The sequence below is a fragment of the Microtus oregoni genome, unplaced genomic scaffold (genome assembly GCF_018167655.1).
Source record: "Microtus oregoni isolate MIOR12 unplaced genomic scaffold, Mior012 000047F_ref0000412, whole genome shotgun sequence".
Classification (NCBI taxonomy): Eukaryota; Metazoa; Chordata; class Mammalia; order Rodentia; family Cricetidae; genus Microtus; species Microtus oregoni.
In genome coordinates this window covers 14,881,180-14,951,582 of record NW_024543221.1, presented here as the reverse complement: position 1 = coordinate 14,951,582, position 70,403 = coordinate 14,881,180, and the positions used below count along the sequence as shown (strand labels likewise).

Here is a 70,403-nt window from a genome sequence, read left to right as displayed (position 1 = left end):
ACACCCTGCCTGAAAGCCACTGTCCCGGAGACACCAGTGACTAAACACCAGTTCTAAGAACGTCAACATGAGTCACAGGAAAAGAAACCATGAAATGTCCTGAAAATTACAACTTAGATATTTCAAAAAAAAAAATGAACATGGACTTTTCCAAATCTGCCAACTCTTACAAATTACACGATGTTTCCTCCACACGCACATGACATTACTCTACACACACACACACACACACACACAGAGAGAGAGTCTTAGGGAGTATAAAAATTAGATAGTTATTAAATTATCATGCAATTACATGGGCTGAATTATCTTTTTAGTTTCTGTGGAATGTATCTGTTGTACATAGAAACAAAGCAACTAGTTAGAAATGGATAAGAAGCCACCGCAGAAATACCATGAAGTTATTAAATACACAGGGTTTTCTTGATTTTTATGGATTTGTCATCTCTTTAAATTTATGATGAGCTGTGCCTTTATTTTTATCCTCTATTAAAATTTCTAGACTTATTTCGCTTGCACGTGTGTATGTGCACCAGGTGCACACCTGGTGGTTAGAAGAGGCATCAGATCCCGGGAGCTGGAGTTACAGATGGTTGTGAGCCCCCGCACCGCCCCCGCCGTGTGGGTGCTGGGAACTGAACCCAGGTTCTCCAGAAGAGCAGCCAGTGCTCCTAGCCTCTGAGCCAGCTCCCCAGCAATCCCGCCAGCTGGGTTCCACATCCTTGCTGATTTTGCTGTCCTGTCCTGTTAATCCTGTTTATTTTTCTGGTTTGGCAAACTCACGTTTCATTTCCCTGTCATCTTAAATTGCTTTTCCATGCATTTTTAACAAAACTGATCATGGAATTTAACATTCTCTTCCTTCTTGATTTTACCTCTCCAAACATGCAGCTGAAGGTTTTCCCAGTATCCAAGGCTATGTGAACATGTCCATATGTTCATGTTCTGTGTTCACATGTGTGCACTTGCATGTGGAAGCCAGAGAGGTAAACCTCAGATGTCATTTCTCAGGTACCTTCGACTTTTTTTTTTTTTTTAAAGACAGAATTCTCAGTTTCCTGGAATTCACCAAGTAGGCCAGACCGTCTTGCCATTGAGCCCCAGGTATCAATGGTAACCTCCTTAGTGATGGGATTACAGATTTAAGTCATCCTGGCTCTTTAAGGTAGGTGTTGGGGATCAGACTCTTTCTTGCAAGGTGAGCACTTATTCACTGAAGGAGCCTCTCCAGCCATTGTTAGTCAGGCTTAATCCTTTAAGTGAACTCTGCTCCAGCTTCACCTTGGGGCTTGTTTCCGCAGCCCAGCTTAGAGGACCAGACCGTGTCTCACCCTGGCATAGTGCAGTGACACACGGGTAAAAAGTCCTCATTTCCTGATCTGCAGATTTGTAACCGTCTAAGGCCTCTCTCTGCGGTGTGCTTTGGGTCTATGTAATTCATATGTGCCTATGCCCCACCACGCTGCAGTCCACAAGTGCTGGTGCTGCAGGTTTTCACGATTATTTTTGGTCCCACATGCTCTTCAAATGTGTTTCCTCTTACTCTCCCTTCAGTGGAGGCGGCAAGGTACCGGCCCCTCTATCTGCCAAGAACCGTCAGAGAACTGCCCGGTCTTAGACGCTCCACCAAGCTCTCGGTATTTGAGCCCGATTTTCCAGGTTGGCTGTTTCTGTCACTCAGACGTTGCATCCGTGGCCTGTTTTTCCTAATAATCACTTTCCTGGGCTATTAGAAACTGGCCTCCTTTAATCCCAGCACTCGGGAGGCAGAGGTAGGCGGATCTCTGTGAGTTCGAGACCAGCCTGGTCTACAAGAGCTAGTTCCAGGACAGGCTCCAAAACCACAGAGAAACCCTGTCTCGAAAAACCAAAAAAAAAAAAAAAAAAAAAAAAAAAAAAGAAACTGGCCTCTCTGAAAGCCAGGCACTCACCCTCTCTGACCTGGTTTAGGATCATCCTGTGGCCAGTTCTTGCTAAGCCTTACAGCCTGTGACTGAAGCGTGGACTTCCTATAAGAGCCGCAGAGAACCACACAGGCAGTTCCCAGAACTGACCAGTTTCTCAGTGAATGGGGGATCAAGAAGGAAAAGCAGTATAGATTTCCTGTTTCCAGCCAGGGCTCCTCCTAGCCGTCCTGGAAAGCCTGGTTACAAAGGACAGGCCAGGGCCCACGGGCTCCTAGGATGGGTACCTAACAAGGGACATGTCTGGGACCATGTTCTTAGGGAGCTCTGGCCACCAGCTGGGGTCATAGCTCAGTTGGGAAAAGGCTTGTCTAGTGTCCTAATTTCCTTCCTGTTGCTCTGATAAACACTGACCAAAAATAACTTGGGGAGGAGAGGCTTTAGTTCATCTTATTCAGTTCATCACTGAGGGAAGCCAAGGCAGGAACCTGGGGGTAGGAACTGAAGCAGAGGCCATGAGGAACACAGCTTACCACTTACCGGCCTGCTCAGCCTGCTTTCATACAGCACCCAGGGCCTCCTGCCCCGGGCGGCACTACCCACAGGGAGCTGGTCCTGCCCACATCAATCATTAATTGAGAAAATGCCCTGTAGGTTTGCCCACCGGTCAATCTGATGGGGGTGATTCCTCAACTGAGGGGCTCCCCTTCTCACGTGACCCTAGTTTGTCTCAGACTGACAAGGATCACGCAGCCCAGCTGACATGCTCTCATCCCTGGGTTCCATCCCCAGCACAGCATAAGCCAATTGCAGCGCGTCCCTGCCTGCTGAGGACAGTCATGACAAGGGCTTCAGGGTCATTCTCAGCTACGCCACCCGTACTCCCCTCCCCCAAAAGAAGCTCTGGTTTCTTAGGGGCAGCTTGGAAGCTCCAGGAAGCTGAAGTTCATCTGCTCCCTCCTGCTTCCTCATTTCTTTGCGAGCCACTTCTAAATGTAGTGCCACTGGGTACCAGAGAACTAAGGGATACAGCCGTGGCTACTGGGGCCTCAAACTGAATCCTGCCGGAGTAGCTGGGAGGCTGTGCACAGAGCCCCAGCAGTGCTGACAGTGTGATGGGAGGCTGTGCACAGAGCCCAGCAGTGCTGCCAGAGTAGCTGGGAGGCTGTGCACAGAGCCCAGCAGTGCTGCCGGAGTAGCTGGGAGGCTGTGCACAGAGCCCCAGCAGTGCTGACAGTGTGATGGGAGGCTGTGCACAGAGCCCCAGCAGTGCTGACGGAGTAGCTGGGAGGCTGTGCACAGAGCCCCAGCAGTGCTGACAGTGTGATGGGAGGCTGTGCACAGAGCCCCAGCAGTGCTGCTGGAGTAGCTGGGAGGCTGTGCACAGAGCCCAGCAGTGCTGACAGTGTGATGGGAGGCTGTGCACAGAGCCCCAGCAGTGCTGACAGTGTGATGGGAAGCTGTGCACAGAGCCCAGCAGTGCTGACAGTGTGATGGGAGGCTGTGCACAGAGCCCAGCAGTGCTGACAGTGTGATGGGAGGCTGTGCACAGAGCCCCAGCAGTGCTGACAGTGTGATGGGAAGCTGTGCACAGAGCCCAGCAGTGCTGACAGTGATGAGAGGCTGTGCACAGAGCCCAGCAGTGCTGACAGTGTGATGGGAGGCTGTGCACAGAGCCCCAGCAGTGCTGCTGGAGTAGCTGGGAGGCTGTGCACAGAGCCCCAGCAGTGCTGACAGTGTGATGGGAGGCTGTGCACAGAGCCCCTGCTGACAGTGTGGATGAGACACCTGTTGGGAGCCCAGCCTTTGCTGAGGCACCTGATTGTCCCAAGTGGCCTTCCAGATTTTGTGGAAGGGGATTCATTCTTCTCTATTATTGTCTGGCTCTTGGGTCTCTGGATTTTATTTTACTTCCTTATTTTACTCTACCTAGCTCACATCTCCTTCCCAAAACCCACAGTGAGCTTTTTGTGTTCTCCCACTATTCAAGAGGATCTTGAAATCACCTCCTCTAGGAGGTCCTCCTTGACCAGCCTGAATAGGAGACCCTCTAGGCATCGTATGCATGACCAAGGCCTCCTAGAACGTCCTGTTTCCACAGAATGTACATCCTGCAATTTCCCTATTAGCTCATTGTGTGTCTCAAATGGATTACAAAAAGGCCCTGATCATAGAGACAGCCTTCTGAGAGGCATGATGGTGCCTGACTGGGTATGGGATGACCCCAGCATATCAGACCGGCAAGGCTGCTACTACAGACGTGACTGCACAGATATCTGCGGACATTTCAAGTGTACTTACTTCGTGTTCGTTCAACGGGGGTCTGCGTAGGGCTCAATGGCAGTCGGGCATTAAGTGCAGGGGATGGAGTCTCAGTGAAACCTGGGGGGCTTTATTTGTTGTTTGTTATTTTGAGACAGTCTGGCTTCAAACTTCTGACCTCTCTGCCTTAGTCTCCTGCGTGCTTGGAGTCATGCAACTGTGGCTTTTTCAAATTTTATTTTAGGGCTGGAAAGATGGCTCAGTGGTTAAGAGTATTGCCTGCTCTTCCAAAGGTCCTGAGTTCAATTCCCAGCAACCACATGGTGGCTCAAAACCATCTGTAAGGAGGTCTGGCGCCCTCTTCTGGCCTTCAGGCATACAGACAGAATATTGTATACATAATAAATAAATAAATAAATAAATTTTATTTTACACACATATGTGTTTTGCCTGCATGTTTGTGTGTGTATGACATGCATGTCTGGTGCCTGCAGAGGCCAGAAGAGGGTACTGGATCCTGTGGCATTTCAGACAGTTGTGAACCACCATACAGATGCTGGGAATTGAACCCAGGTCCTCTGAAAGAGCAGCCAATGCTTTAACCACTGGTACTAACCTCTCTCTGGTACCACTCTCCAGGTGTAGTCTTTGAGGCTGTGGCAGAGAACCGTGAATCTGCTGGCCACAGTAAGTCACTCTTCAGTATCCATGCCTTTGTGGATTTCCCTGAGTGTCGTGGAATATTAGCTTCAGATGTGCTGCCTTTGTTTATGCTGTTGGATATTTGTTTAATGATGTAAAGATGTGTTGCATTCTTTTATGTTGCATTTGTTTAATTCCATAAAGCTGTGTTATTTTGCCTGCCTAAAACACCTGACTGGTCTAATAAAGAGCTGAACGGCTACTAGCTAGGCAGGAGAAAGGAGAGCTGGGCTGACAGGCAGAGAGAATAAAAAGGAGGAAAACACTAGGGAAGAAGAGCGAGGAGCCAGAAAAGGAGAAGGAGAGAGAAGAGGACACTAGGGGCTAGCCACCCAGCCAGTTGTGGAGTAAGAAGGAAAGAAAGACACATAGAATAAAGAAAGGTAAAAAGCCCAGAGGCAAAATGTAGTTAAAGAGAAACGGGATAATTTAAGTCAGAAAAGCTGGATAGAAGCAAGCTAAGCTTGGCATTCATAAGTAAGAATAAGTCTCTGTGTAATTTTGGGGGAGAGCTTGTGGGGCCCCCAAAGAGTTAAAAAAAAAAAAACCACAAAACTACACCTGCCTGGCCCAATTTTGAGTCTGGGTGGGCCTGTGATCTAACAGAACGGAGTGGGGCTGGAGAAACGGCTCAGAGGTAAGCTGCTACTGCATAGGACCTGCATTCCGTTCCCAGCCCCATATGGAAGCTCATAAGCACCTGTAACTCCTGCTCCAGGGGCTGTGACCCACTCTTCTGGCTCTGTGGACACTGCACACACATGCTGCGCACACATGCATGTGAGCAAGACACGTAAAAATAAAACTTTACAAATAGTCTTGAAGTGAGGAGTCGTGAGAAGGCCACCAGGCCTGGGTCTTCGGTGTCAGACCGGGCGAGAGGCGGGATGCGGGGCTCGTACTGCATCTGACAGGGCCCGTGCCAGCCAGCCTTCACAGTTCCCAAGACTGCCCCGGCAAGCTTAACCCAGGAAGTGGACAAAAGTCGGCATGATGTTCTCAAGGCAATGTACTTGGAAGACTGGTAACGATGGTCAGCAGTCCGCTAAAATGATGGCTAGAAATTTAGTTTCTCTGAAGAGAAAGGATAATTGCTGTGAGCCACAAGCATTGTACAGTAAAGAACAGCTGCCAGCTCATGAGACAGACTCACGGAAGTAGCGAGGAACCGATTTGCAGAGCTCGGGAGCACCTGTCTTTGGATAGTCACCGTCAATTCTTTAGAGATCTTATGAAGCCATGGCTCTTCTCCCTTCCATAATGGGATTCATCACAAAATACCCCAGCAGTGTATAAGTATAGGAAGAAATCATTGAGATTTCTCCCTATACAGGCAACTGGATGACTCTTCCCTCACCGTGGGGCTCTGGTGTGAAAGCATTCACTCAGCCAAAACTTTGTTTCATAGACAAATCTACACAAAGTTAGTCTGCCACAGTTATCCTTATTGACAGGAAAGGAGCCCTGAGCAGGAGCACTGAAGGGGAAAGACAGTATGTCTGCACTTTCCGATAGAAAGGTCTAGGTGGCTCTGAATTCTCTAACAGCCAGCTCAGAGAGTGTAACCCACTGGCCTTTGCTCTACCCTAACAAGCTATCAATATTCTGCACTTACCTTCACCTCTCATGTGACACAAGGTCTTAGTTGAGAAAATTAACTCTTTGTACCTTTACTCCTAAAATATACAGAAAAAAAGCTTGGGTTGCTAAACCAGCCCCAGAGAAAGAAATTCCTTCTTACGTGGGTGCCAGTGGATATAGCACCCTGATGCTTAGCCTGGGGGATGGTGCGGAGGGGGGAGGCAAGCTCCATCCTAATCCTCCCAGTGTCTGCTGGGGAGCTCCACAGCCACGCCCCTTCTGAGACACAAGGCGCCTACTTTGTCAGTCTTATCCATCCTGTTAGTCCTAAGGAATGCATGCTTGATATCACTGTTATTTACCAGAGAATTGTTACCTATGTCTGTGTGGGTCTATAAACTGGAAACCTTGTGTGATGGGAAGAACAGCGAGGAACATCAAAAGAGGAACACTGAGGAGAAGCATCGAAAGGGGACGCTGAGAGCATGGGAAGAATAAACGTGGTATAGACTTCTGTGAGCTAACTTGTTTACCCTCGGACCTTATGAGTCAGGTTCTCGTCTGCTATAGCGATTCTTCTGAATTCTGAGGCTTCGTGGGACTTAACCCCAGCATAAACCTCGATAGACAACGGATTAAATGGGAGGCTTGCTCTGTTCCTAAAGTGTGATGGCCCACTTGTCTGGAAATCACTTCGAAACCTTCAATCAGTTCAGTGATTCAGAGTTTCTTGTAACGAGTGACTCCTCACATCCTGCAATGCAGCCAGCCTGGCTTTGGTGGCTGGTAGACCCCGAGCCACAGACAGCAAAACACACACGACCTGTTTTAAACAACCATTTCCTTTCACAGATGCCTCTACTGCTTTATATGAGCCATGCCTGAGGCCCAGGAAACTCAGAACTTGTCATTGTATGTTGGTTTGTATTGTTGAGAAATAAGACAAAACAGTCCCGTGATGCATCACTGGGGACATCTGAGACCTGACTAGGCCAGACCTCTCTGGGCCTGCTCAGCTGCCTGCCGGACAGCGGCAAGGGGCTTAGCCTCTCTCAGCTCCATCTCCTCGCCATCACAGTGCGGGTGATGCTGCCCATCCCCAAGAGGTTCTGAGGATGAGAGATCTCAGCACATGGGGGAAGAAAGCAGTGTGTGGGAACCACTGGCGTCTTGCTGCCCCTTCAGTGAATAAACTGGCAGCACAAACTAGAAATGAACTCAGAGGCAGGTGCCCACTCACTGTGCCCAAGGCCTTGGCTTTGATCCCTAATACCAGAAAATTGAAAACAGGTCTTCAGGTGTGGTGGTGAGGGACTAGGAGTTGGACAGATCCCTGGTAGGAGTTAGGTAGAAAGAGGGGCCACAAAGCTATCAAGATGGCAAACGCCTAGCCCCTTCCTCACACTCCTGACCAAAGGCCTGGTGGGCTCTCTCCCCATCAGTGGGCTGCCCCTGCCGTAGACTGGTCAGAAAGATCGGGACATGTTTACTTCGAAGTTTTGGGCCTATCAGCTCCCTGAATTTGTTCATATTGGCTGGCCCTAACTTAGGGGCTGAAGGCCCCTCAAAGGCCCTTAGAGCCCCTCAAGGGAAGACTGGGTTTGGGGCTCAGGAATCCCCTTCTACAAGGCAGAGTGTCTTTGTGTGCCTTGCTGTGTGGGCCCTCACCTCTAATAAAGAGTCTTTCTCCACTGGCTGACTCTACCTGCCATGTCTTTACCTGGTAGGGAACACTACCCCAGGCTAGACCTGTAAACACTGAGTGACACACACCTCCATTCTCAGCATTCAGAGGACTACATCAAAGCATCACCAAAGGTCTGAGGCCAGCCTCGGCTATATAGTGAGCTCCAGGTCTGCTCAGGCTGCAGAATGAGACTTTGTCTCCTAATAAAATCAACAAAAACAAAAACACAAATTGAAATGGTTATAAAAAAAATCTGTTTTTGTACAATGGGTCCAGAGGATTCTAGCAAGATACAGCAACCATGCCTGTGTTCCCAGATACTTGGGAGGCTGAGGCAGGAGGATAACTAGAGTCCAGGAGACTGAGATCATCCTTAGGCTAGAGTGCGGCTAGCACAGGCATGTAACAACCCCTCAGGAGGCTGACAGGAAGATGTGGAGTTTGAGGCCAGCCTGAGCTACACAGCGAGACCCTGTCTCAAGAATAACAAACCCAGCACTCGGGAGGCAGAGGCAGGCGGATCTCTGTGAGTTCGAGACCAGCCTGGTCTACAGAGCTAGTTCCAGGACAGGCTCCAAAGCCACAGAGAAACCCTGTCTCGAAAAACCAAAAAAAAAAAAAAAAAGAATAACAAAAACACCAAAAGATCAGCCTGGACAACATAACAAGGCCGATATAAATATCATTATTATTCATATGCTGCTTAAACAATGCTATTGTCTGAGCTCAGCGCGAGCCGTCAGGCAAGCCCTGTACCACTGAGCTGAATCCCCAGCCCAGCTCGCGCTGTTAAGCCCCTCCCCCACCTGGCACTGCTGGCGGTCTTTTGAGCCATCCTTTATTTTGATGAGCAGGAGACCTAGTGGCTAGAGCAAATCTGTTCGCATAACATTTTCATCGGATTTCAGAGAAAGGGAATTTCATTAGGAAGTTCATCTTTTCTGAGGATTCAGATACTGGGCTGCTGTACTGAGCAGTCTTATGCAGCACTGGGTGAGATCTCTGTGGGGGGAGCCATTTTCACAGATGACACCAGGTGAAGCCGGTTATGGGCCCCTGGCTACCTTACCTTGACATCCTGTCTCACTCCACTGGAGACCCCAGCTTGAAGCCACTGGTATCCCAAGGAGGGCAAGCCCAGGGGTGCTGGGGTTGGCCTGGGGACAGAGTCGTCACCCCAGGCAGGAGGTGTTTGTTTACGAATTTCTTCATGCTCTAGAAATAGATGACGCCATTTCTTGCAAACATTTGATTCCACAGAAATTGCCAAAGCCCCAGTTTCAACGCCCACATTCCCTCAGAAGGTCAAAGTGCAGGGAACTGTCTCCCTGAGATCCTACTACTCCACTAAGGGGTTCTCAGCTACCACTGATGTCCTGTGGTGTTGGGGACTGCAGACCCTCAGACCCTGAATTTTCTGTGACCCCTTGCCTACCAGAGTAAACAACTTGTTTTCCTGTGCTTGCAGCTGCTCTGGGCACGAGACCCTCCTGGGTTCCTGATGGCAGGGGAGTGGTTTCTGATGGGCTTGCAGCTGAAAAATCCTGAGAGCTAGGGCGTGGCCATTAGTCAAGGAGAGCCCCTATGTAAGCTGCCCTGGAACACAGCAAAAGGGACATTCTTGTTTCAAGGATGACTCATGTCTCTGTTTTGTGTGTGTGTTTCAATCTCCAGCCCCTTGCCTGACTCGCGAACTGTCCCATGGTAGACAGGCAGGACTGTACACTGTGGAAGGAGCACACCAGACAGGTGGGAAGTGGTTGCATGCACAGGCGGAAGATCCCCACCCAGCCCCAAGTACTGCAGAGTCACTGAGTATACGTGGTATAAAGGAACACACATGAAAATGACCACTGAATTCAAACTTTATTGTAAAACCTTCTAGCATTAGAAGCAAATTCTAGACTCAACAGCTAAGACTTGGTCACATTAGTCTTATCTATTGGGCGGGGACACACACAGTATTGCCAGGTAGCCCAGGCTGATAGATGGACACATACATACATACACACACACACACACACACCCGGTATTGCCAGGCAGCCCAGGCTGGCGGGGACACACACACATACGCACACACATACACACACACGGTATTGCCAGGCAGCCCAGGCTGATGGATGGACACACACACACACACACACGGTATTGCCAGGCAGCCCAGGCTGGCAAGGACACACATACAGGGTATAAACAGGCAGAATGCCACAACAGTCGCACGCCAGTACTGATAGCGCTTCCCAGATGGGTCGGAATGGCGCAACAGCCGCACCACCTTACCCCTCAACAGGCTTCTCTGCCTCAGGATGACTGGTCTGGGGTAGGTGCAGCATCAGCTCACTGATGACAGCAGTACCCCCTCTCCCGACACAAACACTCAAACACCTTAAGTTACCATAGGCAGAAGCGCCTTGGCCTTAACAAATGCTCCCTTGGAAGACAACCCTCCACCGAGGTGGCCCCGGTCACCTCTCCAAGGTCAAGTCACATTCATGCCAGACATTTGTGAATCACTCAAAATTCCTCTTGGTGCAGCCTCAGATCCTGAGAGCCACCCAGCGGGACGCCTCCAATGTTCCCATTGGGTCCTACAGCACTCGCCCAATGGGAACCAGCATTGCCGCCCAGCCTTGCCTACTTGGGAACTTCTGAAGTAAGATCAATCACACAACAGCAGCCACCTCCTGAAGTCACCAGTGATTCTCAGGCAAAGGTCAGTTCACTCAGAACGCGGAGTGCCGACCTGCTGTCTGGTGCAGGCTGGCACCTGAATGCTTTGTTAGCTGGAGAGAGCACGACCCAGGAATTTGGTCTTTATATGTTATTTTAAAACACAAAACAAAAACATTGCTCTGTAGGAACACTAAAACAGAATCTAAAGATTCCATAAATGGCCTCACCATAAGGCTTTTTCAAATGAGAAAACCAGACAAACCTAGATGTGTATGATCATGGGGACATACCAAGCAAGAGTAATACAGAATTTCCAAGCCCTTCGTACATTCCTCTGGAAACGAACAAAAGTGTATAATCACCCAAAAAGGAAACAGGTGGTAAGCTAGCGGCCCTATCTACAACGCACCGTGTGAGACACAATGTCGGCTCTGAGAGGCTGTGGCTAAATCTCAGAGTAAGTTTGCTGAGACCCTTTTAAGTCTGACACTATGTCAGATACCAACACCCTTAACAGGGGTAGCTCACTCGGCCTAGATCTGCTGTACATGGCAGGACAAACAATCCTAATGTATACTTTGAACTGGAAGGATCTATTTGGAAACGAAGACTTTAAAAGAAACTATCAGTTCCCAGTCAAGTTATATTAAAAAACCTACAGACATGAAAGTATAGGCAAGAAACAGAGGCTCCAGCCTCAGGTTTGCTTTTTAAGAATATTCCCTGCATAAATAATAGCCTTCTCCTTTCTCACAAAACAAAACCCTAAAACTGTAAATTAACTGCCCACGGAACAGAGCCAAGGCCAGGCCCATCTTCGGTGCGCTCACCTATGAGCTGAACTAGCCATGCACACACTGCCGTGCAGAACCACCCCAGGGCATCAGCCCACACCCCTGCGAGGCCTCAGCAGCTGCAAGGCTGCAGGGACCGATGGCATCTGAGGACACGGGCAGGGCTGTGCAATCCTCAAAAGGCTTTTACCTAGCGCAGAAGGAGATCAAGGGCGTAGAGAACCCACCACAGCCCAGGACAAGCAGAGTAGAGCACTGTGCCTGCAGAGAGTCACAGGCAGTTGAAGTGACATCCCCCGCGCAGCAGATTGTGACCCAAACGCTGAGAGCACTGGCTTCAATTCCCCAACCCACAGCTTATCCATCGAAATTGATTTTCTTTAGCCGCAGCGGGTAGCGCTTTCTCTGAGAGCAGTCCAACGGGGCGTGCTTTCTCTTCAGCACAATGTTCGAGGCTTTCCTGGCTGCAGTCTCGGTCGGCGTGGTTTCTATTTGTGTTACAGACTTGTCGGGCTTGGTATCTGCTCTCCTGCAACAGCTGGAAAAGACTTCCTGATTGATCCTCTGTAGCTGGATGACAGGCTGCATCTTCAAGACCTGGGAAAAGCCGTCTCCTTGTTCAATTAATGCAGGCAAAGCCTTGGGAAGGAAAGTATCAGGTTCAAAGGTGAATATAAGACAAAGAAACGGAATACACAGACACGGACATGCTGCACTGCAATTTTTTAGGTCAAGTCTATCTAGAACATAAAAGAAACAACACACAGGAAGTAAATGAATGATTCCATCTCTGTTCCAATAAAGTTTTGTTTATAAAAATAGGGCAAGCTTAATCCACCAACTCTGAATCAAGAATAGGATGAAAGCAAAAGATAATCAACTATCAGAAAAACATGGAATCCATACAAACCAAAAATAATGCCACAGAACATGGCCATCAGAACTAGGGAGGCAGTGAAGTTTAAAAATCATTTCCATGTACCAGGAATTTATTTTTATGTTTAGGTAAAATAAATGTCCCAGTAGAAACCATGTTAGGATGACCTTGAGGTGACTGAGCTGTAGTGTAATAACTAGAGTGACGAAGAGCAAATCCCATGTCCCATGTCTAGAACACAGCTCGGGCACCATGTGCCAGACCTGGGTCCGAGCTTGGCATGAAAGCAGAGACGACAACAGACAAGCTCTGAAGCCAGAGCTGGGTTCAGGAACCTGGTTGGGCAAATGATAGAGGCTCTTAATGCCTCGGTTTCCCTGTCTATAATTCAGGGGTTAAAATACTTATCCTATGGGGTTAGTGTGACAGCAGACGTAGAACAGACACCACATGCTGATGGAGGAAGGTCATTGGTTAAAAAAATAAAGAAACTGCTTGGATGGCCCTCATAGGTTAAAACATAGGTGGGAGGAGTAAACAGAACAGAATGCTGGGAGGAAGAGGAAGTGAGCTCAGACTCCACAGCTCTCCTCTCGGGGGCAAACACCTCAGAGAGACGCCATGCTCCCCTCTCCTGGGTAGACGTGATAGCTCTGCTCTCTGAGGCAGACAAGATTCAGCTCCGACCCAGGATGGACGTAGGCTAGAATCTTCCCGGTAAGCGCACCTTGGGGTGCAACACAGATGATTAGAAATGGGCTAAATTAATGTGAGAGTTAGCCTAGAAGAGGCTAGATAGAAATGGGCCAAGCAGTGTTTAAAAGAATACAGTTTGTGTGTTGTTATTTTGGGGCATAAGCTAGCCATGTGGGCGGCTGGGGTGCTGGGGACGCAGCCCCGCTGCTCATATTACTACAACATGCTCTGTAAATGTCACCAACAGTCATCCCGGCACAGCTCAGAAAGTATAATCTCACTAGAGAAAGCAGGGGTACACAGCTTGCGGTAAGCACCAGCTAGGTAGAGTATGTGGCACACAGTAGGCACCTGATAAATGGAACTCTGAATGTTATTGCTGCTTAACACACTCTGAGCCACGGAAGAGACTCCTGAGCACCCTCCTGCAGCCCAGACACGCCTGGCACCCACAGCAAGCACCATCTTTTCCACTCTACATACACAGCACAGCTTTTACCTTCATGGCGTCACTGATGTTCTTAGCTATGGCGTCCCCTCGGCATTTCAAACTTTCCACATGAGAAGCTGGAAGAAACCACCAAACAGTATTTTAGGGTCTTTATCTAATTAGCCAATCATAAAGACACTAAGATGCAATCCAGGCTGGAATCTGTCAGGACTGCAATCATAAAGACACCAAGATGCAATCCAGGCTGGAATCGGTCAGGACTGTTCACCTTAGTCTCATTTTTCTTACAGTACTTTGTAATCTACTGAAGTCAACATCCTGTCCAATTTATCAAGACAAATAAGAGGACCAGGAGAACAGCAGAGTGCAATTCAAAGGTGTGCACACAGGCTGGATGCAGGGCAGTTCCCGCTGTACCCCAAGAACACCTGACATCTGTTCTATACACATTCCTGCAGCTGACCCCTCTGTACATCAAGTTAAGACAAGCACAGGCTAAGACTTTATTTTTAAATGATTCTGAACTCTAGGGCTTCAGTGCAGACTGAAGACCAACAGTGCAACCGAATTCCCTGGGACCCCAGCAACAGAGTGGAAACTGAGTCAATGGCTAGCCTGGCCTCTCCGTCAGGAGACAGCCACAGAACTACCCAGACCGCAGGCTGTAGGCCTCCCTGGTAATACCGTCTCTCTCTCAAATCCAGAGAACCCCAACACCGCAACAACACCTTAGCATCCTTGTGTGCATGAGCCACCTTCACCATGGTCCACAAGAGCCCACTGCAGTGTGCACACTTGTGCGCATGCAGCCCTTTCCCTCTGCATGACTGGTACCTGACCGCTCTAACAGCCACTTCCACAGTCATGGGGGGCGGGGGGCACGCTCTGTCATGACATTGGGAGAAGCAAGTTGAGAGGTGGCAGAAGGCTTAGAGGCCCATGCTGGGTGGAACTAAAGTCACTTCTACCAGGTTAACAACCCAGAAATCACAGGGATAGTTTATTGTTTTAGCTGTAAGTAACCACAGGTAACCAATCCAACATGAGAGTAGTGTACATTAAAGTTCTCAGTAAGTGACCATCTAGAACATTCCAGTGGATCTAGAAGGCCAATGTGTTAAACACTTGGTTGCCAGGCAAGCATATCAGAAGGTCTTCAGGTTTCTGGGGGTGTTTCTGATACATCTTATTCCTCATTTCACTTTCTCCCAGATAAAATACTTCTAAATTTTAAGAAATAGGTTCAATAGTTGACATGAAGAAATGCAATGGACTATTTTCATCATGATTCCAGGATTTATGGAAACTGTTGTATTCCCTGTATACATGAAAACATAATAGGCACAGCTTAACAAGGTTTAAAATGTTTGCCATGTTTCTGGCCACCAGACACTCATATCTAGATGGTGGTGGTTATATACACATGTACGGATACATAATTTCATCAAGTTGTATACTCTGTCATTCTATAACAAACATATTTGCAACAATGACTCTTAGTTCTCTGTGTGAACAAGGCAGCCACAGTCTTTACTGCTGCTGGAGCTTTTGTTAGCAGCAGCAGCCACTCTCCTTGGCCTGAGCAAAACCTTCTCTCTAGGCTCCTTAAGTAAGAACTTAGCTTACAGAATGAGTTCTATCAGCTCCCAAATACCCCATGCCACCTTTTCTTCATCTTTGTCTTCCCAATGCCAAACAATACCTGTTTTTAATCTGTTGTACAAGCAATGACAACATATAAGCCCAAGAGGGGTTTGGGCTTGAGTGTAAAATGGAGCTAGGCTCTAGGCTTGCATACTTAGATTATCACACACAAGTATATGATGGGGATATCCTAAAACTGGGCCTGACACATAAGGCATTTAGTATTTCTGGCATGACTACATATCCCTTTTACAAATTTTACAAATTACACCATCCCTTACCCCCAAACATCCTCCAACTTTTTCAGAAGGGCCACTAGAGGGCAATATGTACACCAATGAGAAGCCTGGCCTCTCCTGGGAGGAGGACTGTTCTCTAAGGGTGGGATCTAATCTAGTGGTGACCCCAGTACCTGAGAGCAGGTACTCAAAAGCTATAACAGCGCACAGCCATGGCACCGGGCACTTCCTTAATCAAAGAGGCTGACACCAACTCACAGGGACCTGGTGCCAAATGGACTGACGATGACAGGGTCAGAGGATAGGACACACTTTACCCAAATAAGGAAATATATCAGAACCAGGAAAGACAATCCGCAACAGAAGTGAGGAAATTCCAGGATAATGAGAAAAGGACAGACAGGATGAAGGTTTGCAGCAGGAGAGGGCAGCTGGTGAAGGCTGGAATAGGAAGATGGAGAACCTCGTGTTTGCCACACTCACGGATTCACAGTTCTGGGAGGAAGCCAGAGAGATGGGATGGAATGCAGGGAGAAGCAACTGTCACGTCAGAAGGGCTGCAGTGACAGCTCACACTGAAGGATGTCATAGCGTAAAAACCCAACTGATAGTTTTCTACAGCAATGAGAAGATTAAGTGAACCTAATTTAGGGTGTGCATGGTGGCACACCCTAAATCCCTGCACTTAGGAGGCAGTGGCAGGTGGATGTCTGTGAGTTCGAGGTCAGCCTGGTCTACAGAGGGAGTTCCAGGACAGCTCGGACTACATAGAGAGACCCTGTTTCAAAAACAAAACAAAACAAAAAGTGAAGCTGGTATGTGTGATGAGTCTTCTGAGGAAGTTCCGATGAGAGCAGAGCGGGGAGAGACTCCCTGAAGCCTGTTCTGCTGCAGCTACCGCACATCCTGTCAGAGCAGGCCTCATGGCCGCCTCTCACAGACAACCTGAGAAGGGGAACTGCAACTGGAGAGTTAGAACTCACATCTGGAATCCAACGTGACACCCTAAATACCACCCTGCCAGAAATCACACACTGTCTACCCAAAGATGTACATTCACAACTGGGAAAGACTGAGCATCAGGAGAATGGGTTTCCTGATACCATCCTAAAACTAAATGTTTAACTATGAATTTACGGTACCTCTTCTTTTCTAAATAAGTAAACTGAATCCTTTGCCTTCAAAACTAAAGGTGCCTGCAGTATGTGACAGTGCTCGCCTTTAATCCAGCACTTGGGAGGCAGGATGTGTCATGGGTCTCTCTAAATTTGAGGCAAGTCTGGTCTACATAGTGAGTTCCAGGCCAGCCAAAGACACACAGTGTTTCAAAAACAAACAAGATAAAACTCAAGTTATTAATAATTCTAGGAATAGAACCAAAGAAATATTTTCAAAACTAAAGACAAAAAGGGAGAAAGCACACACACCTCACAATGACCTCTAACAAAAAGGAGACAGACACCTGGGATCTCAGCACCCAGAAGGCAACAGCAAGAGGCCACACATCCCAGGCCATCCCAAGTGAAGCAAAGCTCATAAAAAATGTGGATCTACTGTAGAGACATAAAACTTATTTTCTGGGCTGGTAAGATGGCTCAGCAGGAAAAGGAACTTGCTGCCAGTCCTGACAACCTGATTTGATTCCTGGAGCCCATGTAGTAGAAGGAGAGAAGAGACTTCTGTAATTGTCCTCTGACCTCCACACACATACTACAGCACGCACATGTGTGTGTGCATAAACACACACCATAAAAATTTTTAGGAAGTTAAAAACATCATTTCCCAACATGAATACCTGAAGAAATCCCAGAGCAGGAAGCTTCTTGCTCCCTGACCACAATGATCCTAAGTGCATCTGCCATGTTTTATAACTGGGAAGAACACAGGAACGCTGCCTGAGGAAGTCTCCTAGTCCGTGTGAGAGATGGTGGGCTTCCCCAGAGCGTCCTCTACCTCCTCCCCCACAGCCTCCACAGGAACATCTCTGACCAATCCACACCTCAGAGGGAGCCTTCTAAGGCTCATGGACTTAATACAACCGGGAAAGGATAGTGTTTCAAGTCCAGAGCCAAATTATCTGAGCCATCTTTACCACCCTTCCCACCAGGTATGCCCACCTTTGTGAGCGACCTTACATCTTTGTGGCCATTAGATAAATCCTTTGAAGTGCATCAACCGAGAGATAAACGACGCTGTCCAGACAGCTTCTTTGTTACCACCGGCCTGACACTTCCACCAATGCTCAAATAGATAGCCCTGCTAATGATTCTCTCTATTGCTACTGTAAAACTCCACGAAACCATTAGCACACAGCAATACGAAACCTGAAGTAGGGCCGGGAGGTGGTGGTGCACACCTTTAATCCCAGCACTTGGAAGACAGAGACAAGCAGATCTCTGTGAGTTCAAGGCCAGCCTGGTCTATAAGAGCTGGTTCCAGGACAGTTACAGAGAAACCCTGTCTCGAAAAAAGAAACAAAGAAATTTGCAGTAACCTAAATCTGCACTCCCCAGCCATGGTCACTCATATTATCTCCAAAATAAAGTCTTTTCCTCTTTAGAGTAAAAGTTCTGCAGCCCAGACAGCAATGTGAGCCCTGAACCGTGTGAGCACTACCACAGACTGCTCCGTGGTGCCTGAGGCCAGACAGCACCGCCAGGAAACGAGGACTGCCTGAAGGTTCTGCTCGCAGGGCCAGCCTAGAACCCAGGCTTCGACTACAGGAGAACTCTAAACATCTCTGCCATCACTCTGTGTGTAAGGCAGGGTAATGGGGAAAGAACCTCTTCATTTCAGGGGCTTTTCAAGGCTGCTCCTGATGAAATCTTATTGGTAAACAGTTAATCAGTGGATAGCTGGGGAAAAATTGCCCTTACAAAATGTGGAAGTTCAGAACCTCTGAGAACAGTCTTCCCTGGCTGCTGGCTTTCTAAAACACGGGGAAATGAAAATGTGGAAATGAAAGATTGAGCAATGAACCCAGTTTTGCTTCCGGGTCACTGCTTGACTAACAAGGGAACATGAACCTCCCAAGCCTGCAGACTCAGCAGAAATGTATCAGCTGGCAGCCTCACGTCTATGCCAGTGTACTTCCTGAGCACAGATAAGCAAGCGTGGATCAGTTTCTGAGGAGGCAACCAATGCCACCCATGCCATGAGTCATAAGGATGGAAGTCAGCATTTCTGCTGAAAATACAAACAGGCTACAAAGCTGTGTGCCCAACGCACCTTGCCCTTCTACAGCACTGTGGTGCCAATCTTGCTGTGGAATAGGATTTTGAGAGTTGTTACATTTGTTTATGCTGTGGAACATTTGTTTTCAAGATGCAAAGATGTGTTACATTCTTTTATGTTACATTTGTTTAACTTTGTGAAGCTGTGTTACTCTGCCTGCCTGAAACACCTGATTGGTCTAATAAAGAGCTGAACAGCCAATAGCTAGGCAGGAGAAAGAATAGGCGGGGCTGGCAGGCAGAGAGAATAGAGGGAGAAAAAGAGAGATTGAGGAACAAGAGAACAAGGAGAAGAGGACACCAGGGGCCACCCAGCCAGTCACAGAGTAAGAGTGAAGTCAGATAAACAGAACTAAGAAAAGGAAAAAGCCCAGGGGCACAAAAGGTAGGAAATTTAAGGAAAGCTGGCTAGAAATAAGCCAAGCAAAAGCTGGGCATTCACAAACAATAGTAAGTGCCTGTGTGTGATAATGTGTGCCTGTGTGTGATTGTGTGTGCCTGTGTGTGATTGTGTGTGCCTGTGTGTGATTGTGTGTGCCTTTGTGTGTGTGCCTGTGTGTGATTGTGTGTGCCTGTGTGTGATTGTGTGTGCCTGTGTGTGATTGTGTGTGCCTGTGTGTGATAATGTGTGCCTGTGTGTGATTGTGTGTGTCTGTGTGTGATAATGTGTGCCTGTGTGTGATTGTGTGTGCCTGTATGTGATTGTGTGTGCCTGTGTGTGCCTGTGTGTGACTGTGTGTGCCTGTGATTTATTTGGGAGCTGAGTGGTGGGCCCCCAAGAGTCAAAGAGCCAAAAAAGTTAAAACAAGCAAACAAACAAAACCCAACTACACAGTCTCGCTTGGGCCTGTCAAAGTCTTAACCCAAGGGTTTTAATCTGGCCTCAGCCAAGTATCTGATCTTATATGTCAATTCTTTTGTCCCATGGACTTGAGTTCATTCCTCAGAGTTCTTCCTCTTGACGGTAACCATAAAAATTCACATCTAACATTGCCACAGCAGCTTCCTTTCACCCAAGCACCCTGTTGCAGGCTCATGTTCCCCAACTCAGAACACGGTAATGCTGTAGACTAGATGCTGCTTCTGGAGTCGGGAGGAGGAGACTAGCCCTCAGCCATGGTGATGCTGGCAGGAAGGACTTCTTTGGAGCACCGACACGCATAACCTGGCCAGGACTGCTTCATTATGCAGACCCTAGCAAGGGAACAGTAGCTGCAAATCTGCCTCTCTGTAAAATGAAAGGAACCAATGTGCTCCAGCAGGGCAGAAAGTGGGAATTGTCAGATTCCCTGGTTTAAACCCAGGGCTGAGATGAGCCTTCCTACTCTAAACAGAGACTGGAAAAACACAGTATGCCTCTTCCAAACTGGGAAACAAGAGTAAGAAAGTAAGGAACAGTGCATCCACACAGCAGGAGGAGCAAAGCGGGCCTGTAAGAGAGGACTGGGATTGGAAACTGGAAAACATGCAAGAACCTGAATATAAAGCAGGGCTCATCCACTGTGGCCTTCACTGCATTTATTAAAAACTGTATCTGAGCCAACTCAAGAAGTTAGACATAACAAAAATGGAGAAAACTAGGAGGACCACATTAAAGATAAAATCTGAAATCATGAAAACAGAAAACTAAAACAACAAAAGAAACCTACGGCAAAACTGAAAGAGAACTGAGTTCCTGTTAGTACAGTCAACAGCTGTGCAGCCGCACTCGGGAGCACCTACCATTTGTGTGTGTGACACTGGAGGGTCACACAGCTGGGGACCAGTGCAGGGACCCTTCACTGTCAACACACACCCAGCTGGCTTACCTGGGTCAGGGTCGCATCGCAGGTCCAAGGGATGTACAACAGGCCGATACTGCTTCTAAACACAGCACAGATCCAAACATTAATTTAGACAGGTGACGGCCAGATAAATAGGCAGGCACATCTTTCAGCTAGAGTCAGCAAGTACACCAGTACAGTCAGTACAGTCAACAGTGTCAGCCCCAAGGCTCTTCTCTTTGTAGATCCTGAACTATGTAGGGGAAATATCCTTAGTTTTTAATAACTTTTTGTTTCCTTTCTCTCTCTCTCTCTCTCTCTCTCTCTTTTTCGAGACAAGGTTTCTCTGTAGATTGGTCCTGGCTGTCCTGGAACCAGCTTTGTAGACTAGGCTGGTCTCAAACTCACAAGAGATCCATCTGCCTCTGCCTCCTGAGTGCTGGAATTAAAAGTATGTGCCACCAGCGCCTAGCTGTTTGTTTTCTGAGACAGGATTTTTCTGTGTAACAGTCCTGGCTGTCCTGGAACTCCCTTTGTAGACCAGGCTGGCCTCGAATTCAGAGATCTGCCCGCCTCTGCCTCCAGAGTGCTGGGATTAATGGTGTGTGCCACCACTGCCTGGCTCTGAACACCTTTTACGTACTGCCACCTGCTGCATACAGAGGAAATAGCATGATGAAGATTATAATCAGAAAAGACAAAGTGAAGGCATGGTGGTGTCTAAATTACAGGGCGGTGACCAAAGTGTGACAGAAGGTTCACTCAAGACAAACGTCTGAAACTCAGAATTCCAATTTCCTCAGAAACTTTTTAAAAACAGCCAGACTATCCCACAGTTCATTACTGTCCACACCTGCAGCACACAGGGCAGCTGGCTGTCCCAGAGCCGGGCAAACGGAGGGAGAAGGAAAATGTCCATCCTACTTTCCGCTCAATGGTAACCTGAGCCAAAGGGTGAAAAGAAGGAGGGGCCAACCAATGCTCTCAGTTCTCTCTCCACCCCCACCCACTGTCGCAGGGTTTTCTTCAGACAGTCAACACACATCAGGGTTTCCTGAAGTCTAGCGAGGGCTGTTTAAAGCCAAATGCTGTGAGCCGGATGGAATGTTCCCATCGTCATGTGACTCTGGATGCTGAGAGCAACTGCAGACCTCTCATGCCCTGAAACACTGCAGAAGGAGGGACGACTGGAAGGCTCACATTTAAAAAGCTCGCTGATTTAAGAAAAACTGAAGGTATAGAGGATTGCACAAACTACAGCCCGCATATAGTCATTAAGATGGGCAGTCCAGCCCAGCAAATCTCCTCAACAGCCAGGAGACTCAGGTCTAATCTGCCAGCGCTTGCCTTATCTGCATTTGTCCCAGTCTGAAACTGAGAAGACAAGCATGTAACTGGCACCTACAGGAAAAGCAGGCCTACGACTTTGCCCACCTGGAAAGATGAGCCAGCCAGGTGTGGTAGTGCACACTGCAACCCCAGCCAGGTGTGGTAGGGCACGCTGTAACCCCAGCATTCCAGGTGTGGTAGGGCACACTGTAACCCCAGCATTCCAGGTGTGGTAGTGCACACTGTAACCCCAGCCAGGTGTGGGAGGGCACGCTGTAACCCCAGCATTCCAGGTGTGGTAGGGCACACTGTAACCCCAGCCAGGTGCGGCAGTGCACACTGTAACCCCAGCCAGGTGTGCTAGTTCACACTGTAACCCCGGCATTTCAGGTGTGGTAGGGCACGCTGTAACCCCAGCATTCCAGGTGTGGTAGGGCACACTGTAACCCCAGCATTCCAGGTGTGGTAGGGCACGCTGTAACCCCAGCATTCCAAGTGTGATAGGGCACGCTGTAACCCCAGCATTCCAGGTATGGTAGTGCACACTGTAACCCCAGCATTCCAGGTGCAGTAGTGCACGCTGTAAGCCCAGCCAGGTGCGGTAGTGCATGCTGTAACCCCAGCATTCCAGGTGCAGTAGTGCACGCTGTAAGCCCAGCCAGGTGCGGTAGTGCATGCTGTAACCCCAGCATTCCAGGTGTGGTAGTGCACACTGTAACCCCAGCCAGGTGTGTTAGTGCACGCTGTAATCCCAGCCAGGTGTGTTAGTGCACGCTGTAATCCCAGCACTTGGGCTCGGGGTTGGAAGATCAGGAGTTCGCGGCCAGCCTGTACTATATGAAAGGTAATCTAATTTTTTATTGAGGTAAAACACTGTGTGAGGACTTCAATGTGAACATCTCACCAGACTCTCGTGCTGTGCTTTCAAGGTCTTGATGACACTCTCGAGGATCCTTCTCGGGTACTGCCTACGTTTTGTTGCCACATCTACTATGAGCTCATCAAATTCATCTTCAAGTACTTTGATGTCAGCATCTATTTCAGAAAAGTCCATATTAGTATAGAAACATTATATACATTCAATTCACAAAATAATTAAAGAAAACAAACATGGCAAACTAATAAGCCCCCTCATTTCTGTACTGCTCACTTATTGAGTACCTACAGGAAATGAAAGATGAATGTAGTATGACCCCAAGAAACAGACAGCTGTAACCTGATAAATGCAACAGGTTTATAAAGACACAGGATACAGAATGAAACACCACCAGCAGGCGTTAATGACCCAAAAGAAACAACATTTAAGTTGAAATCTAGGTGTAAACAAAGACATTGAGTGATGAAGAGCCAGGGAGAAACATCTTTGGGACAGAAAACTGTAAGGTCACGGAGCCTCAGCAAACAGCAGCGCTCTCCGAGGATAAACCAGGGACTGGAAGGACCCAGAGCCTCAGCAAACAGCAGTGCTCTCCGTGGATAAACCAGGGACTGGAAGGGTCACAGAGCCTCAGCAAACAGCAGTGCTCTCCGTGGATAAATCAGGGACTATGTGTGATGGGCGAGAGCACACGCGCCACAGCATGCGTGCTGAGGTCAAAGAACAAATCTGGAGTCACTTTTCTCCTTCCACCACTGCCCAGGTTTGCATAGCAAGCACCTTTCTGGGATCAGCCATCAGGGACATCTTCTGTGCAGGAAAATGGTTTCTTAGCGCCACCAAGCGGTAGAATTTGTAAAAGCACAATGTATAAACAAAGGGCAAATGCTTGATGTGTATTTATTTCTAAAAGCAGAGCTCTGGTCTCAAGGAACTGCCCTTCTAAGTTTGTCTGACCACACATCCTGTGACCAGAACCATCCGGGGCAGTCACAATGGGAGGGAAGAGGCCGCCTCACATATATGGTCTACCTTAGTTCCAGAGCGGTCCTGGGGTAGGAGCTCGTCGGAAACCTCAATAAAAACAACAACAAAAAAGACCAGATTCAACCTCTGTCCCCCATGAAGCCTGCATTTGCTTCCTATATCTGCCCAGAGCAAAGCCTGTCAAACCTATTCACATAAGTCTCCTTACAGTTCTCCCCTAAGACAGATAGAGTGCTTGCTTGACATGAGTCTGTAGACTCCTTCACCAGCACTAAACACACACACACCCTCACTCACACGCGTGCACACACGCACACCCCCCCCACTCCTGTGATTTCTCCAAGACCACGTGATAAAGTACAAATCCCTTACAAAGCCTCTGAGGCATGTGGCAATCTCAGCTCAACTTAGCTTTCTTGACACATCTGCTCTTACTTCCCAGCTCACTGCGGCTTTCCATTCACTCCATCTGCCTTTCTGGGTAACATTTTGTTTCAAATAAAGACCCACTGAAAAGCTACATGGTGTAGAAATTACTTCTGGCTACTTTTAAATATATTCCCTATTAATCAGCAATTATTGTGTTAATATTTTACAAAACAGATGCTGTTGGTTTGGGTTTATGTGTAAACCCCAAATCTGTTTTGGTAATTGTAAAAGACAACTAATATAGTCTCAGGTAATAGACAAGAAACTCTGGGCAGAGCCCTTTCTTATGGCTGAGAAGAAGTTACAGTCACAGAGAGTTGCTGGGAGGCCTGTAATCAGCTCAAATGACCGGACAATGTGAACACAAAGCAGTGAGTGTCATCAACAGTGTCAGCCCTGAGTGATGTTACCAGATGCACAGACGGCACACATGGCTCTTGTCAAGGCCGCCCTTCTCTGGACAGTACTGCAAATACAGAGAAGCCTCTCTCTTCTCAAACTGATCACTCCTTTCTACAGATGTTTCCTTCCTACTCTGACCTTTCTTTCTCTTTCTGTTAACACTTTTTTTGGCATGTCAGCGCCATTAGTAAGGTATGATCAAGTCTAAGGCAGGCTTGGTGGCGCATGCCTTTGATCCCAGCACTTGGAAGGCAGAGGCAGGTGGGTCTCTGAGTTTGAGGCCAGCCTGGTCTACAGAGTTCGAAGACAGTCAGGGCTACACAGAAAAGCCCTGTCTCAAAAACAAAGGTACAATCAAGTCTTTGAAGTAAACTAACAGTCTTAAGATGCTGCCTACAAATTTGTAACACCCTCTGCACACCACTCACACGGGTTAACTTGACACATCAGAACACACCACTGTCCATTCTAAGTATCATCTAAGCATTGCAAAAACAAAAGCCTGGCTTATGAGGAAATACAGGTATTCTCTACAATAACTTCCAATAGTCTACTGACAGAAGCATCTGAAGATGAAAGACCTTTCAGGATACCAGACAGGACACATCAAGGTACCCACTGAGCTTCTCTTGGGCTATGACTTCAGTAATCTACATTAGTTTCTTCCTTTCGTTCCACAGTAATTTAGATGTGTTTTAAAATAAATGATACTGAAGCCAGTAAGATGCTCAGCAGGTGAAAACACTTGCCACCAAGCCTGAACGAGGACCCGAGTTTGCTCCTGGAGCCACAACTCCTGAAAGCTGCCCTCTGACCTCCACAGGGTGCCATGGCTGCACGACTCCATCCAACAGATGAAATGTTGATAGAAGGAGAGTGTGTCTTAGTCACTGTTCTACTGCTGAGAAGAGACACCATGACCAAGGCAACCCTTATAAAGGGAAGCTTTAACTGGGACTTGCTTACAGTTTCAAAGGCTTAGTCCATTATCGTGGCAGGGAGCATGGTGGCATGCAAGCAGGCACTGAAGTAGCTGAGAGCTACAAGCAGAGAGAGAGAGAGACTGGGCTTGGCATGGGCTTTTGAAAACTCTAAGCCCACTCCCGGTGACACACTTCCTCCAACAAGGCCACACCTCCTAATCCTACTCTAACAGTTCCACTCCCTGGTGACTATGAATTCAAACATATAAGTCCATGAAGGCCATTATTATTCAAAACAACCACGGAGAGACAATGAAAACAGAAATTACAAAATAGCATTCAAAATAAAGTTAGCTGCAAAAACAACCTCAGAAATTAATGACAGAGGAAGAGTTAGGCACATACCTATATCCGTAGCTTCCTGCCAGGCTTGTCCCTTGATGCTGACATTCTCCTGAACAGCGGACTCAAAAGTCTGCAATAAATTTACAGCAGCCAAGTCAGCAAAAGTGACTCTAAATACTGAATTCAAACATTTTAGCAAGACAATAATGGAATCTCTGTGGAACAAAATGAAAATTGAGAAAAAAAATAAAATCCAAGTTAACCTTTAGGAGAAGGCTAAATGCTCTTACCACACAGTGGGGAGTATGCCAGCTCTATCAGGGACCACTCAGCAGCGTGGCCACATAAAAAAACGAACAAGAACACAGTGGCAAACCGTGAGGAAGGACAGAAGGCTGAGGCCCCCCCGTGTTCTCCAAAACAGTGAGTTATTTCCAGAAGGGGTTCAGACAGATGGGCAATTCAAACAGGACTTAATACATGCTATGGTTTGAGAAATTTTAATGAGCATGTCTTTTGTATCACTTATATAGTAAATGACTGATAATTATGAGTCAAAGTTCATGCCCTATTCTATTATAAAAAGGGCTACAATACAGCTCTGCGAACAACACTTTAATGGTGTAAGGCTCTGCATCCAATCCCATGCACTAAAGGAGAGAAAAAAGACCTCATAGAAAAAGATTCTTAGTATGTTAAACTCTCAAAGAGTAAATGAGAGTACAAACTGTCTTTGAAACACTCACTGCGGCTTCAGCAATCATTAAGAACGTGCCGCTCTATTATTCAGTTCTACCTAGAGGTCTATCATCATAGTCAAAACTCCGCTACAAAGTGTTACTTCCCATTCTAAGAGCTCATCCTCTAGGATGTAAGAAGTTAAGGCTCAGTTGTCTTCTGTATGTAGATGTTCTGAATATCTTAGCAATTTTCTAGAATGAGACAAACCAGTTCTCTTATTTACAGCTGTCTCCCAGAAGAACTACTAAAAATGTTATAAAATGTTTCTCCTCCTGCCTTGATTCCAAAAAGGGAATAACAGAAAACTGGAATACAGAATTACAATCCAAAGAAGGTTTTCTCCTTATTCTTTCATTTAACCTGTCTCATGCATGTCACAAGAATACTTTCCACCAAGTACATCTCCAGCCCCTCCTCATTTTTGTTTTTTGCGGTGATAACCTCTATTTTTATCCTGCACTACTGTCATCTGGCCACAAATGTGCCACATTCCCAGACTGAAAGTTTCCCCTACATATGGACTGCGTATCTGTTCGAGAGGCAGCAGTCCCTCAACTTCTAGTGTCCTTCCTCTGAAACCATCATCTTCAAGGTTTTGCAAAACATAGGTGAAAGGGGAAGTGGGTTATAAGGGTCAATGGAGTATGGGGCATAGGGTCTCTCTATATCACCCTGGTTGGTCTGGAATTCACCGTGCTGACCAGACTGATCTTGAACTCGGAGATTTGCGTGCCTCTGCCTTCCAAGTGCTGGGCGTGCACTGCCATGTCCAGTTCAACTAGTGATCTTAGGAAAATTCCATCAAGACAGCTTCTTCTATTTTCAACTTAAAGTAAAAGGCTTTTGCTGCTCCATTCACACGATGCAACAATTCACACGATTCACACGATGCATTCACACGATGCAACAAGCAAGAGCAAAGACCCAAAACCTAGCCAGGTGACTGACTTCGAGGATTACCGTATCCTGGAGAATTCCTGCTACCAGACAGTAAACCTGCGCTGGTCCATACAAGAGCCACTTTGTATTAAGTGAGCACTTAAGAAACAGCTAATACCACACGGGATGTTTTGTAGACATAAGCCATCAGATTTGAAAGCTTAGTATGAAAACAAAACGTTGAAGCCTTATTTATACGTAGAGCGCTGTCCATATTAAAATATTTGGGTGCACTAATACAGCCTGTCTTTTAAGATTATACATGCGCTCGCTTGCCCTGTGTATGTCCAGCGGACAGGAAGCACCGGGCGGCACTGGCATCTAGCTGCCTTCCCTGACATGTCCCAGCCCAGCTCGGACAGCATTCGGTTTGTGGGGCCGGATCCGGAGCCGGGCTGAGCAGGGTGAGGATCGGGAAGGAACGGGGCCGGGCCCTACCCACTGCGCGTCCCGCAGCGCGAGGTCTCGGACGTCCTCCGGCAGCGCGGCCCCGAGCTCCTGCACAAAGCGACCGCATTGCTCCATCACTTCCGCCACGGCTCTTTTCAAGGTGCAGCGCACTCGGAAGTCCTCCGCGGGAGAGGCGGCCACCGAGGCCTGGGAGTCTGAGGGGGTCCAGGCGTCCTGATCCTGCGAGGCGGAGACCGGCACCGCTTCGGGATTACCCGCCATCTCCCCGGTTTGAATTGAGGCGGTGACGCTGAGACCGGAAGGACGTTTCCCTCAGTGGGACGCCACTGTACGCGTCCGGCCGGAAACTCAATCCGGCGCCTATGATTCCGCCTGGGCTTCTGTGGCCCCAGACTTTTCCTTCGGCTTCCTGCAGAAATGGCAGTGGGTTCGGGGCTAGTGGACTGTCACTGCCATCTCTCCGCCCCAGACTTTAACAGCGTACGTGAGGGCGAGCTGGGGGCCTGCGGGAGTCGGGAGGGCCGCGTCCTTTCCCGAAAGTTATCTTTCCTCTCCCCAAATCCTCAAACCCTACCTAGTCTATGGCGACCTGACCAGTTTCCCTTTGCACCTCCGTCGTCGTCCTGGTTGTTCTTTCTGATCTTAGTTAGCGGCAAACTATCTCCACGAAGCTTGTGTTTGTCCTTTCGACAGTCCTTTCTGTTATCATTCCTGAGATGTACTGATCCGTCCCCGCCCTTAGCAGAAGTTCTAGTTCTGGACCGGCAGAGGGACAAACAAGAATAACACGTGTGTGTAGGGATGGAAATAGGTTTTACCTGCTACGTTGGGAAGACTGCAGATGGAGGAGCAGCAGGTGTCTGTCTCTTAGGAGATGACGCTTATGGTGTGAGACCGCCGGCAGGTTATAGACACCCATACAGTTTGGAATTCAGCCTGTTTTACTTAACCAACAACTGGAAGCGATTAATAGAATTTTCAAAGATTGGAGAGATTTCCAGGGTATGGGAGAGGTAGGTTAGTCAGACATTCGGATTGCATTGAGTTTGCACTTTTCACCCATTGAAGTTTTAAGACAACTCATTTTAAAAAAAGAAAAAAAGAATATTCTAAACACAAATTTGCTGCTTTGTGGAAATGTTACGCCCAAATCCGCAATCCCCAACAAGCCCACAAGGAAACCAAGAGTCCAGTATGTAAAAGCATAGAGCCTTTAATTAAGTTTGCAAACTCGGTCTCCCTGCATGTCCAACGTATTGGAATAACCGGAGAGCCCCAAGCTCAATTAGAAAAGGGTTTTATAGTAGTAAAGGTGGGGGTGAGGGGTTTCTGAGGTTTTAAGACCCCTGATTGGCTGACATTCATCTAGGGTTTCCTGGTGATTGTGAGCTGCAGGTGTTTCAATCTACAGTGCTTGGAATAACGGGAATTCCCTTTGAATGGTCTGTTCTTGGGTGGGGGTCGGGTGATCTCAGCTTGTGGTTCCTCCGGTTCGTCTAAGGGTAAACAACTGAGATTCCAGCCTCCACTGAAATTCATGGATGGCCAGAGTCCCAGGTGATAATGGTTGGAGGAAGTAAAGACTTAGATGATCATGGCTGGCCTTTACAGCAAAAAGGTAAAGGAGAGAAAGCTAGGCCTCTTAAGAAGTCTCAGTACAGACAGGAGATGGTAGAAGCTAGGATGATATTGTATCAGAGTAAAAGTACTCAAGGTATTTTAGAAATAGCTCCAACAATACATGTCGGGGACTTGGTTGTGAAGCACAAGGGGAAAGGAGGACTCGAATGTGCTTACGTTTCTGGTTTGTGCTGTAAGGTGGTGATACCCTTTGCTGAGATGAAGACCATGGTGTGGGATGGGAGTGGAGAGGCAGGCAGATAGAATCCCTAGTGGGGACATATTGGTAAATTTGATCTCATCCAGATGGAAAGATTATATAGGCATTAGAATGTGAGTTGTGGGTTCAGGAGAGAGTAAAAACTGAGGTGAGTTGGAGATTCAGTGTGCTACCTAAAACCACGAGAGGCTGAGGATGTAGCTCAGTGGTAGAGAAATGGCATGGCGTGGCCAAGGGTGCTAAATAAATAGACAAGACAGATGAGATCTCTTACAGGTGCAGAGAGAACCGAAGAGCTTGAAGTCACAGAGGACAGTCAGTCAAGGAGACTGGAGAGCAGCCACCAGCGAGACAGTGAAACTGTAAAAGCAAAGTGTGTGTGTGTGTGTGTGTGTGTGTGTGTGTCTAGAAGTTGCTGAGGGGTAAAGAGGGGCAGAACTTCCTGTGTATTCAGCAGCAGAAGTTTCTGTTGTGCGCAATGCATGTTACTGAGGGTAAGAGAAAGCAGGAAGCCGGTCTGTGGAGACATTTCACCCTCTGCCACCCTGTGGCAGTGTTGTCCCTTATGGTGTCCCAGCTGCGTATATGGCCAAAGAGCAGTAACTACTCATGTAAAGTAAGCATGGTTGTTTATGTTCCTTGTAGGATCTGGATGATGTGTTGGAGAAAGCCAAGAAGGTAAGTTAGCATCCATTATTGCCCCTCTTCTGTTCCCGTCCTGTTTCGCTTGGCATATTATGTCCAGGTACTGTTTAGACATGTTCTATGTTTCCAAGGTCTATGCGAGCCACAGAGCTAAGGCGTTCCTAACGTCAGCTCGTTTAAAGTCTCAGCACCTTCTGAGGAAGTTGCTTTTTTATAATCATATATTCTCCATTTGACAGATGAGGGTTCTGATGTCTAAAGGTTAGTAGCGGGGCCAAGACACAGTAGTCTGGTTTGAAAACATGTTCCTACAGCCACTAATCACTTCCTAAGCTCACATTGCTTTGGAGATCCAGGATTTAGTACAACAGTCTTCTGAAACATTTTGATTTGTTAGGGAAAAGTTAGCAAGGGCAGGAAAGATGGCTGAGAAGATGGAAGCACTCGCAGAGCTAGTTCTCTGAGCTCAGCCCTTGGGGCCATGGTGGAAGGGCAGAACGGAGTCCAGCAAGGTGTCTTCCAATTTCCATGTGCTTCTGTGGCTTATATATGCCTGCACATGCTCGTGCGCCTGTCACACACACAGAGAGGCTAAATAAAATTGAAAATAAAAAACTATGAAATCTTGGAAGTATTTATGAAATTAGTTCCACACTGTCATTAGCAGCTTACTTGATGAATGGGCCTTAGAGTCACGTGAGCCTAAGGGCCTTGATTTCCTTCCAAAATGCTGTCTCTGTCCAGCGAATTAAAGCAATGCCTACCTTTGGTCTGTGTAGGTTAATGAGGTGACATTTGTATTCACTGAGCATAGGGCCTGAAATAAATACTCTTTGATAGTCATTTGGATTATATTATTGGGGCCTGGTAAAGAAGAAGAATAAAATGTATGAAAAACTTTAACATTTCCCTCAATTTATATTAAATGTGCATATTGTTTGGAATTCTGTTCTTTTTTTTTCAGGCTAATGTTATAGCCCTTGTGGCAGTGGCTGAACATGCAGGAGAATTTGAAAGAATTATGCAACTTTCAGAGAGGTGTTGTTTTTCTTCTTCTTGATGTGTATGTGAGTGTGTGGTGCATATGAGTATGTTGTATATGGTGTGTGTGGTGAGTGAGTGTGGTGTGTGTGAGTGTGTGGTGCGTGTGAGTAGGTATGTGAGTGTGTGTGTGGTGTGTGTGGTGAGTGAGTGTGGTATGTGTGAGTGTGTGGTGTGTGTGTGTGGTGTTCACATCTGTGTGCATGCATGAATGTATGGGCATATGGGCATCCAAGGTTGATATTAGGTGTCTTCTTTAACAGATTTCCTCTTTATTTATTGAGGTCAGGTTCCTTACTAAACCCAGAGCTCACTGGTTCTGGCTACTCACACTAGAGTGGCTCGCTTCTGAGATCCCCTGCCCCTGCCTCCCAAGTGCTGAGTCATCGGAAGCCACCATGCCTGCCCAGCTCTGGAGCTGAACTCCAGTCCCTAAGTTTTACCTGCTGAGCCACCTCTCCACCTCTGGCGCTACTTCTAATTAAGATTTGTAATTTATGCTGCCGAGGCCAGTCTTGAACTCATGAACTCAAACAGTTTTCCCACCTTAGCCTTCTTAGTGCTGAGACCAAAGTGTACACCCTACACTTGCTCCAATGAAGATTTTAAAGAGTTGCTAAGAAAGATAGTTATGTCCAATTTAAATAATATCAAGGAATTGTTTTTTTAAAGAACGAGGAGAGCTAGGCATGATAGCATATGCTTTTAACCTGACACTTAGGAGGCGGGGACAGGAGAATCCCTGTGAGGTTAGCCCAGTCTGGTCTACATGGTGAGTTCCAGGCCAGCCAGTGCTGCACAGGGAGACTCTGTCTCAAGGGAAATAGAAAGATCAGGGAGGAAAGGGCATGCGACGATAGCCCGAAAGCAGAGCACTTCCTTTCTGTCCTCAGAGAGACACTGTGGTCTCCTGGCCTACTCTTGCTTCCTTAACTTGTTCTACATTTTTAGATACCCTGGATTCATCCTGCCATGTCTGGGAGTCCACCCAGTTCAAGAACTTTCACCAGAAAAATCAAGAAGTGTGACATTAAAGGTAAAAGTCATGTAAAATGTAAGAGCCATAAAAATTGTCACTGCTGTCTCGGTGGCCACCCCCACACCACTCTCTAATTTATAGGCTTTGTGATGTGGGAGGGGAGTGCCAGGGGTTAGACTGAGGGCCTCAGGTGTTCCAGGCAAGCATTCTCTCACTGAGCTGTAACCTCAGCTACAATTTTTATTCTGAGACAGGGTTGCCCTGAATTGCCCAGCCTGACCTTGAACTCATGATCTCCTGGTTCAGCCTCCTGATTTGTATTAATAATCCCACAAGAGCCAGTGGTGGTGGCACACACCTTTAATCCCAGCACTTGGGAGGCAGAGAGGTAGGTGGATCTCTGTGAATTTAAGGCCAGCCTGGTCTATAAGAGCAAATTCCAGGAGAGCTAGGGCTTTTCCACAGAGAAGCCCTATCTCAAAAAACAAAATGAAACAAAACAACCCCAACCCCCTCCCCCCCAAGAAACAGCACCTTCCATCAAGTCAAGATTCTATGACATGATGATACAGTGGGATTAAGGATTCCTTTTTTTTTCATATTTTTTAACCATGTCATGCTGCTTGTCCATTAAAAAGTGATAGAGGGCTGGGGAAGTGGCTCGGTCAGTAGAGCCGCTTGCTGCACAGGTGTGAGGACCTGAGATTGACTCTTGGACACATGTAAGATAACCATGGCTGATGGCACACACCTGTCTTCTTGTGCTGGGGAGGTGGAGACAGGGCAACATCTGAGACCCAGGTCCCAGGGAGAGACCTTGTCTTTAAGTAAGACTACCTTAAACTGAGAAAACACAAAGATGGATGAATTCTAACTCAGTGGAAGGGGACTTGCCCACCATGTATGGAGTCCTAGGTTCAATGCCCAGCTAAAATAGTGGAAGTCCAGTGATGTGGGAGTGTCATATATCAATCTGTTGATTTCATTGGTTAAGCAATAAAGAAACTTAGGTTAAAACATAGGTTAAAACATAGGTGGGAGGAGTAAACAGAACAGAATGCTGGGAGGAAGAGGAAGTGAGCTCAGACTCGACAGCTCTGCTCTCTGGAGCAGAGACGCCATGCTGCCCTCTCCCGGGCAGACACGATTCAGCTCCTACCCAGGATGGACATAGGCTAGAATCTTCCTGGTAAACGCACCTTGGGGTGCTACATACATGATTGGAAATGGGCTAGTCCAGGTGCGAGAGTTAGCCGAGAAGAGGCTAGATATAATGGGCCAAGCAGAGTTTAAAAGAATACAGTGTCCCTGTAATTATTTCGGGGTATAAGCTAGCCAGGCGGCCGGGGAGCTGGGGACGCAGCCCCGCCGCTCCTATTACTACAGTCCAGGGGCCAGGGAGACATCTCAGTGGCTAAGAAAACAGAGGCCTTTGCAGAGCACCCAGGTTCGATTCCCTTCACTCTCACTGAGCGGCTTATAACCACCTGTAACTTCACCCCCAGGAGACCCAGTGTCTCTGGTCTCTGAAGGCACCTGCATACACACAATTTAAAATAATAAAAGCCCATAAAATACACTTGTATGCATTAAATAAATGTGGGGGTTTGAAAGAAAATGGCCTTCACAGGGAATGGCACTATTTGGAGAAGAGCCCTTGATGGAGGAAGTGTGTCATTGTGGAGGTGGGCTTCGAGGTCTCAAGCTTCCTTCAGTGTGACTTTTAGCTGGCTTCCTGTTGCCTCTGAGTCAAGATGTGAGACTCTGAGCTCCTTCTCCCGCACATCTGCTAGCATGCTGCCTTGCTTCCCACCATGACAATAACGCTGAGTGAGCTACCCCAGTTAAATGATTTCCTATATAGGAGCTGCCGTGGTCATGGTGTCTCTCCACAGCGCAGAAACCCTGACCAAGACAGCACGTAGTGTGAATCAGGTCATATAGTCTCAGTCTTGCGTCTACCACTTGGCTTGCCAGAAACCCCCCAACTCTCACTGGGTTTGAACTGGGGTCCCCTGCGAGACTTTGCTGCTTTTCTCATAACTCCACACTGTAAGGAGCTGCATCTGACCTTCAGCCTCCTTCTGAATCAGACTTTCTGAGTGAGCGATTTCTCCCTCTTCTCCAGGGCCCCTGGTCCCAGAGGTAGATTGTGTGGATACCCACTAAGGATGGGGCCTTGTCTGACAGCCATCCAGATGTTGCCACCAGCTTGTTCGCTATGTGGGGTCCAACACTTCTGGCTCTCCTGGGGAGTGTGCATACTTCTTGACCAAGTCTGCTTGATATCTTCCCAGGACCTTAATTTACTCCTCTTGGCCTCCGCCTCCCTCTCTTTATGAGCACACACCTCTTTTACCTCTGTCATCTCTTCACCTCCTTCCCTTGGTTCTCTCATTCTGATTTTCTTCAGTAGAAGACCTTTACAGTTTACATATTCTGAAAATAATCCACAGAGTGATTTAAAGAGTTCTACAGGGAGTTGAAGAGATGGCTCAGCACTAAGAGCACACACTGTTCTTGTAGAGATCACAGGTTGGGTTCCCGACACCAGCATCCAGGTGACAACCACCTGAAGTATCCAGTTCCCATGCCCTCTGACCTCCTCAGGCATTTGCACACACATGGTGCATGTAACTCACTGAGACAGGCACACACACACACACACACACACACACACACACACACTAAGCCAATCTTTTGAAAATTATCTACAAGTGATTTCTAAATTTTGTCTTTGCCTTAGAAGGACACCATCATAGGTCAGATTCTCTTGAATGCAAAAGGCAGTACCGCTGATATTAAGGGTCTGCGACTACTTCAGTAGTCCCCTGACAAGATTATATGTGACATGCATCGTTTATCTTGATGAACTCACCTTACAGTTAGAACAAGCAGGATTACAAAGACAAATCAATGAAAAAAAGAACAAAGGGAAAAATATGGAACTACCACTATTATAAACTGAGACCACTGCTTAGGAGGGGGCAGAGCCATGTGTGTGACGACCACCCACGTCTTCTCACCCCCTCCAGGAACTTAATCAGCTTCCTCTCCAGGTTCCTCCAAGCCTGTGAGGAAACATCTCCTAACAGAAGGCCAGTTGTAGGTGGAACTTTTGTGGGCCTGCAACCAGAACCTATGTGGTTAGAGTTGCTGACGTGGTAGAGAGGATGATTCCTGTGTCATAGGTTGGTTAAACGGATTCACTTGTGTGCAGTATCATGTGGCATAGAACCTGGCACATAGTCCAAAACGAGGAACTATTAGTCCTACTCTCGGCATTAATGCATTTCTTTTCCTCGCAGGATTTGGATGCAGCTTTGCCTATTATTGAGAAATACAAGGATCGGTTGTTGGCAATTGGAGAGGTAAAGCCCTTTGCTGATCAAATGGTGTCTAATCTGGATCTCCATGGGATAGATGCAGTAACCAATACTAGTGATTATAGCCAACTTGGATAGTTATTTTCACCCCATTCTGTATGCTAATAACTTGGTACTATTGGGAATGAAGCAATAGAAAGCCTTACTCTAGACTTACTTTAACAGGAGAAAATGATGAAACAATATTTCTAAAGACTTTACTTTTGCTCAAGTGTGGCCATCGCTCTAAGAAGCTAACACAGTCTGTAGAGGGAGGGCCAGTGAAATGGTCCAGCAGGTGGAAGCCTTCGCCAACAAGCTTGGGGATCTAAACCCACATGGGGAGGAGATAACTGACTCCTGAAAGCTGACCTCTGACCTCACATGTGCGCCTTGGCATCCATGTGTCCCTCCGCCCAACAACAGCGGTGGTGGCACATGCCTTTAATCCCAGCACTGGAGAGGCAGAGACAGGCAGATCTCTGTGAGTTAAGGGCCAGCCTGATCTACAGAGTGAGTTCCAAGGCTGCCAGGTGGTTATACAGAGAAACCCTGTGTCAAAAAAGCAAAACAACAACCAGCCTTCATAAGGCATACTTTAATCTTGAGTATGTAGTGAAAGACCATGTTACTTAAACTATTAATAATGGGAAAGAATTTTTATCACAGTAAAAAAAATACTACTTCCTACTAATATAGAAGATAAGAAAATGCTTTCTGAGTAGACGTCATAGAATATATGCCCAGGTAGCATCAGTAGGAGGTGGTTACCAGTAGTCTGTGCTGCCCAGCGCAGTGACCATGTGTGACTTTGGAATACTAGCAGTGTTACAGCACCAAACTGAGGTGTGTGACATACACAATGAGTCTTAGAGTTGGAGTACCCCACTAGAGGAATATAAAACAACTTAGACGTTGGGGTACGTCAAGTATACTTTTAAGTTAATTATATCACTGTGGCTAATATTTTAATGTGGCTGCTGTGTAGTGTACATGGTCTGTGTGCTGACCAATAATAGTCTTTTCGGGCTCATGGAGATGCGGTTATCTTCTGTCTTTCTGTTACAGGTGGGGCTAGACTTCACCCCCAAATTTGCAGGCACTGATGAAGAGAAGGAAGAACAGAGGCAGGTCCTGATCAGACAGGTCCAGTTGGCCAGAAGACTGAATGTGCCTTTGTAGGTGAACTGCCTTCTGCTCAGAACTGCAGGGCAAATTCCCTAACAGCTGGGCCTCTTAAAATGAGTTCTGTATCTCCTTTCATCTGAGTTATCTCAGGGTGTTGGCCTGCATGTATGTCTGTGGACCGTGTGCACAGTGCCTGTGGAGGCCAGCAAAGGGCACTGGACCCCCCCGGGACTGGGGTTACAGTTATACCAGCTGTTGCCATGTGGGTGCTGGGACCCAAACCTTGTCCTCTGCAAGAGTAGCTGAGCCGTCTCTGCAGCCTCCTCATTATTTTTAAAACAATAAGAACAGTACTTTCCTATTTAAAAGACTTCAAAAGAATTTTGCTGTTGTCAAACAGAAACGTGCACTCCCGCTCAGCAGGAAGGCCCACCATCAACCTCTTACGTGAACAAGGTACTTGTGTTCCTACTTCTCACATTCGCAATTCCAGCTGAGGGTGGAAGGAGCAAGTGTGTTCCATCTGATTCCTTAAAGAGAAGAGAATGCATCAAGAGGAGAGAGGGAGTCCCACTAGGATGAGTTTATATGCCAGGCTAATATTTACAAGGTTGTTTTGTGCAATTATGTATTTATCAGGCTCGACTCTAACAAATGGAGGCTTGAAGCTCCAATTTTTTATTTTTCTTTTAGATTTATTTGTTTTTCTTTTATGTGTATGAGTGTTTTGCCTGCGTGTATGTGTGTTCGCTGCATGTGTGCCAAGTGTCCTCAGTCGCCTGAAGAGGTCATCAGGTCCCCTGGAGTGAGAGTTACAGACAGGTGTGCCATGTGGGTTTTGGGAACCAAACCCAGGTCCTCTGCAAAATCAGCAAGTGCTCTTGACCACGTAGCCATCTCTCCAGCCCCTGGCTCTGATAAGAAAGAGAAACTAAGGAAAAAGACTGTCTTATTGATTACTGTGTTCTTTTACACGTTTTCTGTCTGTTCCTTTTGGGGCCATGTAATAGAGAGGCTGTCACAACCCTGTTGACCAGAGTTCAGTTGTCATCTGACTTCTGCCATGGCACACGGGTGCTTGCACAGGCACATATAATAAATATATGAAATAATAAGTGACTGACAACAGGAAGCAGTACTGTGCAGACGGTGGCCCTCGTGTGACTTTCCCGGACACAAACATAGCTTACAGCATTCTTCTCTGAAGTTTAAAATGCCATCCGCAATAAGAAATACAACTTGCTTTTAGACTCCTATTTGCGTAAAAAACCTATCAGACATTTAACAGTACATGTATGTGTATGTATACAAGTGTGTTTAGTCTACAGTTGTGTATATACAAAAAAAAGCCACATTGGTTGATTATGACCTATCAAATTTCACAACATTTTTATGATCATAATGAAGATTCACACTACTTGAAAAAACAGCTACTGAAGTAACGGAGCTACCAGCCAGTAGAGGTGAGGTCGCTGATGAATTCATCGGCAATGAGCGCGGAGGCCTCTGGAGTCACCAAACACATGTTTTATCCAGGTGTGGTCGCTGATAAATTCGTCAGCAATGAGTACGGAGGCCTTCTGGAGTTACCAAACACATGATTTATCCAGGCTGAACAACTCCCCTTTAAGGGCTGCAGTTTGTGTGGAAGAATGTACCTTAGTGCTAGGGGGATTGCCTGGTATGAGTAAGAGTCTGGATTTAGTCCTCAGCGACACACATGCATACACACACCACAACACAAGTACAAAAAGAACAGGGATTGGTTTTATGAGCAAGGTCTGTTTGACTTGTGAGTCCATTTTTTTCTACCAGCATGTCTGTTAGGAAAACAGTTTACCTAAAACCCTCCTATTAGAACCAATAATTTGACAATTCATAGATGTATAGGAAGATCTAGTGTAGATAGTTCTGATGATTGTTTTTAAAAATTGCATTTCAATGTTATCCATTTTATTCTGAAGATTAAAAACATATTTCCCCCCCCCCCTTTGAACACTGTATGTTTATTGAAACTTCAGAGGTTGCAGAATCTGATCTTTATATCATGTTGATAAATATTTACTGAAAATTCAGATCTGTTTAATTTCACTAATGGGAAAACCCTTTGTTATGGGACAAACCCTCTGTAATGGAACTCTGATTTCTCTTTCATTTGAAAGGTGCTGAACAGGTCCTACTGCATGCCTTTGATGGTCGGCCATCGGTAGCCATGGAAGGAGTAAGGGCAGGTTACTACTTCTCGATCCCACCGTCCATCGTAAGAAGTGGGCAGGTAAAGGCCTTTCATTGTGACTCGCTGAACACATGTGACACAGTTAAAACCTAAGCTTTGGGACAAACTGGTGATGCTTCTATTTCAAAGTTAATCTAACTCTCTACCAAAACAGCAAAGGATCTGAGGCTGGGCAGTGGTGGCGCACACCTTTAATTCCAGCACTCAGGAGGCAGAGGCAGGCAGATCTTTGTGAGTTTGAAGCCAGCCTGGCCTACAGAGCGAGTGCTAGGCTCCAAAGCTAGGACGCTGTCTCAAAAAACAAAACAAGACAAAACAAAACAGAAGGAACTGAGAGGGACTGGAGAGACGGCTCAGTAGGAAAGAGCGCTGCTCTGATGCTGGACACGGTGGCACACCTGTAATTCCAACACTACTGAGGCAGGGGCAGGCAGATCTCTGAGTTCGAGGCCAACCTGGTCTACATAGCAAGTTATATAAGAGAGCTAGAGCTACATGGTGAGACCCTGCCTCAAAGTTAAAATAGCAAAAAGAGTCAGAGGACTTGAATTCTGTCCCCAGCACCCATGTCAGATAGCTTAAAACCAACTGTAACTCAGCTTCAGATAAACTGAGACCCTCTTCTGTGTACATACGCACAAGCTCTGTCTCTCTCTCTGTCTCTTCCCCCCTATACACACACAAATAAAATCAATCTTTTAAAAAAATGAATCAAGACCTAAATGTAAGAGCCAGTATTTTTGTTATTGTTGTTCTTGTTTTTGTTTTTCAAGACAGGGTTCTCTGTGTAACAGGCCTGGTTGTCCTGGAATTTGCTTTGTAAATCAGGCTGGTCTCAAACTCACAGAGATCCGCCCACCTCTGCCTGCCTAGTGCTGGGATTAAAGGCGTGCACCACCACTGCCCAGCAAGAGCCAATGTTTTTAAACTCTGGACTTTTTGATCCTGAATTAAACAGTGGTTTCCTAGAGATAACACCAAAACCACAAGTGATCAAAGAAAAAATGGTGAAATTAGGCATCATTAAAATACTAAATTTCTACAGAAAAAGAAAATAAGACTATTATATTTCAAAATATACTATCAATAAAATGAAAAGAGAACGCACAGGAGGAAAAACTACTTCCAAATTGTGTCCAGTGAGGCTGTGGTGTCCAGGACATGTAAGTGCTGTTACATTTCAGTGGTAAGAACTGGGCCTGACCACAAAGCCAGAAAGGGTGCTGTATAGCCTTGGCTGTCCTGGAATTTCATCTGCATACCAGGCTAGCCTCAAAGTCAGAGATCTGCCTGCCTCTGCCTCCTGAGTGCTGGGATTAAAGGTGTCCATCACTGTCTGGTGCATGAAAGGGGTTAAGTAGGTACTTCTCTAAAGAAAACTTTGAATAATTTTTGTAATTTTATGCAATATTTTTTTTGAGACATGGTTTCTCTGCCCTGGAACTCTCTCTGTAGACCAGGATGGCCACTTCCAGCTTACCAAAGATCCACCTGCCTCTGCACCCACCCCACATGCTGGTATCAAAGGTGTGCACCACCACTGCCAGACTAACTATTCTTATCTGAAGTAGAACGCTGAGAGCATGGTAGCTGTCCAGATAGCACGGCGACTTAGCAGTAACAGTGGGTGTTAGAGCCCTGCAGGCCAAGACTTGTCCACCTGTAAGTTAATGCTGTCCCATCCCCCGTTTAAAGCTCGCTCTCTCTTCTCTCTAAGAAGCAGAAGCTTGTGAAACAGCTGCCTTTAAGCTCTATCTGCTTAGAGACAGACTCCCCTGCACTGGGACCAGAAAAACTGGTAAGTGGACCTCTGGTTTATGGGTACAGATGCTTCCTATGGGTACAGGGCCGTGCTGGCTTAGCGGGGACTCGCTCTGATACGCGGATACTAATTTGAGACCATGAAGAGTTTTTTTCGGTGTGGTTTGGTTTTGGCTTTTCAAGACAAGGTTTCTCTATGTAACAGTCCTGACTGTCCTGGAAATCACTTTGTAGACCAGGCTGGCCTCGAACTCACTGAAATCTGCCTGCCTCTGCTTCCTGGCACTGGGGGTAAAAGTGTGCACCACCGCCCGGCTGGAGAGTCTCTTCTGAATACTGCTCTGGTTCAGAGAATATCGTTTGACAAGAAGCTTGCTTTCAGTGCTTTCAGTTGTGTAATAGAGTGTCTAGACATGTCTGGAGCTATCGAGACTTCCATTCAGCTCCTCCATGACAGTTCAGGACGTGATTGCCTGACTGGAAAAGCTACTTCATTTCTCCAAAGCTATATTTACCTGTTTGTTTATCCATCCGTTCATCCATTCTTTCATTGAAACTGAGACATATATAATACAGGCTGGCCTCAGACTCACACTATATAGCTGAGCCTGGCCTCCAGCTCCTTTATGTTTGATTCCTAAGAACTGGATTATTGGTATGTACCACTATGTCTGCCTGACTTTTCAGTTATAAACATGGGTAAACAAGTAAAATATTTTATAAGGTTTACATGAAGAAATTTATATGAAAGTACCTGGCAGTAAATGAACAGTCTTTGTTATATTGTCCAGGCTGTCCTGGAACTCACTGTGTAGACCAGGCTGGCCTCAAGCTCACAGAAATCTGCCCACCTCTGCCTCTTAAGTACTGGTTTGTTTTTCCAAGACAGGATTTGTGTAGCCTGAGATGTTAAATGAGACATTCCAGGAAGGGAATGAAGCCTTATTTGTGAAAAAATCTCTAGGTTTAAGGTCTCTTGTCCTTCCAGATCCTTCTATTCATATACAGGTGTATGTGTGTGTATAGATATATATTCCTCTAGTTATTATCCCAAGTATTCACGTATTAATAATTATAGGAATGTTTTTCACTAAGTCTAGATGCGATTGCTTGCAGAAATACTGTTTTTTCTGGAGAGGATCACTAAGCAAAATGCCTATTTATTTCACGGGTATTAAGAGTCAGTCAGTCAGATGGCGGAACCTAATCGAGCAGTCTTTCCAGTCCTTGGGCATTTTAAATCATACTGGGCAGGTAGCCTGTGAAGGGAGAGGCCAAGGAGAGTGCAGTGACATTTCCCAGCACTTGTGTTTGCAAAAGCACAAAGGCCAGCTAACCTTGAGACAAGCTGCCCTTGCCGGATGGTAGACTGCTTTACACACTGGGGGCTCAGGGCTGCACTGCAGATATCGCTAGGATCTCTCCTGAACAGCATAGGTGGAGCCAGCATGTAGCACACCCTGCCAAACTCATTCCCCCATTTAAAAAGCATTAATAAAGAAATGTTGGTTTCTTCGGAGTAGCAAAGGTGTCACCAGGTGTTTGACCTGCTCGTTCTCATGTGTGTGTGTCCTGCTACAGTCTCCAGGATCTGTAGACACTGAGTGTTCCACTTTGTTCTCTCTCAGACACGGAATGAGCCCTGCAACATTTCCATCTCAGCAGAATTCATTGCCCAGGTGAAAGGGATCTCAGTGGAAGAAGTTCAAGAAGTGACGACACAGAACGCCTTCAAACTGTTTCCCAAGCTTCAGTACCTACTCCAGAAATAGCTTCGAAACCTCCCACCCACGGCCAGGTCAGCTCAGGACAGCACTGGGGGACAAGTGTTTGCTTGAATGGTCCCAAGTGAAGAAGCCACTTTATGTGGGCAGCAGTCATAGTTTTACAGAAATGTTTCTCTTAGAAACAAACTGTGGGCTGGAGAGATGGCTCAACCATTAGGTGCGCTCTGGAAGAGAGGACACCTGCAGTTCCCTGCACCCACACTGGGTGGCTTACAACTGCCTGCAACTCCATCCAACTCCAGAAAATGCAACCCCCTCTTCTGGCCTCCTCTGCCACTAGCACATATGTGGCATACCCCTAAACAGGCACACATAAACATAAATAAAATAATAATTTCTTAAAACTGTTTTTTTAAAAAATAGAGGAGTTTGGCTTGGCTACTGCAACTCTGGGTTCCAGCTTTCAATCCGCTGATCCCGGAGTCGACGGGGAAACCCCACAGACACACTGACTTCTGGACTGAGTGCCCACTTAACGGGAGAAAGCCTCAAGGAGCCCCAACCCACTTTCCCCCGCTTAACAATAAGCTTATAGAGAATCCATGGATTTTTTACTTTGAATATGTAATAATTAGCGTGTGCATGGAGAATTCGATACACTTCAGATGTGGCCAGTGTGCCTCTGGCGTGATTCCTAGCCGAGGCGCCCACGCAGGAGGGAACCAGGTCTGAGTTGTGCAGGGAAGGGGGCCTTTTCCAGAAGAAAGAGCAGCTGTGAGAACCCTGAGATACCCACCCCTTTAAAGAGACAAGCTTCACTGTGTGGCCTAGGCTGACCCAGCTTCCCAAGCAGCTGCACCTGAGCCCCACACCGCAGCACCTGGCTAGTAGGAAAAGCTTACCTTCGGGGATGTGAGCAGGCCTCTGTGATGCAGGCTGTTGATGGAGAAAAGAGACTGACCCAGCCTGTGCATACACCTGTTAATTGATCCTGGAGTCGGGAAGCCTGTCATCTGTGCTTAAGCACTGAAGTTAGGGCACCATGATTCGGCCCAGGATGATGGGCTGGAATGGGGTGATGGTAGCCATTGTGATATGGTACTAATCTGGCATCTGGGTGAAGATATTTTTAAGACTGTAATGTTTACTTCATCTGCTGCTTGGTCACAGTGCCTGTGGCAGTCGTTCTCACAGGTTGCTGACAGGCATCCCGCAGAGAACACCGTGAACCTCTAGGTAACATGCTTCCAAGTCTCAGGACTTCTCATCTGGGGGAGTGAGTTTACATCAAAGGGTATTGGTAGCCACTCATCCTGCTCCCCACCCTCCCCTGCCTCCTGCCTGTGAATCGGAGCCTGACTACGGGCTTGTACTGTGAAACCTCCACTTCTGCGGGTCCCAGTTCCTCCTTCAGAGCCCCCACCATGTTATCTGAACTTTCCTCAGAATCCCTGCCATGTTGTTGTCTGTCCTGACATTAATACCCCTTTTATTAACAGCACCTGTCTGTCCCAGGGTCCCTGGGAACCCCCATTCAAGACCTTTCGTTATTCTAACATTAATACCCCTTTTATTAACAGCACCGGTCTGTCACAGTGTCCCCGGGAACCCCCATTCAAGACCTTTCGTTATTCTAGAGACACTTTTGCTTTCTCCTTTTGGTTGGCTGTCAGAAATTAAAACAAGGAACTAGAATTTCCCCAGAAATCACAAGCTTATAGAAAAGAGACTTTAATCTGGTGCCAGCTGAAGGAGGAACTTGTCTGGCAAGAAGAGATTATACAGGTCTGACAACTTAGCAGTTCGCCTTCTGGGACAGATCAGAACCTGGACACTGATGTGCCAACCATGGCTGACAGTACCTCTTGACCAGGATGACTTAGACATACACGCCCCCTCTGTTTAAATCTAAACCCCATGCACGTATCCTGATGATGGCCTCTTGACTTCCTCCCAATGTGGCCACAGCAAATTGTTTTTCATTTCTGTCCCCCATCCCCAACCCCCTGAAAGCCTAGCAAGCCTGAAACTCACTACGTACACCACTCAGGCTGGCCTTGAACTAACAGACATTCGTCTGCCCCTGCCTGCTGAGTGCTGAGATTAAAGATGTGTCCTGGAACAACGGTTGAAGTCCAGACTGCTCTGTAACTGGTCTCACAGGCTCCTGGAAGAAGGAAGAGCCTACAAAGGGGGTTATAATTCCAAAATTCAGCAAAATCTCTAAGAGAAATGTGCATATTCTCTGGTCTCTGCTCCTGAGTGGAGTCTCTTCTACTCAAGGAAAAGTACAAACGAGTAAGGGCTTTTATGTCTGAGTATCCTCACACAGCCCATTCATGCTGAGGAATCAACCCAGGCCTTGGATTGACCTGGGCCCTTCTTGTCCAGGGGCCTCCTTAGCTGGTCACTGTCTGGTTGGTTTTGTTTGGCCTCTGGCTCTGCCATCTCGTCTCTCTGAGCACACTGCGGTGCTGAGAAAGGACACGTAAGTCTGTCGGAGCTTAGAGAGGAAGTTCCCGCTGTCCATGCTGCACCACTAATGTTCATCCCAGAGAACTGGGGAAGCAGCAGGAATCCTGCGTACACGTTAGTAGGCTGAACTGAGGGCCTACAGGAAGCCAGGGCAGAAAAGAAACGCCTGTTACCACATGCTGACTGCGGGAACACTGACCTAAAGGGAGCACTCCTGGGAGGTGAGAATGTCTGCTGTTTCAGGTAGGGTCAGAGTTCAAATACAACTACTTCTGAGTTTCTGGCTTTACCTCAAGACTGCTATAGGGTACACAGGGCAAAGTAGAAGTATGTAATGGGAAGGGCTGAAGGAAGGTATTAGGAAGGAGGTAGGATTTAAACCACAGGAAGGCGAGGGAGCCAGAGAATTGCAGCCAGTTCTAAGAAAGCAGAGCCACACCTACAGGAGAGGCGGGATGGGGCCAGGGAAGGGAGGCTGTGTGTAACCTGGCATTCATGGCTCTGTGCTGGCGCCTAAAGAATATTGAGCCTTGTCATCTCTAATGGGGCTGCTTAGGGTACAAACTGTAGGTTTGGCCTCTCGTTCCTGTCCAGGCAGGGAACAGAGGCTCTGATAGTCTTGGTACCAGGTGATCACCTCAGAAGACAGAGATAAGGTCTCCCTCTGGACCTGAGGTAGGCCTCGTTACCTGGTACAATAAAGATAAAGTCTCCTTATCGGCAAAGGCCGGGCTGTTTATGCTCAGCGGGATCCTCTACTGTGCAACCCAAACCTGTCTCTACCTGGAGCTTTGCCTAGCCCTGAGGGTCCTGAGGCAGTGGGCTGGGGGCCAGAGAATTAGCTAGAGCCAGAGTTGTCTTGCTGTGAACCAAGAGTTTCATCTCTTCTGTCAGTACCCAGGCTCAGGGTTCTTGAAACCAGCCATTTACGTTGGGAAGGGAAAGGTTAGCTCTAGTCTTATTTTGTTACCTGTCTCCAGCCCTTTCAGGGACAAGGACCTGAGATATGACCCCGGCTGGCCTGAAATTCACTGTCCTCCTGACACCAGGTCAGTTTCTTTTATAGTTAGTATTTCTAAGTAATTCACAGACATTGAAGATTGATGGAAGAGAATTTATTTGTGTGTCTCTGGACGACATGTACTTTATCCAAATATGGCATTATCTGAAAGATAAAAAAATACATTTATTGGGCTAGTGAGATGGCTCAACCACTAAAGGCTAGCCTAGCAAAACATCAAAAAGATACATTTCAGTAATCTAATCTATTGCAGTTTTTAGAATAACCTGAAGGGCAGAGTTTTCACTTCTTTATTCTCATGCTGGGATTAACAGTGGACACACACATACACAGAGAGACAGATAGACACACATGTACACACACAGAGGGACAAACACACATACATGCACACATACACACAGAAAGAGAGAGACACACACACACATGCACACATAGAGAGAGATAGACAGAGACAGAAAGGCAGGAAGAGGAGCTTGTGCCAAGTCCCTGAGGCGGGAGCCAGCTCGGCATGTCCCAGAAGAGGAAAAAAGCAAAGCGAAGATACCAGGTGAGCAGGGAGATGTGCACCTGGGACTGTTTGGGAGAGTCAGGCGGCACGGGAGGGGAGGGAGCGGATTTTATCCTCAGCGTGGTAGGGAACACAGGAGTTGTATGCAGCAGGTGGCCCGTTCTAAACAGTTCGCTCGGGCTGTCCTGGGAAGTAAATGTGGGAGCAGAAAGGGTGCAAGCTGGGTAGCCAGAGGGCCAGCGTGCTGGCAGGGTTCAGATTCAGCATTGATTCTGGAGAGGAGACAGACAGGACTCGCTCACACACTGAGCATGAGGGCAGAGCTCCACTCTGGCAGCTTTCCCAGATGAGAAGGTAAGGCTGGTGATCACAGGAGTTTGTCTCAGCAATACTAAACTGCAGTTTAGTATTAAACTGACCTCACGTAGAGCAGCAGTGTGAGGATGGACAGCATCCATAGCTGAAGGCCAGAGAGGTCAGAAATGAAGATACGGGTTATCAGAAAAGAGACTGAACGGAGGGCCTCTGGCAGTGGTTTGAATGGGAATGTGCCCACAGGCTCATGCGTTGGAACATGTTCACGGTGCTGTCTGGGGACGTTTAGGGGATGTGGTCTTGCCGGAAGAAGTGTGTCCCTGGGATTGAGCTTTGAGAGGTTAAGGCTTCACTCTCCCTTCAGATAGTGCTCAGCGTTGTGGTCCAGGTTCAAGATGTAAGCTCTCGGCATCCTGCTCCTTGCCTGCCGCCTCCACCTGACATATGGACTCTCACCCTCTGGAGCTGTAACCCACAGTGAGCACTTCCTTCTATAGGCTGCCTTGGTGACAGTGTCCTATCACAGTGACAGAAAGTAACTCACACAGTCTGCCAGCTGCTTGCATGAGAGGTCCCTGAGAGGACCACAGGGCCAGCCTTGTCCCCCCTCACCCTTCAACACTCATGATGGAGAGCACTGTCTTCCAAACAGAGGCTCTCACTATGTAGCAAGTGATGTGTATAACTTAGTATTTGCTGAAACCTACCAAATTAATACCTTTAGCAAACCATAGTCCCAGGTCCTGATTTAGCAAATGATTTTCTCTGCACCTGCTGCCCCCCAGGCTCTCTCTCTCTCTCTCTCATTTGCCCCTCTCTCAACCGAGAGCAGCAGACCTCAAGTTCCGCTCTGGGAATGGCCACTTGACTTCTTTTTAGTGAGCTTCTTCAGTAAAGGTCTGTTTTCTCAATAAGCCAACATTTTATCTCCATCCCATTTCTCAGTTGATCAAAACTCAAAGCAATTTCTAAATATGAAAGAGTTAATGTTTGGCGGTTATTAGTTTTCGGTTCTCACATGAAAGTTGCGGGATGAAATGTGTGACTCTGTATTGTATGAAATCACGCGTGGTGGGACCAGATGTGTGACTCTGTTGTGTGAAATCACGCGTGGTGGGACCAGATGTGTCAGACTCTGTTGTATGATATCACGCGTGGTGGGACCAGATGTGTGACTCTGTATTGTATGAAATCACGCGTGGTGGGACCAGATGTGTGACTCTGTTGTGTGAAATCACGCGTGGTGGGACCAGATGTGTCAGACTCTGTTGTATGATATCACACGTGGTGGGACCAGATGTGTGACTCTGTATTGTATGAAATCACGCGTGGTGGGACCAGATGTGTCAGACTCTGTATTGTATGAAATCACGCGTGGTGGGACCAGATGTGTCAGACTCTGTATTGTATGAAATCACGCGTGGTGGGACCAGGTGTGTCAGACTCTGTTGTATGAAATCACGCGTGGTGGGACCAGATGTGTGACTCTGTATTGTATGAAATCACGCGTGGTGGGACCAGATGTGTCAGACTCTGTTGTGTGAAATCACGCGTGGTGGGACCAGATGTGTCAGACTCTGTGTTGTATGAAATCACGCGTGGTGGGACCAGGTGTGTCAGACTCTGTTGTATGAAATCACGCGTGGTGGGACCAGGTGTGTCAGACTCTTGTATGAAATCACGCGTGGTGGGACCAGGTGTGTCAGACTCTGTTGTGTGAAATCACGCGTGGTGGGACCAGATGTGTCAGACTCTGTTGTGTGAAATCACGCGTGGTGGGACCAGATGTGTCAGACTCTGTTGTATGAAATCATGCGTGGTGGGACCAGGTGTGTCAGACTCTGTTGTATGAAATCATGCATGTTCCTCTAAGAGGTGGATTTTCTCTCCACCACCAAAGTGAGAACCACACATTGTTGTTCTGGGCAATTCCAGCAGAATGAAGAACTGTACTTTTATCATTAGGAATGCCAAGACATTCTTTTGTAAAGATGATTGAGTTTTGTTTGTTTTTAGAAAAGAAACACTTGTTGGAGATTAGCCTTGAATCACAGCACAGTGTTTGGGTTTTCCATGTCACACTGTCCCACCACCCTGTACACTGGTAAAATGCAAAGTCATGGTCACAAATGGCTAATGGGGACCATTCTTTGTGAACCAAATTAATAATGTATTGGCTATATTGAATATATATGTATGCACACTTTCTCCAAATAAATGAGAAAACATTGCCAGTTGCCTGCCTTGACTACACAACAGAATCACAATTCCCATTTTTAACAATAATAAAATAGTCCCCCACCCAGCTTCCTACCATAGGTTTATGACCGCTTCTTATGGCATTGTATGTCACATTTATTAATAAAACTCCATTTTACTTCAATTTTGAACGTAAAATTCTGTAGACAACAGAAATTGGTGGCACAGGAGGTCTCTGAAGGGATTGCAACTTTTCTCAAAATGTGGCTGTTACGCCAGCCATCCGTAGTTAAGAGCCACATGGGTCTGCTGGGAATGCAGACTGCAAGGCCCAAACACCAAACCACAGAGCGAACTGGCCGTGGTGGGGTCTGGGGTCCTACAGACACAAGAAAGTGACTCTCTGGTCTGTGGTGGGTCTTACACCTGATAATCTGTTTTGCCTTCAGATCCATCACCTTCAGAGACTCCCAGGACAATCCCTGGAACCTCTTTTAACCAGAAGTTCCACCGAGTCTCAGTATTGATCCCTCCAGCAGGTTGGGCGGAGTCCCACCAGACTATCTTACTTTTGGGTGTGAAGTGCTTTCTCTCCTTGTGAACAAAGAGAGGCGCTTTGACCCAGGAGGTCCTGCTGCTTTCAGGAACAGACTCTTTGACGTGCACACTGGCTAAGGACTGGTAGGCCTGGCTGAAGTGTCGCTTCTGGACTCGCAGTAAGCTGACTCGATTACTCCTCTCCACCAGACAGTAGGACTCACGCTTCTCGTTGATCTCTTCCAGGAGCTTTTTGCTCACTCTGGATTTTTTCACATCGCTGCTCTTGTTCACAGATGCCATTTTGTTAAGACACCGGTGGTCAGCTGACTCTTGCCGTCCTGCAAACACGTTGAGAATGCATACTTGTTTTCTGTCCAACTCAGAAGCCAGATTCACTGTCATATCCACATTTACCAGTACTTTCTTCTTCTGCAAGACCATGTTTTGAAACATGCTACAGAGTGTAACTACAATTACTCTCCATTCTGCTGGTCCCCCTGGACCAATTTTCTCTCCACCCAGTGGGTCCACTCACTGGCTGCTGCATCCACTTATGCAATAACCATTCTGATGCTTAATATTAATTGCATAATCTTTGGTCTATTAGCTCAAGCTTTTTATTAACTAAGTCTTCCATATTAAATTCACCCATTTCTATTATTTTGTATTTTACCACAAGGCTCTGGTTTGTTACCTCTTGCTTCTTGGGTGGCTACATGGTATCTGCCTGACTCTGCCTTCTTTCTTCCTCTATCTCTGCTTGGATATCCTGCCTTGCTATATTCTGCCTGGTCATAGGCCAAAGCAGCTTCTTTATTAACCAATGGTAATAAAACATATTCACAGCATAGAGAGATGGAAATCCCACATCAACAGAACCAACTCAGGTCATTATTGCCCCTTGAATACTGCCAAGTCCAGCAATGCCCAGCAATTCAGGTTATTTTCCTGCCACTGCAGCCTGTGACGGGTCTCAGATGGGCTCATCTCTGACTCATGCACTTTTCCATTTTATCTCCCTGCTTTGGGAAATCTGCGAGCTTAGAGCCGTATCTTTTACAATATCAGCCACAGTTTGGAACAGTAAAATTATAATGGAGAAGCCCATTAAGAAGCAGTTGAACCTGGGTGTGGTGCTCATATCTGTAACCTCAGCATTTAGGAGGCTAAGGTAAAAGGATTGCACTGAGTTCATAGCTAGGCAGCGTTGAAAGTAAGTTCTGGGTCAGCCTGGCCTGGAGTGAGTCCCTGCTTCAGAAAAACAAAACAGCAATAAAAACACATATAAATGATAATGTATAAACTACCTAAAATAGTCTGATGGTATTCAAGTGATTTAAATGTATCTCTTTAGACATCTATGGAAGAAGTAAGGAAAAAAAAAAAACTCTCAAAAATTGCCAAGCCAATCCTCTCAAAAAAAATCTAAACCTTAGGCTGTTGGGAATGCAGACTGCAGGGCCTGGCATTTGGAACTGGCAATTTTTAATTAAATGCATTTAAAATGCTCTATAGAACAATTAACATCAAATTATTTGAGTTGCTTTAGTAAAACCGATCATTCTAAGTACCAATTAATATTATGACAAAATTATTAAAAATAATTTGCTTGGGTGTAATGGCACACACCTTTAATCCCAGCACTTGGGAGACAGAGGCAGGTGCATCTCTGTAAATTCAAGGCCAGCCTGGTCTACAGATCGAGTTCGAGGATAGGCAGGGTTATGATAGAGACCTTAATCAAAAACAAAACAAACAAACAAAAAAAACCCACAAAACTAAACAAACAAGATTACAGCTAAAACTAGTTAGCTCAAATACCTCATTTAATCATTAAATAGTCTCTTACTAAAGATACAAATTTATCAGAAATTAAACTCTAAGTTCTATCTCTTTTGATACTTTTGGGGGATACTGGAAATTGCATATTTGAGACAAAAACTCTACCACTGACACCTCAGCCTAACTTCTAGTAGTATCATTATCCTCTGGCTGCTGTACACAAGAAGAAAAAATGGGGATCGGCTCCCCGAGATCACAAAATTAACCCTTTATATTACTTACAGATTTGAGCCAACACTCAGCTGTAGAGTCTAGTGGTAGAACCATGGACTTCTGGTTGTGTGGGTTCAGGTGCTAGCTCTGCTGCCTGCCACACACACACTTTCTCTGGGTCTCCGTTTCCTGACAAGTCAGTGCGGATAACCAGCTCCGAGTACCACATACACTAAATGAGCTAACACCAAGAATCTACTGCCCATCAACAAAGGGTCATGTAATTTATCACATAACTTAGCTCTTTGAGAAAAAGGTTATTTTATCTGATAAGTAAACAATATAATTGGTCTCCCTGGTTACTTATCTGTTTACACGTGTTGTGAAAAAATTGGTGGGATCCATTGAAGCTGAAACTACCGGGTCCTTATTTAAAAATAAGTTGAGATGTTCAGGAAGTCAAAAGCAGAACTTCTGCCTAGTCTGAGGCTCTGATGAACACCAGCCTGCCGAGGCTGCGAGCCTAGAAATGTGGCCCTTCCTGTGACTGGCACAGGAACAGGTCAGTCTCCACCCTTGTTCTCCTTCTAGATGGAGATAAGCTGTGTGTATGTGACCTATGGCATTGAAGATAGTTGAAAATATGAAGCATAAGCACTGCAGACTTCATTTATATAGATTGTGTAAAGCTTTCCTATCACAAAAATCTGTAGCCTCGGTCAGTACTTGTGGCTCCCACCGTCCATGGAAGGCAGCTCAGAGCAGCAAGAAGTTTCCTGCCGCCATGGTCCCTTGGTGAGGAGTGTGGTCATTCTACCTTCTTTCCTCGGCTCTCAGACTTGACTTTCTGTGGTCTACTTAGCATCCTATTCTTCACATTTGTGAGGTTTTGATTCTCTCAGCGTTTAAGATGACCCGAGTGCTGCGATCCGATATTCTTACACACGCAAAGGTGTGACATACCATGTAGAAGAGTGTGTTAGAGTAGCTTTGTATAGACCTGAGATGTTAGCTGGGAATACAGGGAATCAAGTTTGAGTTCTCAATATAGATCAAGTAAGGTGTCTCGAAACAGAAACAGGCTTCACTGGTACATACCGATAGTCCCAGTTACCCAGGAGGCTGAGGCAGAAGGATCATTCGAGCCCAGCAGTTCAAGAACAGAAAGGCAATATAGTAAGATTCCATATCAAAATAACAACACTCTACAAACAAACACTAAGTAAGGGTATACACTGACTGGTTTACCAAAGCTTATAGGAACTTAATAATAGGAGACTGGTATTTGCTAGCTCAGAGTTTGTGGTGATTTTGTGGACACAACTACCAGAACAAAGAGAACGGATGATACACAGAGAAATAGTGTGACTATTTCTACAGGACGTCAACTGTAAATTACCTTTAACAACACCAAGCCTTTGAAGCCCGAAGCCTTGGAGGTCCACAGTGGGAATCAGCCCACTGGGCTGTCCCCTGGTGATAGAACATTCTGAGCTTTGCCACCTCAGCTCTCTTCTGTTCTCGGAACCCTGCTGAACAGAGGAAGTCTCCTCAGAGACCACGTCCTTCCTAACCATGTGCCCTTGGATGAGTGACCTGACCTGTGTTTGCTGTCAGTGAGATAGTAAATCACCTGTCAAATGGGAACAAAGACTCTCATTGAGTTGTATAGCAGACGACAGGGAAGAGGCTGGGATGACGTAAAAAACACATGGAAACTGTGCTGTGTGTGCTTCTGTCTGCTGTGTACTGAATTTGTTGAGCGCCCATTCTGTGCCCGGTGGCAAACGAGAGTGTGCGTCCATGAGATGTGCTAGGAGCTCGCTGAAATCTTGAGCCCAAGGAGTTGGCACGATCCTCAGCTACACAGAGATTGAGGAACAAAGAGACCAGGAATTTGGGACCCTCCTGACTAATGTCACATGATCTCATCTCCAAAAGAAAAGAAATACCTTTATATTTTGCACAAAGGACTATTCAGATTCTTTTGTCTGTCTGTTTGTTTGTTTTTTGTAGACAGAGTCTCGCTGCGTAGCTCTGGCTGTCCTGGAACTCATTATGTAGACCAGACTGCTTCAAACACACTGAGATCCACCTGCCTCTGCCTCTGAGTCTTAGGACTAAAGGCATGTGTGTCATGACACTAGATCAGATATCTTTCTTCAGAAGAGATCTGCTTTTTTTGTTTATGTTTTGTTGTTTTTGTTTTTCGAGACAGGGTTTCTTTATGTAACAGCACTGGCTGTCCTGGAACTTGCATCATAGACCAGGCTGGCCTTGAACTCACAGAGATCTGTCTTCTTCTGCTTCCCATGAGCCGGGATTAAAGACGTGTACCACCACTGCCAGGCCTCCTCCTGTTTTTAAAGAAAATCTTAAGAAGTAAACTTTAAAAATATACAAGTCAGAATTTCTTTTATCTCCTCGCAGGAATTAGTGATAGGGCAAGACTGGTGGCTTACACATCCGTCCACTGAGGAGGTGTGTGACCGTCAGCAAACACACGTTAGATCACGTAAGTCTAGCCATGAATGTGGATAAATGTGGTAACTAAGGAGACCAATGCAGAATGGTTGGGGGGATGGGAACAGCTTTGTTTTGTTTAGGATGCCACAGATAATGCAAAGGGTTATCAAGAGAACACACATCCATTAGGCATGATCTTGGCATTTTTTTTTTTTTTTTTTTTTTTTTTGATTTTTCGAGACAGGGTTTCTCCGTAACTTTTGGTTCCTGTCCTGGAACTAGCTCTGTAGACCAGGCTGGCCTCGAACTCACAGAGATCCGCCTGCCTCTGCCTCCCGAGTGCTGGGATTAAAGGCGTGCGCCACCACCGCCCGGCTGATCTTGGCATTTTTAAACCCAGGGCTATATCTGGATTCTCTTGCTTCCAGGGCAGCTGGAGGAAGGGTTTTACCCTGTCAGCTTCAGCTTACCTAGCATGGAGCTAACCACTACAGGTCTTTGGAATTTGATAACAAATTAAAGTGCCCAATGGAATTAGGTCAGAAAGCTGAAAAAGATGTTCAATATCAGTTTTTCTAAAATATATTTGAGATTAGGTTATTAATTCAAACAGTTATGCATGCTGTGCCCAAATACCATTATTTTACAATGTGATAATTTGTCATATATGTAACCTACCCTGGATTTTTCTCAAGCAACAAATTTTCCTTTCTCAGAGACTATTTTCCACGCAGGTTGCATTTTAAAGCTGCGTTGATCCCCATCCTCCAATATGTTGGTTTGCTAACCACCTACACATCACTCTCCATTCTAGTCCAATGTGAGCACTGAGCCACACCAGATCTGCATAAGCCAGAAAAGGACTTCAGATCCCATGGAACTGTAGCGGCGTAAATGAATGCAGACAGACTGTAATAATATATACAGCTTTAATGGGGAAATAGACTTACAGAACCACAGGTTCCTGCGGAGAACAGGAAAGCAGAAGGGGCTGTTGGGAGCACGCCCGCAATCTTTATAAGTAAAAAATATCCTCGGGGGACCCCACCCCCTGCTAGCAAGGTGATTGGCTGGGTCTCTCCTACATGGAACCAGAATTACAGATGGTTGTGAGAAACCATGTTTGTCAAACCCAGGTCCTCTTCAAGAGCAAGTAGCTGTTAAGCCATCTCTCCAGCCTCATGATGGACAATTTCAATCTACCAACAGTGATCTCACTATAGGCAAAATCAGTTAGCTCTCCTATGCCTGTGCAAGCAGATTACAGTATAACACTGCTTAAGTTCATCTCTTTTTAAGTCAGACATTATATTTAAGAATCTCTAGGGGAATACAGATCCCATATTTAACCTTAAATAGAATTTAAATGTTTAAAGGAATTTGAAGTTGATAATCACAGAGCTTGAACAATTCCTGTCACCTTCACAGTGAGGTTAAGGTGGAATGGCTGGCCCCAGATTTGACGCACAGTTCTAAGATCTAGAAGAATGGTGTGTTCTCACCCACCAATTGGGTTTCATTTCACCGACAACTTCAACTTCACTTCAGTTGCTGTAAAGGACAAAGAGGAAGAAAACCAAAAACACAGGAGGGAAAGTCCTAAAATTTTCATTCTAGGCATTCAATATGTGCACAGCTAAAATGTCTCAGTGAGGTGGGGAGTGTACACACAGCAGGATTTTAATCTCTGGACTTCCCCACCTCGGCAAAGGTGCTGCTCAGGCAGATGGAACATGGTCACAGCCGTAAAAGTCAATCTGTCCATTCCCCATAAAGCACAACGAACCATATTAGCATTGGTCCCCATCCTCTGGGTTTCTTAGACTGTAGGAAACCTTTGCTCAAGAACAGCCACATCACTTCTGATGGTGTCTTGGACCTTGACTCCCAGGTGCTGGTCAGGTTCCATATTACCGAACTGTTACTATTCAAACCTCTACGGGTTGGTATTTAACACTAATGATACAGCTCCATCTGATCTTGACTTCTGGCCAAATGATGCTTGCGGTGGTGTCCTTTCCAACAGAGTAAGGTTCATGTCATAGTCTACACCCTAACACATGGTACAGAGCATGAGTCATGCCTACACTGGTTAATCAGTACCTACCTCAAGACAGAAAAGTCAGGTACAAAGAGACAATGCTGAATTTTCTTTTTCTATATTCCATTCTTCATGGAGCTTTGTTGAAAGAGGCATATGAATTTCATCTAATTAGTCCCTGAGACGCGTCTTCCTTTACTTCGCGTACAGCAATAATGTCGGAAGAAATCTCAGACATCATACAGCTCAGTTTTCTGAGAATTCTGTGGAATTCAGGAATTGTATCCCTAACATACCTGTTCAGACCAGTTTTTAATGGTCGTGGGGATGATGTCGGTAGTCACGTGGTCGCCCAGCCCAAGGAAAATGGTGGTTCATCTGACTGTTGACTGCCTCTGGTCAAAGAAGGGTGTCCTTGTCAGGCAGTGAGCTTGTGAGATGAACCGCCCAATGCTTTGCTTCAGGAGAAGCAGGAGCACCCTGAGAGCACCCACTGGGGACGGACCCTACCACTATATATTCAAGTTGAAAGTGCTTGGTGGACAACTGCACAACAATCTGCTGGGGAATATTATTTTAAGCTGTGGTGTTTTTGTTTATGCTGTATTGTTTAATGCCACGAAGCTACAAATCCTTGTCTATTTGAAACACCTGATGGTCTAATAAAGCGCTGAGGCAGGAGCGAGGATTGGGAGGGCTGGCAGGCAGGGAGTATAAACAGCAGATAAAGAGGAAGAGGAGGAGCAAGAGAACAAGGGTTGAAGGACATCCGGGGTCGGCCAGCCGTGGAGTAAGAGTGAAAATAAGATATAGTCGAGATAATTTAAGCGAAGAAAACCTGACAAGAAACAAGCCAAAGTAAGACCGGGCATTCCTAACTAAGAATAAGCCTTTTGTGTGATTTCTCTGGGAGCTGGGTGGTGGGCCCCTTACCGCCCGCCCGTACTAAGTGACAGTACGGCACTACTCCTGTATTGCAGCGCCTGCTCTACAGGGCCATTCGCAAGCCAGGCAAGGGCCTGGAGACTTAAACACACCAAGACACTGCTCATCCTTGAAACAGGAAAGCCTCAAGAATGCCACCTTTATTGTGTTCAGGGGCCGCTTATATAGGGATAGTCACGCCCCAGCCAAACCCACCAGAAATCACTCCCCTGTCATCAGAAACTCCTGAGGGTCTCGTGCTGAGAGCAGCTGCAAGCATAACACATTGTTTACAAGAAATTCAGGATCTGGGGGTTCACAGCTCCCAACAGGCCCCTCCAAAAGCCAAAAGAGTAAAACATCACATAACAACAATCCAAGCAGGCTTAGACCAACTGGAGTATAACCTAAATTAATGAAAAACAGTAAGATATGAGAAACACAAAGATATGAGCAGATAATAATGGTGGTAGTAGTGACTGAATATAAAAATAGGAAAAATCAGTGTCTCCTAGAAGGTGTAGTATTAACTAATCATTTATTTTTCACAACAATGCCATCAACAGTGACCTCATTTTACAGCTGCACATACGGACACGTGTACACACTGGGGAGGGGAGACTATTCCAACAGTCAAACAGTGAAGGAGCAAGGATCGGAACCCTCACCTCTGAAGTCTGACATCCCCCCCACCACACTGGATCACTCACCCGCTAACCCGAGAAAGCCTGGCACATACCAAGTCTTGTTCGACCTCTTACTCATCATAGTCTCCCACAGAGGATTCTGCCACCCTATTACAGAGCAGCTGTGTAAAGTGCCCCAGGTCACACACCCAGTGAAAACTAAAGGTGGGGTTTACATCTACATAGCCAGCTGTGGTGTCCTATACCTTTAATCCCAGCACTCAGGAGGCAGAGGCAGGAGGAGCTCTGTGAGTTCAAGGCCAGCTTGATCTATGTAGTGGGTTTTAGGACAGTCAGTACTATGTAGAGAGACCCTGCCTCAAAAGTGTACGTATAGATAACTCTAATCATACACATGTGTGTATTCTGTGTGTATGTTTTGTGTGTGTATTGTGTGTGTGTACCTATGTAGCCTGTCCTTAGTTATGATATGCCTTCCCATTTCTACAGACTCCCCTAGGCAGCAGGGTCCATGTACGGTTATAGTGTTAGAAACACAACTTTTTCATGTGCAGGGAAGGCACGTGAGAAAGAACAAGAGTGACAAACATCTGTGGAGGAAAATTAAAGCTGATTGCCTATGCCAGAAACTTAGGCAGTTGTCAACCAGTCCTCGCCAGCAACGGAGAAGACAAATGACCTTGAAGCGCAGCATCCAGTCACTGGATCCCCTTCCTGAACACTTTTGTTTTGGGCTGGGATGAAACTCAGCTGGTAGAGTGACTGCCTGCTATGCACAAAGCCCCGGGGTAGCTCCTCAGCACTGCATAAAACTGACCACGGTGGCACACGGCTGCAATCTCAGTCCTTGGGAGGCCGAGGCAGCAAATTCAAGGCCTGCCTAGGCTACATGAGACTCCGTATAAAAAACAAAACAAAAAATTCAAGTAGAATTTTCACATGTGGTCCCTGCTGTGTTGTCTAGGCTTCCATGCTAGCTTTAAATCTGTGGGGTTGAGTGATTCTTCTGCCTTAGCCTCCAGGTAACTGGGACAACAGGCCTGTGCCACTGTGCCCAACTCAAACAGGTTTCTTCAGAGCCTTCACAGAACATTCCATGGTACCTGAGAACATTAGCAAGACACTGATGAATACTTAATATAAATTATGTTGAGTATTAAAAGCACAATCAACTCGTGTTTTGTTTTGTTTTGTTTGTTTTGAGACAGGGTTTCTCTGTGTAATAGTCCTGGCTGTCCTGGAACTTGCTTTGTAGACCAGGATGACCTCGAACTAAGAGACCTGCCTGCCTGCCTCTGTCTCCCGAGTGCTGGGATTAAAGGTGTGCGCCACCACCCAGCTAACTCACGTTTTTATATATTCACAAAATATTTTTTATGTAAAGATGAATTCGATCCTACATTTATTTATATTTTTTCAGTCAAGAGACCATTACTCTGTAATGTAAAATGTCCAAATCAACATTTACAAAATCATATTGTGAAAAATGTATGTTTTCTCTCTCTTTTTTTTAATCATAGACTGTGTGTGTGTGTGTGTGTGTGTGTGTGTGTGTGTGTGCATGCACCCGCGTGGGCTGCTCCTGTGTGGAGGTCAGAGGACTATAACTCACAGGAGCCTGTTCTCTCCCTCATCGTGTGGGTGCTGAGGAATCAACTCAGGTTGGTAGACTTGGCAAAAGGAGACTTTACCCACTGAGCAGTCTCGCTTTATACACGCTTTTTCTTAAAATGAATTCATTTACAAAGTGCTTTGTGGAGCTATTCCCTAGAGCACGGGCAATTCCCAGCAGCTGCATCACCATCTACAAAGACTCACTATTAATTCCCCTCCTATCTCCCAAAGACCGAAGGTGAAAGCTCAGTCTGGCTCAGGCCTTGTGCAGGTACCTGCAGCCATCAGGAGTTCATTAGTGCCACAGCCATGCCTTGCCCATTAGACAGAGTTCATCCAGGCATGGGGGCGCCCATCTTTAATCCCAACACCTAGGAAGCAGAGACAGGTGGATCTCTATGAATTGCGGGTCTACCTGTCTCTATAGAGTCCCGAGCCAGCCATGGCAACAAAGTGAGACCCCGTCTAAAAAAATAGCGGAAAGGAAAGGGAGGAGGAGTCTGTCAAAGTCTGGCACCCCGTGTTTCCACACACAGCTTCCCAAAGGGATGTAGGCTGACTTTGTCGGTGGTCCAGAAAGCCCCTGAGACTTCTAGAGCTCTGTCCTCATCCGGTCTTGGTCACAGGATGGGAACAAGAGGCAGGCAGGGGCTGCGCCTTGTCCCATCGCCTTCGGTCCTCTGGGTGGATGGAGGCGGGTGGTTTCTGGCCGCACGAGCCTGCTCCTGACCTCTTCCCTGGCTGGACTGCAGCGCTCCCCGAACTCCCCTTCCAAGGTAACCCGAGGTTACCTCGGAGCGAGCGCTGGAAGAGGCCTAGAGCAGCGAGCATCCAAGAGGGGCAGAACGCCTCCCTTCACCGCCTCACCCGTTTGATCCCGCCTCTCTTCCCGGCAACTCCCTGATTGGCTTCCCAGCCTGCGAGTGCGTCCAATGATTGGTCGAAGCGCCGTCACCCTGTGATACGCGGCGCCCCGGGGGCGGAGCCTACCGGCGAGAGCCCGACTGCCCAGTGCGGCGCGCGCAGCTCCACTTAGTCAGCGGGCGGCCCGGTCGAGCGCTCGGCCCCGGGCTTGGAGCGTGGAGCCGGCGGGGAGGGTAAAGGAGCGGCGGGGCGGGGAGCTGGGAGGCATGGCGCGGCCCGACGACGACGACGAGGGGCCGGCCGTGGCGCCCGGGCACCCGCTGGCGAAGGGATACCTTCCGGTGCTGAGAGGCGCCCCGGACGGGGAGGCGCACGCGGAGCTGCAGGAAGGGCCTGAGGCGGAGATCGGAGGCCCGGAACACGGCCCCGTGATCGCGGGATCCCCGGACGGACCCCAAGCCCTGCTGGCAGCGGAGGAGGAGACCCAGGCCCGGCTGCTGCCCGCAGGCGGTGGAGAGGACGACCCGGTCTCCACGCGCTCCCCGCGCACGGCGCTGTCGCCGCGGCGCTTCGTGGTGCTGCTCATCTTCAGCTCGTACTCGCTGGTGAACGCCTTCCATTGGATCCAGTACAGCATCATCAGCAACGTGTTCGAGGGCTTCTACGGCGTGTCGGCGCTGCACATCAACTGGCTGTCCATGGTGTACATGCTGGCCTACGTGCCCCTCATCTTCCCGGCCACCTGGCTGCTGGACACGCGAGGCCTGCGGCTCACGGCGCTGCTGGGCTCCGGCCTCAACTGCCTGGGCGCCTGGGTCAAGTGCGGCAGCGTGCAGCGGCACCTCTTCTGGGTCACCATGCTGGGGCAGAGCCTGTGCTCCGTGGCGCAGGTCTTCATCCTGGGCTTGCCCTCCCGCATCGCCTCCGTGTGGTTTGGACCCAAGGAGGTGTCAACGGCTTGTGCCACCGCGGTGCTGGGCAATCAGGTAAAGACTAGAACGACTTGCTACTGGGATCCTCTTAAGGACGGTAGGAAGCCGTAGGCGGGGCTAGGGCGACGGTCGGTGGGTAAAGAGCAGACGGTAAAAGCGTGAAGACTGAGCGCCAGCACCACGAGAAAAGCCGGGCTTGGTGGCCCCAGGTTGTATTCCCAGCCAGCACTGACAGGTGAGAAGGACAGCTCCTGTGAAAGAACATCCGAGATTGCACTCTTGTTTACAAACAGGCACGCACGGAAGCTTTGGCAGTGAAGGAGATCTCCTAGGTAATTTTGTCACCATTGCAGAAGGATGGTGTTGAATTCTGTGAAGTTTGTTTCCATACTGAATGCCCTTGGAACAGCCCCGATTTAATTGTACTTGTAGTGAAGCCAGCCCGGTAGGTGCTGAGCAGGTCTAAGTGAAAGCTCAGTAAATGGTCATGAAGACTTGGCAATATTACTGAGTTCAGTTGTTAGCTCTTAGCCAGGCAGTGGAAGGCAAATCGCTGATCATGGAATGGTTAGTGGTTAGTTAGCCAAGGCTCGCTTAAGAAATGACCTTGTTTTCCCCTCCGTCATAAATTCTAATGCCACTAGAATTCCAGAAGCAACACTAGGCAAAAGGTTTGTTTGGGGGCGTGTGTGCGCTTTGTTATTTATTTATTTATTTATTTATTTATTTATTTATTTATTTATTTTGAAACAGGGTTTCCTTCACTCCTGCAGGCTGGCCTGGAATTCTCTGTGTACCCCTGGCAGACTCCTAGCTCTGGGGAATCCTGCCAGCCTCCCAAACACCTGACTGAGCCAACCCACTGTTCCGTTTGCATTTGTTAATTTCAGCCTAGTTCTCTTATTGTGATTTAAATTCTTAATAGAGGGCACTTGTAACACCAGATGTTTTTGTCACTACTGTAAATGTCACCGTTGTAAAGGATATTTAGTATTCGTTCAGTTGAAGGAAATCTAGTTGCCCCTCCCTTGTTATACATATATTGCTACATGTAGTTGTGTAACCAGAAAATGTTACTTTCCTACTTCAAATCCCACTTGGATCAAGATAGTGGTTTAAAAGACCCTAAAAGACTAAACGTGTGTGTTTAATTTGTTAGATTTACTTACTTTCTCTAAAAATGCATAAGAGTCACCTAAACTATAATTGCCATGTAGTCAAAATAATTTATATTGATACTTTGACTGGTTGTTTCTTTATATTTGGATAGCAGATGTTTTCTCGAGATATTTTCGTTTCTAAATTCTATTCAAGATTAATGCTTCATTGACCATAACAAAAATATTATCAACTCCCTATCTATGAAGCATCAATTTTATGGTTAATAAATGGAAACATTTACTTATGGGTGGACTTTCCTCTGTCGGCACATTCTGGGTCTTCCTGTATTCTCCTAAGCTGTTCTGTACCTTCCTCGGCTCCTGTAAACTGGACAGTTGCTCATCATGACCCAGTGTGCATTTTCAGCCTCATTTATGGAATGACCATGCATAATAATATTCAGTGGTATCATGCAGTTACTGAGTGGCATTGAAGTGATTTATGGTCATTCAGCTTCCTATTATAAGGTTAGGACCTATTAGTTTCCACACATGATAGACAGGGAAATTGAAACTTTAAGGAATGGAATCATTTTCCAAAGGTAATAATACAACTTGTTCACACAGAAGTGTCTGGCTCCTGAATGGTAGCTTTTATCTTTTCAGGTCTCTAGAGGGAACCTTTGAAAATACAAGTGCTTTAAGTTCGCCAGTGGTTTCCCAGAGTCCTTAAATGTGAAGTCTTCGCTGTGAATTACAAAACCTCTTTACTATGTGTTTGGTTTCTTAAGCAGTGCCCAGCTTGCACTTGCACAAGGACCTTTGCAGAAACCTTCCTTCCGATGCTTAGCATATTCTTCCTGTTCAGACTGCATGATTGCATACGCAGAGCCGCTCAGCTCTCTGCGAGTTCATTTTGTCTTCTTTCTTTCTTCTTTCTTGGTTTTTCAAGGCAGGGTTTCTCTGCAACTTTGGAGCCTGTCCTGCAACTAGCTCTTGTAGACCAGGCTGGCCTTGAACTCACAGAGATCCACCTGCCTCTGCCTCCCAAGTGCTGGGATTAAAGGTGTGCTTCCACCACCAGGCTCAAGTTCATTTTAAAAAGCCAGTAGCATTCTTGATTCCAAGAAGAGCTCCCCAGTCACTTTCTTAGTGCACCATTAAATGTTATCTCTCCATGTAGCATTTATCACCTTCCCATGTTTATTATTCATACATTTTAAAATACGCACGTTTAATGCTCATTACTGTCTGTTATTCATTTTTCCCCCTGAGTAACTTTCCACATATCTTGTAATTGCTCATTTACTTTCTTTCCTTGAATTTCTTTTTGTGTGTGTGTGTGTCTCCATGTATGTGTACAGGTGTACATGTAGGAAGAAGGTGGCTGGGTGAGTACACACTTGAAAACCAGAGGGGATTTTGGATGCCCGCAAACACCCTATACCTTATTCTTTAGAAGAAGAGTCTCATAAATCTGGAGTTGAGGGGTTTTAGCTAAGCTGTCAGCCATCAGGCCCTGGAAGTCACCTTCGCCTGTCCTCACACCCAGGGCTGTGGGTACAGGTGTGCACAGGACCATGCTCAGCTTATTATGTGGGTGCTGGGATTAGAACTCTTGTCCTCATGCTTGCTCAGCAAGTGCTCTTACCCACTGAGCCAGCTTGCCAGCCCCTAATTGCTTTCTGTATGAATTTGTCTATGCTGACTATTTTGTACAGATGGAATTATATAATGTATGTCTTTTTGTGTCTGACTTAGTTCTCTCTCGTGTTTTCAAAGTCCGTGGTATACATGAGTACTTCATTCTTTCTTACAAATGAATATGCTTCTTTGTGTGAACATGCCAGATAAAAGTCTAGGTTATTACTGTGTTTGGGGTCTGTGAATGGGGTTGCCATATTTGAGTGTAGTTGATTTGACTATCTATTTTTAGTTTGGGGGCATGTACCTACAAGTGGAATTGAAACATCGTATTTAAGTTCTGTGTTAAATTTCTGAAGAAATTGCCAAACTGTCCATAGTGGCTGTACCATTTACATTTGGACCAGCAGTCTACGGGGTTCAAGTTTCTCCCACCCTTGTGAACACTTTTCCTTTGTTTGCTTGTTTGTTTGTTTGGTTTGAGACAAGGTTTCTCTGTGTAGCCACCCTGGCTGTCCCGAACTCACTTTGTAGACCAGACTGGCCTTGAACTCCCAGAGATCAGCCTGCCTCTGCCTCTGCCTCTGTCTCGCAAGTGCTGGGGTTAAAGGCATGTGCCACCACTGTCTGGTGTGAATACTTGTTTTCTGTTTCTATAATCACACTCATCCCAGTGGATGTAAGATGGAGTATCATTGTCATTTTGATTTGTATTTCCATTAACAACATGATATTGACTTTTTTTTTTCTATATTCTTCTTAGCTGCTTGCGTATCTTCTTTGGAAGAACGTCTTTTCAAGTATTTGGCCCACTTAACATTGGGATTCTTATCTTTTTGTTGTTGGTTTGTTAAAAAAAACCTTTTTATTCTGCATGCTAGTTCCTTATCAGATAGGATTTGGAAATATTTCCCCACGTTGTAGGAGTTTTTTAATCCCTCATCAGATATAAGGGAGAAGTTTGGCAGCAGTTTTTCTTCATCAGTACAGTAGAACAGAGACATTAGAACAGACTTTTTAGGATTTACAGCGCGTCTTTGTACGCACTACCATTCTTCATATTCTGTTAAATGCCAACATTTGCTCTGTTTGCTATTGATAGTCGTTAACAGGACTGTTTTTTTACAGCTTGGAGCTGCAGTTGGCTTTCTGTTGCCACCTGTTTTAGTGCCCAACGTGGAGAATAACACAGACCTTCTGGCTTATAACATCAACACCATGTTTTACGGAACAGCATTTATCTCCACACTTTTATTTTTTTTAACAGTAATTGGTAAGTGAACTGTTTGTCCTGAGACCTAGATAAATGCATGTCAGATAGATGGGAATGACCAACCCGGGGAGTTCTGCTGATGGTGTCTCCAGTACTCTGTTCTTGCCGTGCAGCGTCTTGCCCAGGTACGGAGTGGGGCAGCTCTAGGGCCATGGTGTGGTCCACACCATGTTTGCTTGTCTTTTTAACGTTCTAAAGGGTTTGAAGACTAATCAGTCCCATTTATCTTTCTACTAACCCAGCTTGGTAAGTGTTCATTTCAAACATGCTGCCTGGCTTCCCTTTCCATGTCCATCCGTGTGGTGTGCATCCTGTATTTACCTAGCCTGCAGCTAGTGCCCGTCATGCTTAAAATGACGCTCACAGGCTACACCTTCCCTTTCCTAGGAACCCCCCAGGGATCCCCAGTTTACCATTAACTGGGTTTAGAATGTTGACCTGTGAATCACCCTGGGCAGCATCGAGCTGTTCAGAATTTCAAACTGTGGCAACTGTCTGCTTGCTAGGCCACCTCAGCAAAGCCCGGCTGCCACCCTTCGTCCCCGAGTCCTCTCGTCTGGGCCTGTCTTTTGAAGGAGTCAGTCAGAGTCAGCTGCAAGCAGCCATCACCAGCTTGGAAGAAGCTTTGGGAAGGTCTGCTTTTTTTTTTTTTTTTTAAAGTTTATTTTTAAGGGGAGGCAGTTTTGATTTTAGGGGAGAAGCTAGGCGTGTCTAAGATACATCGCTGCCGTGACTGGGGCAGTGCCTGTGAGACTCTCAGTCTCTCCTAGATGGGTTTTATCAGAAAAGGAACTATGAAGTTCTCAGACCAGTTCTTAATTAACATTTATAGTTAAAGCCTGTTTAGTTGCAAGTTTTAGACTTACATATTGAACTTTTTACCTTGCTATGATATTAATGAAAACTTCATATTTTGTGATCTCCAAATATAGAGTTTTCAGAGAAATACCTGCTGACTACCTGGGTGGATGAGCAGCAGGGTCAGGTATAGGAAGCTCAGCCCAAGCCTGCAGTTTCCCTTGAGATAATGAACGGAATGTTCTCTTCGTGGCATCTGAAGTATGCCAGGACGTGTTGCCGTTAGTCAGGGAGTGGCGTATTTGTGCTGTACACACTGCTGAAAAGGGCAAGTTTTCCTTGTACTCTTTTAGTATTTTAACAAAATACACACTGTGAGGGAACCTTGAGTCTGCCTTTCCGGTTGGTGCATTTGGCTTGCTTGACAAAGTAGGAAATGTCGCTGCTGTGCACTTTAGAGAAGTGGATCTTGCCCTTCAGTAGGGTTAAGTTTAAATGTCTTCCAGTCACTTATGTGTAATCACATACCTCTCAGGCTCTCATCTTGTTGTGTCTTCAGTTGAGCTCCTCACAAGAAATGAATAATTAATTATAAAAGATGTTGTTATGAAAAGAAAGGACTGGGAGATGGCTCAGCAGCTAAGAGCACTTTCTGTTCTTGCAGAGGACCCAAGTTGTGTTCCCAGCACCCATTTCATTGGGTGACCCATAACCTGTGATTCCAGCTACAGGGGACCTTGTGTACTGCATTCACGTGAATAAAACCCCAAAAACCAACACACACTTGTACAGGGAATTAAAAGCTGAGATATTTTTAATGAATTAATTATTGGAAAGATAGCTCAGTGGTTAAGAGCACTTGTGTACTTGGCTGCAGAGGACCTGGTTCCGTTCCCAGCATGCACATGTAGCTAGCGCACAACCAGAGTTCCAGAGATGCCCTCTCTGTGGACACCAGACACTAATGCTATACATGAAGACATGCAGGCAAGTCATGCATACACATGAAATAAATCTAAAATAAAATGAAACCTTAAAAATAATATCTATAGTTGAAGTTTTTCATGACATGTATATATGTATAAACTATTAGAGCAGGAGTAAGAACAATAGAATAGGTAGGACTGTGGGGTTATTATCTTTAGTAGTTTGAGAAATTAAAGAGTGAGGTATTTACATATCTAACTAGTTACTGATGTACTTGTAGCTTGTGGGTTGAGAGTGGAAACAGAAGTGGAGGTCTGGAAACACTGGAATAAAAAAGGACTTGTTTTCAAGTTTGTTTTAGTATCCTACTTTTTTATAAAATATTTATTAATTTTGTATACAGCATTCTGTATGCGTGTATCCCTGTAGGCCAGAAGAAGGCACCAGATCTTGTTACAGGTGGTTGTGAGCCACCATGTAGTCACTGGGAATTGAACTCAGGACCTCTGGAAGGACAGTCTGTGCTCTTAACCTCTGAGCCATCTCTCCAGCCCTAGTGCCCTACATTTTTATTTAATCTTAAGACTCTAGACATAGTATAAAAGCAAAGTAAGAATTAGTCAAGGGGGCATATACTATAAGCCCAGTACTTGGGAGGTAGGTACCAGAGGATCGGGAATCCAAGGTTATCCTTGGCTACGCGAGGCCCTGTCTCAAAAAAACCAAACCATTATTGTGTGAAGATTGTGACATTAATTAGAAAGGCAACTGTGTCGTACTCAGATATATTTGCTAAGGTAGAAAACTGAATTTGGAAATTCTTTACTTGAAGTGCCTTATTCGCTAGAAGAGATGCGCTTACATCCCTCTAAATTCTACTGATAATTACTTAAAAATTCAGCCAGATCCATATAATTTATAGCATAAATTACAGTTTTTAGTGACATGACATGTGTTGAACTAGGACTTCCTGAAAGGTTCACTTTGTGTGACTTCCTTGTCCTCGTGGGGTGTGGATGGCAGCTGGCCGGGACTCCGAGGAACTAACCCTCGCCTCCTACTGAATCCATGCTAGTCCCTCATTCTTGGAGAAGCTGGCCTCTCACCTTTGGATCGTAGGTGTGCACCACAGCCTGAGTAAGCACACACCACACGATTTTGGCCTCAGGATTCTTTACCAGCACCTGGGAGGCAGAGGCAGGCGATCTCTGAGTTTAAGGCCAACCTGGTCTATGCAGTGAGTTCCAGTATAGCCAAGGCTAGAGAAACCATGTCTCAAACTCCCCCACCCCCTAAAAAAGAAAAAACATTTAATTCCATATTAGTCTGCATAAACACAAGAGTTATAACATAGCTGTGTCATTGTACTTTTGATGCTTCTATTCAAGATGTCTACATTGGCTATAAAACTTTTAGTAGAGATGCATTTTACTTACTTAATCTATAAGTATTTTAAGCTCTTGAGGCAAAGTCTGTTTTTTAAGTGAATATTGTATTTATTTATTTTTTATTTTTGGTCTCTCTGTGTAGCTCTGGGTGTTCCGGAACTCACTCTGCAGACCAGGCTGGCCTCAAAGTCACAGAGATCCACCCGCCTCTGCCTCCCGAGTACTGGGATTAAGGACGTGCCCCACTGAGTTCCACTTTAAGTGAATATATTTCAAATGAGACAATACATTTTATTAGCACTGATAATTATAAAATCTTACATAGTTTTGTGATCTTTATAGCAGCTCATTATTGTCACTTCAGTGACATATAACACTCTGACACTGAGACGTACATAAGACGGGGCAGGGGCTGATCGTGTATTTATTTGCCTTCTGGTGGACAGTATGTAGATAGATCTGTCCGAGGCTCACACACTCACAGAAGGGCTCTGGATGTCCCCGTTTCTTTACCGTAGCTCGAGGGGCTCCTCAAGCTCTTGGCGACTTCATGTGCCCAGTGCCGGGTGGAGATCAGCGGCTACTTGGAGCTAATAATCAATTCTTTTATTGGCACAGGTTTTTAGTGGGAAAAAAAAGAGGTCCCCATTTCAAAAAAAAAAAAAGAAAAACAAAAGGACCTATTTCCTACTTTGAGATAGCTGCACAACATAGAAAGGTCATAGATGACCTTTCGGTCCTTGTTTTCCTGAGGTAGCACTGAATCTGACCTGACTGTAGTAATAAGAGCGTTGGGTGCCGTTCTGTTGTATTAGGAGCTGCGGGGCTGTGTCCCCAGCACCCCGGCCGCCTGGCTATCTTATACCCGAAATAACAACACACAAGTTATATTCTTTTAAACACTGCTTGGCCCATTATATCTAGCCTCTTCTCGACTAACTCTCGCACCTGGACTAGCCCATTTCTAATAATCTTTGTAGCACCACAAGGTGCGCTTACCTGGAAGATTCTAGCCTACGTCCATCCTTGGTCGGAGCTTCATCGCATCCGTCTGTCCAGGAGCCGGGAGCATGGCATCTCTCTGAGGCGTCTGCTCCCTAGAGGAGAGCTGTCGAGTCTGAGCTCACTTCCTCTTCCTCCCAGCCTTCTGTTCTGTTTACTCCACCCACCTGTGTTCTAACCTATGAGGGCCAGCCAAGCAGTTTCTTTATTTTTTTAACCAATGACCTTCCTCCATCACCTGACGGTGTGTAGTTGGTGGGTACGGGAGTCTGACTTCCCACGGTGTGTAGTTGGTGGGTACGGGAGTCTGACTTCCCACGGTGTGTAGTTGGTAGGTACAGGTTACATTTGCCAAGAGATACTTCATCTCTCTGAAACTGGAGGTTGATTCTTGTGTTCAGAAAGTAAACCTGAATGGAGCTAAAGACTGGAGAGGGCTATTTTTAATTTATGTGAGTTTTTAAATCCATTTTTGGTTTATTTTGATTTGTTTTTTATAGTAAATTTAAATCTAGGAAAGATATTTAAGACTTATTGGAAACTCATGGCTACAATTATTTATAGTCTGAAATCTTGATTTACTACTGTGAAGGTTTTGTATTACCTATGCTAATAAAAAGAAATATCTCCTGTCCAACTAGAGCACAGAGAGACTTGCAGGGCAGACACGAGCCTCCTAACAGTGCAAGGATCAGATAGGGAGAAAGGAAGAGGAAGGAAGAGCTGCAGCAGCTAAAGGTTCTGTGTCTACCGGGCTCCAATGTAAGGGCTACAAATAAGTACCTATGCGTTTTGTCCCTCTTGAACTAGTTCTGAGCTCCAAAGTAGTTTGGTTTTAGCTACATCATTATTAATTTTAATTATTAATTTTTCTTTAAAACATTTAAAATTTCCATTATTAAAATTTTCTTTCCAACAAAAACTTTAATTTTTTATTCATACCAGCCAATAAAATGATGACTCATAACATTTTGTGGGAGTTACAGGATTGTTTCTTCCCCAGTAACTCTCAAATATGTCTGTGCACTGGGAACATCCAAGAATTTTTCTCTTTAGCATAGTCTCATGTTCCGCCCTGGAGATTCTGCTCATTAAACTTTACATAGAGCCTCAAAATCA

General features: G+C 46.4%; 4 protein-coding genes across 8 annotated transcripts in view; 2 read left to right on the top strand and 2 right to left on the bottom strand.

Moving 5' to 3' along the window:
* Positions 1 to 9,993: 9,993 nt before the first annotated feature.
* Nsl1 (NSL1 component of MIS12 kinetochore complex) lies at positions 9,994 to 28,643 on the bottom strand. Its single transcript, XM_041635468.1, has 6 exons — positions 27,917 to 28,643; positions 25,859 to 25,928; positions 22,740 to 22,870; positions 20,552 to 20,606; positions 13,676 to 13,743; positions 9,994 to 12,242 (listed from the first exon to the last, which is right to left on the bottom strand). Exons 1-6 carry the CDS (start codon positions 28,148 to 28,150, stop codon positions 11,961 to 11,963), a joined length of 840 nt encoding a protein of 279 aa, XP_041491402.1. The 5' UTR covers positions 28,151 to 28,643; the 3' UTR covers positions 9,994 to 11,960.
* On the top strand, positions 28,263 to 43,043 carry Tatdn3 (TatD DNase domain containing 3). 2 transcript variants are annotated; one of them, XM_041635471.1, is made up of 10 exons: positions 28,263 to 28,369; positions 30,375 to 30,407; positions 31,339 to 31,412; positions 32,367 to 32,451; positions 35,703 to 35,765; positions 36,828 to 36,937; positions 37,288 to 37,343; positions 39,050 to 39,162; positions 40,844 to 40,921; positions 42,513 to 43,043. In XM_041635471.1, the coding sequence occupies exons 1-10, from the start codon at positions 28,307 to 28,309 to the stop codon at positions 42,654 to 42,656; spliced, it is 819 nt and encodes a 272-aa protein (XP_041491405.1). In that variant the 5' UTR covers positions 28,263 to 28,306; the 3' UTR covers positions 42,657 to 43,043. The 2 variants fall into 2 exon arrangements, with proteins under 2 accessions (XP_041491405.1, XP_041491403.1); XM_041635469.1 differs by having other exon boundaries at positions 40,841 to 40,921.
* A 3,188-nt stretch (positions 43,044 to 46,231) lies between these two features.
* On the bottom strand, positions 46,232 to 49,969 carry Spata45 (spermatogenesis associated 45). Its single transcript, XM_041635204.1, has 2 exons — positions 49,699 to 49,969; positions 46,232 to 46,251 (listed from the first exon to the last, which is right to left on the bottom strand). The coding sequence occupies exons 1-2, from the start codon at positions 49,967 to 49,969 to the stop codon at positions 46,232 to 46,234; spliced, it is 291 nt and encodes a 96-aa protein (XP_041491138.1).
* Positions 49,970 to 60,453: 10,484 nt separating this feature from the next.
* Positions 60,454 to 70,403, top strand: part of Flvcr1 (FLVCR heme transporter 1) — a 17,879-nt gene continuing 7,929 nt past the window's right edge. For 2 of the 4 annotated variants that reach the window (XR_005972626.1, XM_041635478.1), the window contains exons 1-2: positions 60,454 to 61,206; positions 65,025 to 65,169. Coding sequence is in view for 2 of the 4 variants with exons in the window: in XM_041635478.1 (XP_041491412.1) it covers positions 60,487 to 61,206; positions 65,025 to 65,169 (865 nt within the window). In the remaining 2 variants the exon portion in view is untranslated. Of the gene's footprint in view, positions 61,207 to 61,905; positions 62,548 to 65,024; positions 65,170 to 65,675; positions 65,803 to 70,403 lie in introns of those variants that run through there. The other 2 variants (XR_005972627.1, XM_041635479.1) reach the window with 2 other exon arrangements.

Excerpts from the sequence above, each read along its gene's own strand:
- Spata45 (XM_041635204.1), bottom strand. The coding sequence starts at position 49,969 with ATGGCATCTGTGAACAAGAGCAGCGATGTGAAAAAATCCAGAGTGAGC. Across the intron at positions 46,252-49,698 it reads AAAGCACTTCACACCCAAAA|ATAATGCCATATTTGGATAA; the intron begins GTAAGATAGTCT and ends TTTATCTTTCAG.
- Tatdn3 (XM_041635469.1), top strand. The coding sequence starts at position 28,307 with ATGGCAGTGGGTTCGGGGCTAGTGGACTGTCACTGCCATCTCTCCGCC. Across the intron at positions 30,408-31,338 it reads TGTTGGAGAAAGCCAAGAAG|GCTAATGTTATAGCCCTTGT; the intron begins GTAAGTTAGCAT and ends TTTTTTTTTCAG. Across the intron at positions 40,922-42,512 it reads CACTGGGACCAGAAAAACTG|ACACGGAATGAGCCCTGCAA; the intron begins GTAAGTGGACCT and ends GTTCTCTCTCAG.
- Nsl1 (XM_041635468.1), bottom strand. The coding sequence starts at position 28,150 with ATGGCGGGTAATCCCGAAGCGGTGCCGGTCTCCGCCTCGCAGGATCAG. Across the intron at positions 25,929-27,916 it reads CGCTGCGGGACGCGCAGTGG|ACTTTTGAGTCCGCTGTTCA; the intron begins GTAGGGCCCGGC and ends AATTTATTGCAG. Across the intron at positions 20,607-22,739 it reads AAGCACAGCACGAGAGTCTG|AAGCAGTATCGGCCTGTTGT; the intron begins GTGAGATGTTCA and ends TGCTGTGTTTAG.